The sequence below is a fragment of the Bombina bombina genome, chromosome 1 (assembly GCF_027579735.1).
Source record: "Bombina bombina isolate aBomBom1 chromosome 1, aBomBom1.pri, whole genome shotgun sequence".
Taxonomy (NCBI): Eukaryota; Metazoa; Chordata; class Amphibia; order Anura; family Bombinatoridae; genus Bombina; species Bombina bombina.
The window spans coordinates 1,012,200,641-1,012,272,729 of record NC_069499.1 but is presented as its reverse complement, the minus strand read 5'-3'; the positions used below and the strand labels follow the sequence as shown (position 1 = coordinate 1,012,272,729).

General features: G+C 39.7%; 1 protein-coding gene across 1 annotated transcript; it reads right to left on the bottom strand.

Annotated features, from left to right (window-relative positions):
• Window positions 1–34,574: 34,574 nt before the first annotated feature.
• Window positions 34,575–68,457, bottom strand: LOC128662482 (GA-binding protein alpha chain-like). Its single transcript, XM_053716267.1, has 2 exons — window positions 67,721–68,457; window positions 34,575–34,701 (listed from the first exon to the last, which is right to left on the bottom strand). The coding sequence occupies exons 1-2, from the start codon at window positions 68,455–68,457 to the stop codon at window positions 34,575–34,577; spliced, it is 864 nt and encodes a 287-aa protein (XP_053572242.1).
• Window positions 68,458–72,089: the final 3,632 nt, after the last annotated feature.

Here is a 72,089-nt window from a genome sequence, read left to right as displayed (position 1 = left end):
AATAGAGGATTCTGGTCCTCTTGATACTAATTCTAAACGTTTAGATAAGGTATTTAAAGCTCCTGTGGTTATTCCAGAAGTTTTTCCTGTTCCTAATGCTATTTCTGCAGTAATTTCCAAAGAATGGGATAAATTGGGTAATTCATTTACTCCTTCTAAACGTTTTAAGCATTTATATCCTGTGCCGTCTGACAGATTAGAATTTTGGGACAAAATCCCTAAAGTTGATGGGGCTATTTCTACCCTTGCTAAACGTACTACTATTCCTACGTCAGATGGTACTTCGTTTAAGGATCCCCTAGATAGGAAAATTGAGTCCTTTCTAAGAAAAGCTTATCTGTGTTCAGGTAATCTTCTTAGACCTGCTATATCTTTGGCTGATGTTGCTGCAGCTTCAACTTTTTGGTTGGAAACTTTAGCGCAACAAGTAACACATCGTGATTCTCATGACATTATTATTCTTCTTCAGCATGCTAATAATTTTATCTGTGATGCCATTTTTGATATTATCAGAGTTGATGTCAGGTTTATGTCTCTAGCTATTTTAGCTAGAAGAGCTTTATGGCTTAAAACTTGGAATGCTGATATGGCTTCTAAATCAACTTTACTTTCTATTTCTTTCCAGGGTAACAAATTATTTGGTTCTCAGTTGGATTCCATCATTTCAACTGTTACTGGTGGGAAAGGAACTTTTTTACCACAGGATAAAAAATCTAAAGGTAAAAGCAGAGCTAATAATCGTTTTCGTTCCTTTCGTTTCAACAAAGAACAAAAGCCTGATCCTTCATCCTCAGGAGCAGTTTCAGTTTGGAAACCATCTCCAGTCTGGAATAAATCCAAGCCAGCTAGAAAGGCAAAGCCTGCTTCTAAGTCCACATGAAGGTGCGGCCCTCATTCCAGCTCAGCTGGTAGGGGGCAGGTTACGTTTTTTCAAGGAAATTTGGATCAATTCTGTTCACAATCTTTGGATTCAGAACATTGTTTCAGAAGGGTACAGAATTGGTTTCAAGATAAGACCTCCTGCAAAGAGATTTTTTCTTTCCCGTGTCCCAGTAAATCCAGTAAAAGCTCAAGCATTTCTGAAATGTGTTTCAGATCTAGAGTTGACTGGAGTAATTATGCCAGTTCCAGTTCAGGAACAGGGGATGGGGTTTTATTCAAATCTCTTCATTGTACCAAAGAAGGAGAATTCCTTCAGACCAGTTCTGGATCTAAAAATATTGAATCGTTATGTAAGGATACCAACGTTCAAAATGGTAACTGTAAGGACTATCTTGCCTTTTGTTCAGCAAGGGAATTATATGTCCACAATAGATTTACAGGATGCATATCTGCATATTCCGATTCATCCAGATCATTTTCAGTTCCTGAGATTCTCTTTTCTGGACAAGCATTACCAGTTTGTGGCTCTGCCGTTTGGCCTAGCTACAGCTCCAAGAATTTTTACAAAGGTTCTCGGTGCCCTTCTGTCTGTATTCAGAGAACAGGGTATTGTGGTATTTCCTTATTTGGACGATATCTTGGTACTTGCTCAGTCTTTACATTTAGCAGAATCTCATACAAATCGACTTGTGTTGTTTCTTCAAGATCATGGTTGGAGGATCAATTTACCAAAAAGTTCTTTGATTCCTCAGACAAGGGTAACCTTTCTGGGTTTCCAGATGGATTCAGTGTCCATGACTCTGTCTTTAACAGACAAGAGACGTCTAAAATTGATTGCAGCTTGTCGAAACCTTCAGTCACAATCATTCCCTTCGGTAGCCTTATGCATGGAAATTCTAGGTCTTATGACTGCTGCATCGGACGCGATCCCCTTTGCTCGTTTTCACATGCAACCTCTTCAGCTCTGTATGCTGAAGCAATGGTGCAAGGATTACACGAAGATATCTCAAACAATATCTTTAAAACCGATTGTTCGGCACTCTCTAATATGGTGGACAGATCACCATCGTTTAATTCAGGGGGCTTCTTTTGTGCTTCCGACCTGGACTGTAATTTCAACAGATGCAAGTCTCACGGGTTGGGGAGCTGTGTGGGGATCTCTGACGGCACAGGGAGTTTGGGAATCTCAGGAGGTGAGATTACCTATCAATATCTTGGAACTCCGTGCAATTTTCAGAGCTCTTCAGTTTTGGCCTCTTCTGAAGAGAGAATCGTTCATTTGTTTTCAGACAGACAATGTCACAACTGTGGCATACATCAATCATCAAGGAGGGACTCACAGTCCTCTGGCTATGAAAGAAGTATCTCGAATTTTGGTTTGGGCGGAATCCAGCTCCTGTCTAATCTCTGCGGTTCATATCCCAGGTGTAGACAATTGGGAAGCGGATTATCTCAGTCGCCAAACGTTGCATCCGGGCGAATGGTCTCTTCACCCAGAGGTATTTCTTCAGATTGTTCAAATGTGGGAACTTCCAGAAATAGATCTGATGGCGTCCCATCTAAACAAGAAACTTCCCAGGTATCTGTCCAGATCCCGGGATCCTCAGGCGGAGGCAGTGGATGCATTATCACTTCCTTGGAAGTATCATCCTGCCTATATCTTTCCGCCTCTAGTTCTTCTTCCAAGAGTGATCTCCAAGATTCTGAAGGAATGCTCGTTTGTTCTACTGGTAGCTCCAGCATGGCCTCACAGGTTTTGGTATGCGGATCTTGTCCGGATGGCCTCTTGCCAACCGTGGACTCTTCCGTTAAGACCAGACCTTCTGTCACAAGGTCCTTTTTTCCATCAGGATCTGAAATCCTTAAATTTAAAGGTATGGAGATTGAACGCTTGATTCTTGGTCAAAGAGGTTTCTCTGACTCTGTGATTAATACTATGTTACAGGCCCGTAAATCTGTATCTCGAGAGATATATTATAGAGTCTGGAAGACTTATATTTCTTGGTGTCTTTCTCATCATTTTTCTTGGCATTCTTTTAGAATACCGAGAATTTTACAGTTTCTTCAGGATGGTTTAGATAAGGGTTTGTCCGCAAGTTCTTTGAAAGGACAAATCTCTGCTCTTTCTGTTCTTTTTCACAGAAAGATTGCTATTCTTCCTGATATTCATTGTTTTGTACAAGCTTTGGTTCGTATAAAACCTGTCATTAAGTCAATTTCTCCTCCTTGGAGTTTGAATTTGGTTCTGGGAGCTCTTCAAGCTCCTCCGTTTGAACCTATGCATTCATTGGACATTAAATTACTTTCTTGGAAAGTTTTGTTCCTTTTGGCCATCTCTTCTGCCAGAAGAGTTTCTGAATTATCTGCTCTTTCTTGTGAGTCTCCTTTTCTGATTTTTCATCAGGATAAGGCGGTGTTGCGAACTTCTTTTGAATTTTTACCTAAAGTTGTGAATTCCAACAACATTAGTAGAGAAATTGTGGTTCCTTCATTATGTCCTAATCCTAAGAATTCTAAGGAGAAATCGTTGCATTCTTTGGATGTTGTTAGAGCTTTGAAATATTATGTTGAAGCTACGAAATCTTTCCGTAAGACTTCTAGTCTATTTGTTATCTTTTCCGGTTCTAGAAAAGGCCAGAAAGCTTCTGCCATTTCTTTGGCATCTTGGTTGAAATCTTTAATTCATCTTGCCTATGTTGAGTCGGGTAAAATTCCGCCTCAGAGAATTACAGCTCATTCTACTAGGTCAGTATCTACTTCCTGGGCGTTTAGGAATGAAGCTTCGGTTGACCAGATCTGCAAAGCAGCAACTTGGTCCTCTTTGCATACTTTTACTAAATTCTACCATTTTGATGTATTTTCTTCTTCTGAAGCAGTTTTTGGTAGAAAAGTACTTCAGGCAGCGGTTTCAGTTTGAATCTTCTGCTTATGTTTTTCGTTAAACTTTATTTTGGGTGTGGATTATTTTCAGCAGGAATTGGCTGTCTTTATTTTATCCCTCCCTCTCTAGTGACTCTTGTGTGGAAAGATCCACATCTTGGGTAGTCATTATCCCATACGTCACTAGCTCATGGACTCTTGCTAATTACATGAAAGAAAACATAATTTATGTAAGAACTTACCTGATAAATTCATTTCTTTCATATTAGCAAGAGTCCATGAGGCCCGCCCTTTTTTTGTGGTGGTTATGATTTTGTATAAAGCACAATTATTCCAATTCCTTATTTTATATGCTTTCGCACTTTTTTATCACCCCACTTCTTGGCTATTCGTTAAACTGAATTGTGGGTGTGGTGAGGGGTGTATTTATAGGCATTTTGAGGTTTGGGAAACTTTGCCCCTCCTGGTAGGAATGTATATCCCATACGTCACTAGCTCATGGACTCTTGCTAATATGAAAGAAATGAATTTATCAGGTAAGTTCTTACATAAATTATGTTTTGTTTTTAATCTTTTACCTTTTAAGTACTTTTTCACATGGTTTTATATATATTCTTTGTGTAACACAATATTATATATTAACCTTTATGTATACACATTCCTAGTCGTGGACACCATCTTTAGCAACCCAACCCTCATCTGAGGGTAGTGTAGCGCTGTATCTTGGCATTTCTTTTTACTCTTAACTTTTGGAGTCTGGTTGGGAGACTCCGCCTATATCAGATATAGCTTGTATGGTATTATTGTGGCGCTGATAGATATACATTCATTTGAACTACAAATCACATGAACTAGGACTCCCCTGTTGTGAAAATCAAATATAAAAGCATGTGATAAGAGGCTGTCTTTAGTGGCATAGAAACAGGCAAAAATTTAGAGGTTTAAAAGTTATAAAGTATATTAATATAACAACGTTGGTTGTGCAAAGCTGGGGAATGGGTAGTAAAGGCGTTATCTATCTTTTTGAACAATAACAATTCTGGTGTAGACTGTCCCTTTAACAAAGAGCTGTTTGGCTTACAGGTGATTAAAGGGACACTGAACCCAAAAAAATTCTTTTGTAATTCAGAAAGAGCATGCAATTTTAAGCAACTTTCTAATTTACTCCTATTATCAATTTTTCTTCGTTCTCTTGCTATCTTTATTTGAAAAAGAAGGCATCTAAGATATTTTTGGGTTCAGTACTCTGGACAGCACTTTTTTATTGGTCGATGAATTTATCCACCAATCAGCAAGGACAACCCAGGTTGTTCACGAAAAATGGGCCGGCATCTAAACTTACATTCTTGCATTTCAAATAAAGATACCAAGAGAATGAAGAAAATTTTATAATAGGAGTAAATAAGAAAGTTGCTTAAAATTTCATGCTCAATCTGAATCACTAAAGAAAAATTTTGGTTACAGTGTCCCTTTAAGGAGAAACTAAATAAATATAGGCAGATGTTCTAAAGCTCTGGGCTCGCCAGTACTATGAAGCCCCTGTCATAATTATCTTAAAGGGACATTATACACTAGATTTTTCTTTGCATAAATGTTTTGTAGATGATAGTTTTGCTTATTTTTAAATAACATTGCTCTGATTGTCAGACTCCTAACCAAGCCCCAAAGATTTAGGAGAATACTGACGTATACCTACTCCAGCTTGCTCCTGTTTGTGTAAAGAGTCTTTTCATATGCAAAGGAAGGGGGAGGGGCCCGCTATTTCCCACTTGCAGTGGGTGTTCCAGCTAACCTTTTCAACAGAGCTAAATTGGAAGCTTCTAAGTAAGTTTTTAAACAGTTTTATACTGGATTTTTATATCAGTATCTGTGCATTTTATTATTTATAGTATTGTCTATTGCATGCGTTTATATGAAAATTGGTGTATACTGTCCCTATAAGGCAGTTTTTATCTTGAGAAAATTGTGTCTCCCAAAGGGGTGTTTGCCTCCTTTTATGTATATGAAGACGATACATGCATTACAGTAGGAATTGGAAAATTGTATTAAACTAATAAATTAAATACAGGTAGCCCTCAGTTTACGCCGGGGTTAGGTTCCTGAAAGAATGGTTGTAAATTGAAACCGTTGTAAATTGAAACCCAGTTTATAATGTAAGTCAATGGGAAGGGAGGGAGTTAGGTTCCAGGCCCCTCTCAAAATTGTCATAAGTAACACCTAATACATTATTTTTAAAGCTTTGAAATGAAGACTTTAAATGCTAAACAGCATTAGACACAGAATATGTAATTAAACTAAGTTAAATGAACAAAAACATTTGCTGAAACAGCATTATAAACCTAATAAAAAATCACACAACACAGACTTTACTTGCATTTTTTTGCAAACAGTTCTTTCTATGCATTCCAATCTTGACGGATTTATAGACAGGAAGATCGTATTCCTTTGAAAGCTGCTCGATATCTCAGGTCTAGCTAGCTACACTGATTAATTTCAGCCTGCTTGTGTGCTTCAACACAAGCAGACAGCTCCACCTACTGGCTATTTTAATTAATGCACTGCTTCTCAATGCTTTTCAATAACAGTCACATGACTGAAAAAAAGGTTGTTATATGAAACGGTGCAAATTGAACCGTTGTAGACCGAGGGCCACCTGTATTGAAATAAACAAATTGTACTGTGTAATCACATTAAAGGGATAGGAAAGTCAAAATTAAACTTGCATGATTTAGATACATCTTGACTTTTTTAAATTAACTTCTATTTACAAATGTGCTTTGTTTTCTTGGTATCCCTTGTAGAAAAAGAATACGCACATATCCTACACTAGTGGGAGCTAGCTGCTAATTGGTGCCAGCACACATTTGTCTTGTGTGATTGGCTACTTAGATGTGTTAAGTTAGCTTCCAGTAGTGCAATGTTGTTCATTCAGCAAAGGATAAAAAGAGAATGGAGCAAATTTGATAATAGAAGTAAATTGGAAAGTTATTTAAAATTGCATTTTCTATCCAAATCATTAAAGAAAATTTTGGGGTTTCCTGTCCCTTTAACTTGAACCAACAGGAGGAAGTTAGGGACTGGTCCCTGCAACACCTGTGGTTAGCCTGTGACTAACTCCCATAGGGAGCTGTTGTGCCATACTCCAGACATCCCTCTGGGCCTCAAATCAGGCTGAGCACCCAACACCTGGAGCACCTCCTTTCTTCACCTTCTCCTGCAAAGGCAAAGACAAGACTAGTTTCCAGTAAGATGCAAGGGGTTTTAATAAGTTTTGGAGTTTTGGGATCTTTCCCTCCTCCTAGTGGCTTGGAGTATAATCCTCAGGAGTAATGGATTGTGGACTCTCGCCACCTGTATGAAAGATATCGTACTGTTTAATCCCATTAACTTAATGAAGTTGTTCAGCAAAAACATATAATATGGAAAAATTTAAATGTTATGTGAAATATTAATATTTTCATATCGGGGTAGTGCACTTGAGAATATACAATCGTGTTTGCGCACAGGGAGGGCATTAGGGTTTTTTTCCACTTTTTTTGCTCCATTGACTTCTATGGGGTAATACATTATTGTGTGAGCGATATTACTTTTAACTCATACGCGCGCAAAAAGCTTACTTTAGCACAGTTAACGCTTGAGGGATAACGTTAAATAGCGCCCCGTTTGTAATCTGGCCCATAATTTGCTAATCTATTTAAACAAACATACATACAATATATTTTTTTACAATTTAATAGCTAAATATAATTCTATATGTATATATATATATATATACGCAATAATATTCTTCACACTTTCACTACCTAGTATGCTCACTGCTATTGAAAAGCCACTAGTTCAAACAAAAGTAGTTAACAGTATTAACCATAGCCACCCCCGAAAAAAGTGAACAAGCACTATTTTTAAAGGCTCAGTAAACTTTAAAAATTTTAAGCGCAGATTTCAATGTCATTTTATTATTACAACGAGGCAAAATATATATTAAACATGGAACCATTAGACATCCATCAGCCGCCACCCTCCTAAGCCCACCCCTCCTGTTCACAAAGCAATTCAGAATGCATGCCCTGCATTAGCGCTCGTGCCCCTGTGTGAATGAGATCCAGTATTGCAGCCTCTCTTATACAGTGTGGCGTGACAGATAAGCAGAGCATGCACAATATATAACTTCAGCCACGCCGAGTACACAGCTGTAGACAGGTGTGCGCGCTTACAATTTATACTTTTAGCACAAAGTTAGCATTATTATTGCCTGCTATAAGATATCTAAAAAATATAATAAAAATGCAGCAAACCTGTGGGCAACCACTAGACACTCCCCGGGAGTAAAGGCAGTGTAAGGACCAGCATGGGACTGTAGCCACCCAAGAGTTAAGGCTGTAGGGAGTGAGATAGGAGAAGAGGGCTGGGTAGAGAAGCAAGTGTAACATTGTTGCAAGTTTGGGGAGGAGCCTTACCTTTAAGAAGTGCAGCTTTCAGTTTCCTGTCCCTCTTTCTCCTGGTAGCCTGAAGCAGAGATGTTTCTTCTATCTTAAAATTACTAGGCCTCATCCTTTAAGTCACCATGCATCATTCCAGGCGATCCATCCTGCCTCCAGTTCATTTCTAGGTGCTGCAGTTTGCATCAGCTACAAGGAAAAAACAGATAAGTAATATGGAGTGTAATGCTGACAATGAGGATGTAGTTCCACCCAGTTAGCCCACTGTTAGGCATACTGTGCAGGCTGTGATCAATGTACAACCCCCTTCTATGGCTGATACAGCTTTGCTAACTTAAGTCCCTAAATCCCCAGTGCAGCATGTGGTGTCTGATAGTGAGCCCCCATTAAGTCACCTACCACCGGAAGTTTTGAGGCTTGCTGTAGTTAGTCCAGGCATAGGGCCTAACGCTGTTCATGTGCTGAAGGCTGCATTAGGGCCTAGTGCTGGCGCTGCAATAATTGCTGATAATGCACTCATTGGTGGTTCAGGGCATAGCGTGCTTGTTACATCCACAGCTATGGCTATGGCTTCTGATGCGTATGCCATGCCCGGCACTTCTGCACAGACATCTCCTCCAGTGGTTCAGATTTCCTAGGTCTCAGCCGCTTCTCCAGTTCGGACGGCTTCGGAGCTAGTGCGGCGGAAATCATCATCTTCTGCTACTGGTGAGTCACATGTCTTTATGCACGATATGCCTAACTCAAATGTCTTTGCACACAATAGAACTGACTCAGCTGATTCATTATTATCTGACTCTGACTCAGGGAGTGACACCTCTTTAGGATTAAAGGGTAGGGGTCAGAAAAGGATGTTTAGTATGGTGAAGAAAATGTGGCGTGAGCTTCAGTCTGGAGCTTTTAGGCAATCTGCCCCAGTCCCATCTTTAGTACCCCCAGTAGTCACGCAGTCCTTTGTACCACCAGTAGCCATGCAGTTAGCCCCCGCTGATAATCCTGTACAACGTACTCCTTTTAGCCCCATCCTTGAACGCAAGGTAGCGTTACATGGGGATTACAATCCCTTCATACATCCCGTCACTTCATGCTCATTTGAAGCCTAAGGTTATTAAAAGAATACAGCAAGGGAAGTACGTGAATGTTTTTGAGTTATCTCCAGAAGCTTACAGGCAAAAGGAGAAGAGCTCTGATGGCACAGGCCCAAAAAGATTTAAACATCCAGAAACATTTGAGGAATGGCTTATCTGTTTTAGGGTGTTCACTTCTTGTTATTTAGAAAGTATCCAACCCAGAACCATGCCATATTAAAGGGTACTGATTCCATTCACTGGATAGAGAGGAAATACAGTGAAGGGGCCTGGAGGGAGTACAACTCGGAGTTCAGGCGTAAGATAGCTGGTAAACCAGTGCTTGCATTTGATTACACAGACACTCATCTGTGGCAACGCCTGGGCCCTCAGTGTTTTCCCTATCCATCCATCTCTGCATCCACTCAGTCCTTTCAGACACAGAAGGGAAGACGTAGGGGTGGGTCTTTCTGGGTATTCCAGGAGAACAAGTGTGATAAGGGAGGTTCCTGTGGTTTCAGACATAATTGCACGTTCTGTGGGGGGTTGCATCCTGGATGCGACTGCAGGAAAAGAGATAGCACCAATAATAGGCCCCAACCCAGAAGCACTACTATTCAGAAATGCTCCCTCCCCAGTGAAGGTGCACACTCTTGAAATCTGGCTACGGGACTATCCCGATCGCAAAGCTGCAGATTTATTAAGGAAGGGGTTTAATAATGGTTTTATAATCCCTGTCAATTCTGTAATCAGAGGTTCAGTTAAGCACCGGAACCTATGTTCGGTATATGAGTACCCTCATATAGTAAAGAAAAAACTAGACAAAGAATTAAACCTTGGTCGCATGATTGGCCCCTTCCCATTCCCGCCATTCCGAGAGATTGTTGTTTCACCATTAGGTGTAGTCCCTAAAAAGGAGGCAGGGAAATTTCGACTGATACAGCACCTTTCCTACCCCAAAGGGAGCTCAGTGAACGAAGCCATCGATCCTGAGCTTAGCTCAGTGTGCTATCAATCTTTCGACAGCGCGCTGGAGCTAGTCAAGGGTGTCGGGAGGGGTGCTTTGTTTTTGCGAAATTAGATATAGAGTCCATGCTTAGATTATTGCCCCTACATCCTTCTGCCTTTCCACTTATGGGATGAAAGTTTGGTGGTGGTTCCTATGTTGATCGCAGCCTGCCTATGGGTTGTGCCATTTCTTGTGCTTTATTCAAAACTTTTAGTACGTTTCTGCACTGGGCTGTGGCTGGTAAGGTAGGCAGGGATTGCTTAGCTCACTACCTGGACGACTTCTTGATTGTGGGTCAGAAAGGTTCAGATGATTGCTTAGATCAGGGGTGTCCAAACTTTGCTCTCCAGAGGTTTTGGAACTACATTTCCGATGATGCTCAGCCAGCATTTTATCTAGCTGAGCATCATGGGAAATGTAGTTCCAAAACCTCTGGAGAGCAAAGTTTGGACACCCCTGGCTTAGATGCAATGAATGAAATGCGAGAACTCATGTCCCTTTTTGGCGTTCCTCTTGCTAAGGAGAAATCTCAAGGTCCCGTTACTTGTTTAACGTTTTTGGGAATAGAATTTGATACAGAGAAAATGATTTGCAGACTCCCCCTAGACAAGATACAGGGTATGCTGGTGGCGGTTCAAGTGGCTGTTTCCTCTAAGTGCATCACCCTGAAACAATTACAGTCCCTCCTTGGCCTTTTAAACTTTGCCTGCAGGGTTATTCCCATGAGGAGGGTCTTCAACCGCAGGTTAGAGAGTAAGCTATGTGGAAAAGTTAATCCATCAGACAAAATCTACATTTCAGGGGGTATGATAGCTAACCTAAAGGTTTGGGAGTCTTTCTTGCAGGAATTCAATGGCATTCGCTTATAGTGCTCTGATTCTATCTCTAGTCAGATTTTACACTTATTCACAGATGCGGCAGGGTCCCGGGGCTACGGTGCATATTTTCAAGGGGGGTGGAGTGCAAACCCTTGGCCCGATGATTGGAGTACTTGAAGGTTAACTAGAAATCTCACACTTCTGGAATTATTTCCTATAGTCCTGGCCATTGAAGTCTGAGGTAAGCAGTTTTCGAACAGAACTGTTGTCTTCTGGACAGATAACCTAAGTGTTGTGCATTGGACTGTCGGCCACATCGGCTGTAGTGGTTTGTTTGTTACTTCACTTGGTGTTATGCTGTCTGGAACTTAACATTCAATTTAAGGCACAGCATGTCCCAGGTGTGTCCCAGCATGTCCCTGGTGTGAATAATGTAATTGCCCTTTCCAGGTTTGATTGGGTGACCTTTAGGCGCCTTGATCCACATGCTGCAAGACTAGGCTTACCTTGTCCCGGTTTCCTTTGGCAGCTTCTGAGCCCTGGATATCCCTGCTCCCATTAGTTTGGGTGTCACTAGCCCCATCTACTTGGTGCTCTTAAGTCAGGTTGTGGAAGGAATGGGACATATTTTGCCATGACCAGAGGGTGGAGGCGGCTGAAGTTCATAAGTCACCTTTTGTAATTGGCTGGTGAGTTTGTGGTCTGAGGGTGCACGTCAAGATGGCATTCAGTCTCGCCTAGCAGCTCTTGCTTTTTTCTACCGCACACTTTCACTACCTGACCACACTAATTCCTTCTTTGTTCACCAAGTGGTTAAGGGCTGGGGTCATTCTCAACCCCAGCAGAAAGACATTAGCGAGCCCACACATTACCGCTTGGAGCAGTTGATCTCAGCTTTGGAAGCAGTGTGTTCCTCTCCCTATGAGCTCCTCTTGTTCCGCACTGCTTTTGTCCTGGCGTATTCTGTGGCTCTCCGCATAGGCGAGCTGGTTTCTCCATCCAAATAGTGTGTTGGCAAGGGTGTTCAGCTACACCATATTAAGGCCTCCCCTGATTCAATATTACTTTTCTTCCCCAGTTCAAAAACAGACCAACAAGGTAAGGAGATATGCGTAACCATCCCTAAGACACCAGGCAGTTGCTGCCCGGTGGTCTTAGTAAATCAATATTTAGCTATTTGTCCCACAGTTCAAGGCCCCTTACTCATACACGAGAATGGCTCCTCGTTATCCCTTTTCCAGTTTCGTAGAGTATTGGCACGTGCTGCTACTCTAGAAGGTTTTGATGTTTCAAAAATAGCCCTGCACTCCTTTTGGATAGGTGCAGTGACTAATGCAGCTATAGCGGAGAATTCTGTAGACTCCATTAAGCGCTTAGGCAGGTGGCACTCCAATAAATACAGGTCTTATGTTCAGCCAATTGTTTAATGTTCCTTTCTCCAAGTTGCAGTTACTAACAATGTTTGATTTTTCAGGAGCATCCCAAAGCGCTAGAAGGATTTGGATCGTGAGGCACTCCTACATGCCCTGAGCTTCAATCCGTTGCCTGTTCCTTCCAGGTGGCCAGAGCCTTGAGTTTTCCACTGCCAAAGCATCAGTTAGGTGGTTGGGCGAGAGGGGAATATGCTGGCCTAGGCTCCCCTTCCTTTTGTCTGAGGTCCTTGTATGTTGGAAGAAACCTCAAATTGTCATCCTGCATTTAGGGGGTAACGATTTGGGTGCTCTTCCAGTCCTGCAACTTATTAAGATCAAGCAGACAGACATTAGTTGGATAAGGACCCGTATTCCCAATGTTATTCTGGGTTGGTCTAATGTTATTCCAAGGCTGGAATGGAGGCACATGTCTTCCCACAGTGCAGCGTACAGTGTGAGGTAGAAGATTAATTCAACCACTGGCAGGACCATCACAGAGCAGGGAGGTTTTGTGGTTAGACACAAGGCCTTAACGGCTGACAAGACAGAATACTATAGGAGAGACAAGGTGCATTTACAGAATAAAGACCTAGATATATTTATTCATAATATTCGAAGGTCTCTTCTACCCTTCCTGTAAGTCAGGTCATGGTTATTAGTGGTGGCGGCAAGTATACCATCTGAGATGCTATCTTGTGGCGGGAGGTAGCGGCCCTGTTGCGTGGGAGAGGGTGAACGGGGGGAGTAGTAACCAATCTAAAAGTTGGGAGGGGCGGATGGCCTCAGGTGCACATGAGGTGCCCCTCCTTCCCCTTGTGGGTGGGTCACATGATCTCGCAAACCCTCAGTAGCATCTCCCTGAGCAGAGGGGACCCACCCCTCTTCTGAATTTTCAGTTTGGGCCGCGGACCTCCAGTAGCGCTGGGTTAGCTAGCTCTTGCTTGCCACCATCTTAGCCTTTCTAGGTTTATATTTATTGTTTAATAAAAAAATTTAACCTGTTACGGTTGAAAAATGTACCCATACATAAGTGTTGTGTCTTTATTTATTATTTAAAACACAGTTATAAGTTATTATAAGTTATGGTTATATAGATATGTTAGTTTTCCCTCTCTGCTGGTAACGAGTGGTAAGCCTTTAATCCCTTAAGGCAGTGTAAGGACCAGCATGGGACTGTAGCAACCTAAGGGTTAAGGCTGTAGGGAGTGAGATAGGAGGAGAGGGTTGGGTAGATAGAGAAGCAAGTGCAACATTGTTGCAAGTTTGGGGAGGAGCCCCTTACTTACATTTAAGAAGTTCAGCTTTCAGTTTCCTGTCCCTCTTTCTCCTGGTAGCCTGAAGCAGAGACATTTCCCCTCCCTCCCTCCCTTGTTATGGTGGCTCGCAAATTACATCTGATAGAGGCCAATGGCATAGTTATGATTAGTCAATCTAAGCTCAGTAAGACCATAGCGGTAATCTATGCTTCTCCACAATTCTGTTTACTCGGTTCGAGCGACTGGGTATCAGTTACCCTCCTAGGGGGAGAACCTTTGCACCCTGACTGCAGGAGGTAGCGGCCCTGTTGCGTGGGAGAGGGTGAACGGGGGAGTGGTGACCAATCTAAAAGTTGGGAGGGGCGGATTGCCTCAGGTGCACATGAGGTGCCCCTCCTTCCCCTTGTGGGTGGGTTACATGATCTCGCAAACCCTCAGTAGCATCTCCCTGAGCAGAGGGGACCCACCCCTCTGCTGAAGTTTCAGTTTGGGCCGCGGACCTCCAGTAGCGCTGGCTTAGTTAGCTCTTGCTTGCCACCATCTTAGCTTTGTCGGTTTCTAGGTTTATATATATTGTTTAATAAAGAAATTGAATCTGTGACGGTTGAAAAATGTACCCATACATAAGTGTTGTGTCTTTATTTATTATTTAAAACACAGTTATACGTTATGGTTATGTAGATATGCTAGTTTTCCCTCTCTGCTGCTAACGAGTGGTAAGCCTTTAATCCCGTAAGTTTGAACATATTTTTTAAAGAAAAAAAAAATTATTTAACTGGAATGATAATTAATGCAAATGTGTAGTACAAAGAGTATGTTTGAAAGTAAAACATATTTTTCTAAGTTTACTGTCCCTTTAAGTGTATTTAAAGCAAAATGCAGTAAATAATGAATGTGCAATGCAATAATGTCATACTTTCAATAATGAAACATTTTATGTGTTGTGAATTTTGAATTTTATCATATAAGTCTGAATCATAGAAGTCCCTTTAATGTAATAGACACAGCGCTCACCTGTTGTACATAAGAAGAATGCTTTTATTTATTTTACTGATCACATCTTTCCTTGTGGCATTGAGTATAATTATTTTGATAGCACTACAAAACCATCCAAATAAGTTGTTACTATTGCATGACTGGGAGGGCTATTACATCAGTGAGTGACTCTTCAGTCTTCACATCTGGAGGTTCTATTCTTAGAATATCTTTATATAATGCTAAGTTAGACTAAAGAGATAGAGAAGTGCTAAGGGTCATTCTATGAAGCTTGCTGAGTAGAAATATGGGGAAGTAGGGGAAGTGTAATTTTAACAATAGATTAGTAGATTCCTATACTGTATGCAGCCGAAATTTCATGGTCCCATAATCGCTGACACCCATTATTTTAAATAAACTCAGTGGAATCTAGAAACCAAACGATTTTCAGAGTTAAATTACAGGAAAAGGGGGCAAAATAATGAAAGTGTTTTGCAATTTTATTTTAAGGGACAGTAAACACTGAGATTTTTATATAAAATTATTTGTTATTAGTAATGAAACAGCTTTGCAAAATATTTTCATTATTTATTTTGTCACTTTTTATGTAATTTAGCTTTGAAAATTGAGCAATTTCTAATTCTCAGAACTTGAAATGCACCTGTTGACTCAAGGATAACTCTGCTACATATATGTCCCTAATTGGATTTAGTTGATGACAACTGCAAAACAATGCACTTTATGCCAACATTATGACTGTGAAGTAGCCTTGTTGTCTGTGGACTAAACCACAGATTTGTCTCCTACAATTAAAGCAAATGGTGGGTGGTGTTTTACTATTGAAAAATATATGCAGTAAAAAGGATGTTAGTAAGTTTTTAAAACTTTAAGACTTGGCTGATATGTTATTCTATAGCGACACAACAAAAATGTTTTGTAACTACAAGATATTTACTGTCCCTTTAACTACACACAAACATTATATTGTTTAATATTTATTTAAGATCAAGATTGGCAGTGGAGTTCCCATCTTAACTGACCTTATCTATGATGTTGTTAACCCATTGTGGGCCAGATTACAAGTGGAGCAGTATTTGACACTTCGGCTCACACGCTAACTCCGCTAGAAGTAAGGTTTTTGCACACATCGGGTTGTGTTCATTTAACAAATGTAAAGTAAAGAGTTTTCACCTGCGTGCTAACCCGATGCACACAAAAAGCCAAGCTTAGAATATCGTCATCTCGTTAACGTATTCCCCCATAAAAATCAATGGCGCAAAAAAAAACTAACACCCTACTTGCGCGCAAACCCAATTGCATATTCTCAAGTGCGTTAACCCGACATGAAAATATGAATATTTCACATTCCAATGTTCTTCACAAAGAAGACTATATTTTATTTATTCTTAAATACATATTTCAACATTTATCTGATAGTATTTTGGAACAATATATATCTATACCTATATACAGTATATACATGATTATATATAAGTAAAGATATATACAGATATGTATAGGAATATCTATTTACAAATACTTAGATTATATTCTGTTTTGTGCAGAACATTGGAATGTGAAATATTTACAAAAAATGCACACTATCATCTATCTGTCTATTTATCCTTCTCTCTGTCTAACTATTCTTCCGATTATCTATCTATCTATCTATCTATCTATCTATCTATATGTCTGTCTATCCTTCTATCTATCATCTGTCTGTCTGTCGGTCTATCTATCTATCTTTATGTCTGTCTATCCTTCTGACGATCTATCTATCTGTCTGTCTGCCTATCTATCTGTCTATCTTTATGTCTGTCTATCCTTCTGACTATCTATCTGTCTGTCTGTCTATCCTTCTATCTATCATCTGTCTGTCTATCTGTCTGTCTGTTTATCTGTCTATCTATATGTCTATCTATAAAGAAAGCTCCCACAGAACTAATGCTGGATATTGACATGGACTACTAAATTAAAAAAAAAAAAATTATTTTACAGCACAGGATTGTTCATTCCTTAGATGTTTTGACCATTTCTATTTAACTCTGCACACAATTTAGCAACCATGGGATTCAAGAAATAATAAGCATATCTTGGAGAAATATAGCATCTCTGTTTTACATCAATTATGGATATTCTTCAGTTTAATCACCCTTTTAAAGCACCTAAGGGTAAAATTAATATTCCCCTAGTTTTGTTTACTCATCTCAATTAATTTGTGATTATAATTTAAAAAAAAAAAGAAGAAGAAAAAAAATATTTGACAGCAACTTGCCGATATGGGGCCAGATTACGTGCGCCCGCATAAGGGGCAAATTTGCACCTTTACGGGGGCACGTTAAATAACCAGCCATTTCAAGCTTGCAGTTTCACTTTCCGCTAGAATTCATTAACCAGACCTATCTCTGGTTAATGAAAAAAAGTTGCCCCAATAAATAAAGAGGACAGTAGAGTATCATTAAATAAACATATAAGCATCTTTATTTTATTTTTTTAAATCTGCACGAAGCAGTTATAAGGGGTTAAAGTGAGAGGATGTGGGGTATTAGAAAAAAAACATCACTGAAAGTGCCTTTAAATGGAGGTCAATGGGGAACTGTGTTTTCACTATAAATATATATGTACAGTATATGCTTATATATATATATATTTATGTGTTAATATGTGTATTGCATATACACATATAAACACATAAATGCGAAGGCGAGGTCGTGTTCATATTGCGCCCCACTTGTAATACCAGTTAATGTTTAAATTACATTGTAGTGGCAAAGTTTTTTTTCTCCAGATATTTTTTTTTAACCAACTTTATTGATTCTGAAATAAAGACAATATTTTTTTAACTATAATATGCAGTTGCAGCTCCATATACAGTGTACATTCAGGTTGGTTGATTTTTTTGCATACATTTTTTTTTCTCAAGATATTAATTTCACAAAAGGTTTTTATTGAATCTATATATATATGAAATGCAAAAACTCAGATATTATGGATCCAACACAGATTACACCTAAATGGTAATAAAGTTAAAAAAAAAAGGAAATAAGTTGTGTTGTGACGCTTTTCATTGTTTCCTGAATTGATATTAGTGAATCCAGATCATAGATCAGTACCTTGTGTATCGTTCAGTGTTAAAGGGACAGTCTAGGCCAAAATAAACTTTATTGATTCAGATAGAGCATGCAATTTTAAACAATTTTCCAATTTACTTTTATCACCAATTTTGCTTTGTTCTCTTGATATTCTTAGTTGAAAGCTTAACCTAGGAGGTTCATATGCTAATTTCTTAGACCTTGAAGCCCACCTCTTTCAGATTGCATTTTAACAGTTTTTCACCACTAGAGGGTGTTAGTTCACATATTTCATGTAGATAACACTGTACTCGTGCACGTGAAGTAATCTGGGAGCAGGCACTGATTGGCTAGACTGCGAGTCTCTCAAAAGAACTGAAAAAGGGGCAGTTTGCAGAGGCTTAGATACAAGATAATCACAGAGGTTAAAAGTATATTAATATAACTGTGTTGGTTATGCAAAACTGGGAAATGGGTAATAAAGGGATTATCTATCTTTTAAGACAATAAAAATTCTGGTGTAGACTGTCCCTTTAACACTGATTGGTAAGTACATGCTCTGTGTATTTGCTTGACTGTAAGTTACATTTGTTGCACAAGAGAACTTACTAAATAACGGCAAAGTGCTGTCTGGGTTCAGGAACTGGGAGCACATGAAAGGTGCCAGTCTCCAAGTTGGCGTTTCTTTAATATTTTTGCCCTGCAATGTGCAATTGTATACTAGACCAGACCAGGTTATTTTCAATAAAACAGATAAAGATTCATGTATACACACACACACACATACTGTATATATATTTAATATATTTTTAATAGTATACAGTGAGATTTTACATAAGGTAGGGAAAGAAAACTAGAAAAGGGTCAAGAATTTTTTATCTGTTTTAAAACTGTGTATTATTTATATAGATAATGTTAAGCATTAAAGGGTTAACATACAGGTGGGGACAAAGCAGGAGTCATGGTGGAAAAAAAATCAGTAAGTACATTTTTTTTTTTTTGCATCTCTCATAAAAACATTTGCTAAGTAGCCTGGTATAGCAAGATCAGATAACATCACAGACCATAAACAGGAATGGAGTGAGTAACACAATCCACAGCTGTGAAGCTTCTGGAGTGCATTAGGGTTTGGCTGCTGTGAGAAGTGAGGACTTTCACACTTGGATACAACAAGTGTCTGATGAGTGGAGAGACAGAGAAATGAGTTCATTATCTTCAGCTCTCCCCATACAAGATGGAGAAAGCACTGGAGCTCAAAAATAACACAGCAAAATAAAAGCACCAGAAAGGAAAGCTCTGTGTGGGGGAACCATCATCCTTTGCCTCAGTGGAGAAGTTCCAGTGAAAAATTGTTTGTGTTCAATAGTAGCTTGTGAGGAAACAGCAGATAAAAATAGTCCCTCTGCAGTCTGTCTTAATTTACAGTAGAGCCACAAACTTACTACACTTTCAGTTAAATAGTGCTGCTTCCAGAATACTGTAAAACTATCTTGATTGAAACATGCATCCCTCTTTACACAGTAAAATGTACACAAAACTTTGTATTTATTATTATTAATATTATTATTATTATTATTATTATTATTATTAGGGATGGGCGAATGTTTTGTAAAATTCGAAAAATTATGAAATGAATTTTAACACATTTGTTCGTTCAAATCAAATTTTTAATGTTTACATAACATTCCACCATTCGATTTTCGAATGTTAGTTTTCGAATTTTACGATTACATTCGAAAATATTTGTTTTGAAAAATTTGAATTTATATATTTGTAATAGTATTTCTAATGCTTTCTTTAAATGTAATATTCGATCGAAATAGAAACATTTGAATTGATATATTTGTATCTATTATGTATCAATTTACTAGATTCCCTACCATATGAACTACTGAACTTCTGAATAGTATTTGTTAAATAGAATGTTACATTTGTAATTGCGAATGTGGACATTCAATCTAATTATAAACATTCAAATTCGAAAGTGACATTCGAAAACTGTAAATACCATTCGATTATAGAATTTTTAAGAATATTTGTTCGTATCAACATTCGGATTTGTAATTCGAACTTCGATAATAACATTCGTTCTAACATTCAAATTCAGAAATTTACACATTCGCCCATCCCTAATTATTATACAGTATTCCATTCCATTTTAAACTGTTTTTACTTAAAGGGACATGAAACCCAACCTTTTTCTTATTTTTCATGATTCAAATAAAGCATGTGATTTCAAACAACTTTCCAATTTACTTATTTTAACCAATTTGCTTCATTCTCTTGGTATCCTTTTTTGAAAGAGCAGCTATGCACTACTGGGAGCTATCTGAAGACATCTAGTGAACCAATGAAAAGAGGCATTTTTGTGCAGCCAGCAATCAGCAGCTACCTCTCAGTAATGCATTGCTGCTCCTGAGCCTACCTAGATATACTTTTTAACTAAGGATACCAAGAGAATGAAGCAATTTAGACAATAGAAGCAAATTGGAAAGTTGTTTTAAATTACATGTTCTGTCTGAATCATTAAATAATTGTTTGGGGTTTCATGTCCCTTTAAGTGTAGATATTGACTATAAAATTCTAAAGTAATTCTTGTAAGTCTAGAGCAATACAGATTAAGGCACCAGCTGATAAACTAATTTTAGGCCATTAAACATGTAATTATCAGTGTCACTAATGATAGTACAGATCAGCGGAAGAGCACCAATATATTTTTATTGTGTGACTTCACCTATCCACAAGTTCAGTGATGGCATTAGCAGGGGTCAAGTCGAGAGAGAACGCATGGGAACGGAGTTCCTGCACTATTTTTTGTAGAACGTAACCCCTGGGCATTAGTGACGATGATTAGTAATTGTTCATGCCCTAGAATCTAAAGCTTGTGAATTCTAAAAAAAAAGATTACAACAAAATAGCATATTAAGACAAGAGGGCATACAGATATAGAGGAGCAACATTTTGTTATGCAGCTTTTTTATTATTTAAATGTGTTCCTGAAATTGCAGTTGAACTTGTGAATTTAAACTAAAAGGAAGTAAAGATGTCCCTGTAAATAATTTAAAGCAGCATGTTACAATGTATCTGATTTAGGGCCAGATAACAAGTGGATCACTATTTAGTGATTTTGCTCGCACGCAAATTCCGCTAGAAGTAAACTTTTACTGCATGGGTTTCTGCACGTATTACAAGTTAAAAGTAAAATGTGTGCGTGAGCAAAACCAGATGCGCACTAAGTTCAGGACTTCCGATAACAAGACCACGCTAAAGCATTCATACCATAGAATTCAATGGAACGTGTTATGAAAATAACCTAACACTTTTCGTGTGTGCGCTAACCCGTATGTATGTATGTACAGTGTTCTTAACATAAAAGAAAATGTTCTTTTTGTTTCTAAATAATTATTTCTATAATATCTGATTTTTTTTATTTTAAATATATATCTATACCTATATATCTATATGAATATATACATACTCTACTATGTGATGAACATAGGAATATAAAATATTTACAGTAAATATACAGCAAGACACATTTTTAAAAAGTAAAAATGATTTTTCATGTTTAAGGTATTTGAGTGGAAAGGGCTCCAAAGTGTATATATATATATATATATATATATATATATATATATATATATATATATATATATATATATATATATATATATATATATATATATATATATATATATATATATATATACATATATATATATATATATATATATGTGTATATATGTGTTTATATGTATGTATATATGTATTTATATACATATGTAAACACACACACACACATATATATATATATATATATATATATATATATATATACACAAATATATTCTCATATATATACCTATTACACATATTTAGACAAATATGTACACAACATAGCCCTTTCCATTCATATATCTTGTCATATACCATTTACTTTTTAACCCATATACAAAAAAATACTTTATATAAATAATATTTTTTTATTATTTATATTTATTTAAATACTTTTTATCAGATAGTGTATATATATATATATATATAGATAGATAGATATAGATAGATATATTGTAACTGTTTATTTTAATGTATTTATGTTGTGTTTTGTGCAAATTTTATTTTAACACAAGCTTTACGCAAGGTCTTCATTTACACTAACCCAACCTAACCAGTGCTCAAACAAACGCGTTTACTTTCAACTTGTAATATACTCGCAATTTAGTGTGGTCACGATATCGGTTATCGCGACTGGCGCAAACAATAGTGTGTCACTTGTAATATAGCCCTTAATATTATCCATCTAACTATTCATAGTGATATGTTTAATTCCATTCCTTTTTTATTTGATTTCTCACAATCACAATATCAACTGCAATATCAGCTACCTATAGATTTGAGTTAGGATATGATAATTTGTATATTCAGAATTGTGTACCTTAAATCTGCAGCAACAGATAAAAGATTTCACCTGAAATTCATACTACAAATAAACTATAGTCAATAGGTCAGGCTAGGTGCCTTAATGGAAACAATAAACCCTGTTATTTTGTTACTATATCAGCTCACTTCTAACTAGAGATGTGCAAACAAGAATTTTTCATTTCAGATTAAATTTTTATTGCAAATATTCAGAGATATTCGTTTCCCCAAATATTCGGTGGCTGCCCTATTTGGTATTCGTTTAGTCTAAAATTAAATGAATACTGAATTTTAGTTAAACAATTACATTCATTTTCCTTCAAACGAATGTTAATGTTTTAAAGCTATAGGTGAAGTTCACCTGTAGGTAAAATACTTACCTCAACGGGTTCTGGGGAGTGCGCTAACCTGATCCTCTTCTTGCCAGAGCCCTGGCTGCACTAACAGCAGACTTAAAGGGAAACTGAACCCAATTTTTTTCTTTCGTGATTCAGATAAAGCATGCAATTCTAATCAACTTTCTAATTTACTCCTATTAGCAATTTTTTCTTCGTTCTCTTGCTATCTCTTGCTATCTTTATTTGAAAAAGAAAGTCCAGAACCTTGGACAGCACTTGTTTATTGGTGGATGAATGTATTCACCAATCAGCAAGAACAACCCAGGTTGTTCACCAAAATGGGCTAAACTTACATTATTGCTTTTCAAATAAAGATACCAAGAGAATGAAGAATATTTGCTAATAGGAGTAAATTAGAAAGTTGCTTAAAATTGCATGCTCTATCTGAATCACATAAGAAAACATTTGGGTTCAGTGTCCCTTTAACGCTATCGGTTCCCGGGACCTTTCACTATCTTTAGTGCAGGTCCTGGTTGCTGAGCTTGCTAAGCCTCCTAATAGTGTGGCCAGGGCTTTTACCCCTTAAAAAAAATGAAAGGAAATTAATAAATACTGACAATTTTTGTCAGTGTCTTTTCATTTTCTTTAACTTTCTTTGCACATTCATTCGGATTTTCATTTTGTTAAAATGAAACCAAAAAGCAGATTTTTGTCACAAATGCAAATGAATGCACACCACTACTTCTTACCTGCCCTCAGCATAGGAGATAACAGGCTGTTAAACCAAGTGAAACCAAGGTTACAACATGGCAGCGCCCATTATGTAGAAACTAACATTTTTTACATTTTTTTTTCAATGTTGAAACAACTGATATCATTTAAAGAACCTGCATTACTCTCAAGCTAATCTTTATTTTGAATACATCATTATAACTGTAATTTATTTGGTGTTACATGTCCCTTTAAACGGACAATAAACTCAATATTAAATCTCTCATAAAATGTTTATTTATGCATAGTAAAATATGGTCTGATAATGGTGTATCTTCGGCCTTAACATGTCAGTGAGGGAGTGAATATAATTAACCTAATCAGGGATCTAACAGACCACAATTCATCATTTGTAAATGGAATTAGAATTTACAAAGTTGATGACATTAGGTAAAGCAACATTGTAAATCATATGGAGAATATTTAGTCCATATACAAGAAATACCACTAAATACCTATCATGAAGACCATCATTTCTGTTGAAGAGTGCTTAAACATTTAATAAAAAGTAAGGATGACAACAGGATTGCATATACACCGATGATTGTAGGGCTAGTAAATTAGTAATTTGTTTAATATATTAATGACTCATATAAAAACTGAAATATATTAAATTGTTTGCAAATAGCAGCTTTTATAAAATGACCTTTATTTTGCCATTTAAAACAGCTGCTTTTGCCCACGGAAGCTGTCTCGTGTATTTAAAATGTAAATACAGCAGTATTGGTTATAGAAAAGCCTCTCCCCTCTCTCAAGGGAAGTGCTATATTTATTTTTTTAATGTAATTTTGTGCCAGCAGAACGTTTGGCTGATTGTATGAGAAAATCTTTTATCTGAATATCTCTATGGCATTTACTTAAAGGTACATGAAACCCAACATTTTTCTTTTTAATGACTCAGATAGATATTACAATTTACTTCTATTATTAAATTTCCTTCATTCTTCAGATATCTTTTGTTGAAGAAATATGTGCAGCCACCAATCAGCAGCTACTGAGCCTATTTAGATATGCGCTTCATCAAAATATATCAAGAGAAGGAAGCAAATTAGATAATAGAAGTAAAAAAACAAAAAAAGAACTCCATCGCCTTCAGACGGTACAAAACGCAGCAGCCAGACTACTGACCAGACTACCTGCCACATAACACCTGTTCTTCACTCCCTGCATTGGCTTCCAATTAAATGGCGAACAAATCCTTAAACAACCAAGCCCCACAGTACCTGAAAGAGCTCCTGAAACCCTACATCCCATCCCGCTCACTTAGGTCAGCCAAATCCCTCCTCTCAGTGCCAAGAATAAGGACAAACTCAGGCTCCAGAGCATTCGGCCATGCTGCCCCTACTTTCTGGAACTCTTTACCGTGCGCAATCAGAGAGGCACCGTCCTTACAGACTTTTTAAAAAAAGACCCACCTCTTCCATCAGGCATTCAGTCCGCTTATCGTGCTTTGAGTCTCACAGGGAGAAAAGCGCTATATAAATCGCAAATTATTATTATTATTATATAAATTGGAAAGTTGTTTAATACTGCATGCTCTTTCTAAGTTTTACATCCCTTTAAAAAAGAGATTGCATGCTATATATTTATTGCTCACTGGCTGACAAGCACAACCCCCTTAAATCAACTGGTTGACAGGGACACAACTCCAAACATGAACTTATAAAAACAAAACAAGTTTTTACTTAGATGAAAGAAAGAAAAGCCTTCTCATCAATATCTGTTTAAGTGAATGGACTTTCAATCATTGTAACTAAGGCTAAAATATTTATTTATGTTCTCTTCATTTTCATAAGGGTTTCTATTAAAAAAAGGAAGGAAAATACTTTCTAATGAGGGGTTAACACCTTTGTGCTAATTAGCATAACTTTGCCTAAATAGTGATACAGCACAACCCAGACACTGATTTTAAAATGAAATGATTATTTGATTAAAATTAAATTAAAAACAGTTTCACAGTAGAAGGACCCTTGTTCTATATTTATTCTTAATTAGCTTATTATTACATTCAATTTATTATTTTAACTTGAATATAATTCAAATATTGATTTGAAAGGGACATGAAACCCTAGCTGTTTATTTCGCAATTCAGATAAAGCATACGATTTTAAACATCTTTTCATTTTACTTCTAATATCTAATTTGCTTTGTTCTTTTGTTATCATTGGTTGAAAAACATACTTAGGTAGGCTAACAAGCAGCAATGCACTACTGTGAGCTAGCTTCTAATTGGCGGCTGCAGATATACACCTGTTGTCATTGGTTCACCCAATGTGTTCAGCTAGCTCCCAGTATTGTACTGCCACTCCTTCTGCAAAGGATACAAAGAGAATGAATCAAATTTGATAACAGGAGTAAATTGTCAACTTGTTTAAAATTGTATGTTTTAACTGAATCATAAATAAAAACAATTGGGTTTCATTTCCCTTTAACACCAATTTGTAACCTGCTTTTTGGCTGCTGAAGCTTTACTTGCTAGGAGTAACGGTTCCTGCATAGCCTCAATGTCTTTATTATACATAATTCTGAGTAGATTTTGCTATTAATTCTTTAAACCTGCAATGGCTGTACCAGACGGCTTCTGAAACACAGCCTGTGTCAGAAAACGCACTCAGAGATATCGATCTACAAGAAGCCATCAAAGTAGAGTTAGTTTCCGGCTACTGCAATGTAAAATTGAAGAAACCAAAAGCTCTTGATTAGATACAGAAAAGATGGAATATTTCACAGTATGGTTAATTGAGGCCTTAAATATAGTTCAAAAGTACTTCAAACTGTATCATTGCTATGTGTATAGGAAAAAAAGACTCAACATACGCACAAAGAATATTAGGTTTTCCCAGACATAGCTTGCATGCTAATCCTAGCTGCTCTCATATCATTTTCTATAATACCTTACTTAAAAGGGACATTTTTTTATTTAATAAATGATTATTGTTCTGTGATTAACCCCTGCAAAAAAAACACATATAAAATACTTGTTAATGCAAAAGTCACATGCTCTAGTTCCTAGTTTCTCAACCTGTGGTACGTGTACCTCTGGGGGTACTTAGGGCATTGGCAAGGGGTACTCCAGGGACTGGCATTCATTTATTTTTACCTGATGTATCTATTGTTGACAAATCAAAGAAGGCTGTGTTTCTCATTTCTACCCTTGAGCACTGCTAACAGAGCAGAGTGTGAGTAATTCCCTGCCTAGGTTGGACCACTGATTCACATGAAATTGGTAAAACCTTAGATTCTGGCTTGTTAGTGACATATGAGGGCTGGAGTTTCACTGATATGAACATAGAAAGTGTATTACTGTGACCAAGTGTCACAGGGACAAGTGCCAGATAATTGTGCCACTGTGATATAGGTAAAGGGCATCATACTGAAGTGTGCTGCAATAAAATGAGACAGATAAACTGTGTATGAAATGGTTATTGAAAATAGAAAGATGGTACAATAAATATTAATTTCCTCATCAAGCAGTAAAGTTTATTGTTGTAATATTGCCAAAAATTAACTTCTGGAAAATATAAAACATATATCTGATTCCCATATATTTACTTCATTAATGTATCTGATACAAGCTTGTGAAATCAAGTGATACACATGACTTCCATTTTTGTTCATATTAAAGATCAATAATATTTGTGCTATAGTTGGGGTACATAGTTAACAACTATATGCCTACAGGGGTACTTGCTACCAAAAGGTTGAGAAACACTGCACTAATTTGATAGAACACATCGGGCGAGATTACATATGTGGCGTAAGTTTCAGCACAACTGCTGAAGCCCCCGTCGCCCATAAGTTCACCTCACACATGATTTGAACAGCCAATAGAATGTAAGCAGCTTTCATCCTATTGGCTGATTTGAAATTTTCAGCCAATATGAATGCATGGTACCCCAATATAAAAGGGGTACCTTGCACTCAATCTTCAGTGTGCAGCGGATGATTGCATGAAGAGGACCACCACGTGAGATGACCATCCCGCCTCCATGCCACCATGATGAAGATGGAAGATGGTGCCACACTGGAAGAAGCCCTTCAACGCCTGGAAGAAGATGGATGTCCGGACTTCATGAATGGTGAGTACCTATTTCGAGGTTAGTGTTAGTTTTTTGTTTTTTTCTTTGAGGTGGTTTTTTTTATTAGTTTTTTTTTTATTTTCATGGGCAGGAAAAGAGCTGATTGCCCTTTTAAGGGCAATGCCCATACAAATGCCCCTTTAGGGTTAAAAGCTATATAGTTCAAAGCTATATAGTATATGCCAAGGTGTTTCACTATAGGGCTATTATATAGTATCTGAAGAAGCGCATAGGACATGCGCGAAACATGTCAGTTAGTTTAAGCTGCCCTGCTAAACTACTCTTCAGATGAATAAAAACTAATTGCACTGGCTATCTATCCGGATTTGTCCTTTTTTCCTATGACTATTATATATATATATATACTGTATATAGATAGATAGATAGATAGATAGATAGATAGATAGATAGATAGATAGATATACAGTATCTCACAAAAGTGAGTACACCCTTCACATTTTTGTAAATATTTAATTATATCTTTTCATGTGACAACACTGAAGAAATTACACTTTGCTGCAATGTAAAGTAGTGAGTGTACAGCCTGTATAACAGTGTAAATTTGCTGTCCCCTCAAAATAATTCAACACACAGCCATTAATGTCTAAACCGTTGGCAACAAAAGTGAGTACACCCCTAGGTGGAAATGTCCAAATTGGGCCCAATTAGCCATTTTCCCTCCCCGGTGATGACACAAGGTTTTACTGTGTTTTAAAGGCCAATACGTAACTTAAGGGACAGTCTACACCAGAATTTTTATTGTTTTAAAAGATAGATAATCCCTTTATTACCCATTCCCCAGTTTTGCATAACCAACACAGTTATATTAATATACTTTTAACCTCTGTGATTATCTTGTATCTAAGCCTCTGCAAACTGCCCCTTTTTTCAGTTCTTTTGACAGACTTGCAGTCTAGCCAATCAGTGCCTGCTCCCAGATAACTTCTCGTGCACGAGCACAGTGTTATCTATATGAAATACGTGAACTAACACCCTCTAGTGGTGAAAAACTGTTAAAATGCAATCTGAAAGAGGTGGGCTTCAAGGTCTAAGAAATTAGCATATGAACCTCCTAGGTTAAGCTTTCAACTAAGAATACCAAGAGAACAAAGCAAAATTGGTGATATAAGTAAATTGGAAAATTGTTTAAAATGACATGCTCTATCTGAATCATGAAAGTTTATTTTGGCCTAGACTGTCCCTTTAGTGAGAACAATGGAAAATGAACTTTTAGTACTGCTCTGTCAAAGACACCAATTGGGAGCATTATTTTATATAAATCTTGTTCACATGGTTTTTGAGTAACCAGTAAATACAGTTTGCATAATTAACACATGCATGATAAAAAGACAATGTAATAGCACTTAGTCTGAACTTCAAATGAGTAGTAGATTTGTTTTCTAAAAAATGTCAGTTATGCCTATTTCCACTCCACCTGTATCATGTGACAGCCATCAGCCAATCACAAATGCATATATGTATATTCTGTGAATTCTTGCACATGCTCAATAGAGCTGGTTACTCAAAAAGTGTAAATATAAAAAGACTGTGCACATTTTGTTCCGATTCACTGTTTACTCGTATTGCTGTATTGCTAACATGAAGATGTTTGCATTTCAGTTGGAGTACAATACAATAGAGCGGGTGGGACCACTCTATACATCACTACATTACAGAAAAAGGCGAGGGGGAGGAGGGAAAAATAAAAACAGGAATATAATAAAACTAATTTTACATCAATATAACGTAAAATTACAACAACGACAACAAAAATAAAACCATAGCAGATAGATTGGCCAATTCTCTTAGGATGTAATGGTAAGTTAAGAATTTTTTTATCACTTTAAGCTCAGACGTGTGCCCATGTCTGCAGCACTCTATGGCAGCAGTTTTGCAAGAATGTTATCCTTTAGCAAGACCACTAGATGGCAGCACTATTTCCTGCCATGAAGTGCTTCAGACAGCTACCTAGGTATCTCTTCAACAAAGAACACTATGGCATCTATGCAAATTTTATAATAGAAGTAAATTGGAAAGTTTGCAAGATTTATATGCTCTGTCCGAATCACAAAATATTTTTTGGATGGTTTCATATCCCTTTAAAGGTAGAAGCTGTAGTGAATAGCCACCAAATACTACTCATGACCAGCACAGATGGTGAATAAGGGCTAGATTTATTAAGCCCTTACGGCAGCAAGTTCTCTCAAGAACTTGCTCGCCGTCATTTATCAAGCAGCGGTCACCAGACCGCTGCTTCCTGAGCCTCTTCGCCACCTCTGATCTGGCGAAATTCAATCTCCTCGGTCTAGTGAGACCGAGGAGATTGACAGCTCCTGCCCGCGCGTGATTGGCTGTGCGCGGGCAGGGGGCGGGATTGCACGCGAGCGCAAAATTGCGCTCGTGTGCAATGCCGAATACCTGCGGGTATTTTCGCCCCGCCAGAGGCGAGCTGAGGCGTACAGGGGCACGTATACGCGCCCCTGTACGCCTCAGCTTTAATAAATCTAGCCCTAAGTGTAATTATGTGTATAACCCACAGCAAGCATTTGTTTCATTATCAAATTATCTAATTAATTACATCATTTAATTATCACAACAGACTGTCCCTTAATGATAGGCAGAATTAATTAACTATAAATAGCAACATTCTTAAAAAAAAGAAAAGAAAACAAATATATTGTACAAATCAGGTTTTCCTACTGAAAGCTAAACAGGATGCATCCGCTTTTGCATATTCAAAATATTTAAAAACTCAATAATAAAAGAGAAAATAAAAATAAAAGTTGTTTTGGAAAGAGCTAGTGCTGTAGCCTGTAACTTTAGAAATCCTGATACAACCTCCCTTCAACTCAATAATTCTGGTTTTACTACAAGATTATTGCAAGTGTTTCCTAAGCGTAATGTGGACGGAGAGATAAAGCGACAAGGAGAGGTTTGTGCCAACTTCCACAGGCTGTAGGGCGTGTTAGGGGCTGAGGAGAAGGGGAGAGAACTGCTGACCGGCTGCTTTTTGTGGTGGACAAATATATCAGCATGAGCGTGACTTGGTGATGTTTCTATTGCAAAACATCTGGATGGCTTGTTGCGGATGGTCTGTTCTACAACTAGAACAAACCAGAATTAAGTAGGGAATGTGTGATCATCTGCAAGACAATGGGATCTTGCTAAGCAATGCAGATGACAATTTGTGTGTCAAGAGTATGCATACAAATCTGCTGTTGCTGAACTTTCCATTTCCAAGCAAAGTTCTTTATTTTTCAAAATATTCACATCATAGCATTCAGCATAACCAGTTTGTTGCTTTGGATGTTTTTTTGTTTGTTTTTTAAGTAAGAGCTACTTTTTATTATTTTATTATTTTATTATTTTTCCTAAGAAGTTTAAAATAAAATATGACATTTTGCTCTTATAGTCAGGCTAAGCTACTTTTTTTTCTTCTCTTTTTTTTTGCTTTTTGACAGTTTAGCTGGATTCGCTGTTATCTATGTTAGAAACACATTGAAGTTTTTGTGATAGACCAAGATTTAATAACTTTTTGTAAAAATAATATTTTGCAGAAAAAAAATTGCTGCAATATTGAAACTCCAAAAACTACAACATTCTAAGATTTGTACCTGCCCCTCGTCACAGCGACAAATTGTGAGTTTAGCGCCATTATAATTAATTAAACCTCATCCATCTCACAAACCTTAAAGAGCAAACACATTAACATGGGAAAATACATCCTCTATAAACAGAATTTGTTCTAATTATATACACAGATACAAACTTTGAAAAAGTAAAGGAAAAATATAAACTATCCTCGTCAGCTTTGACACAGCGAGTCACAACTACGAGTCAAGACACTTTAATAGGGCAATAGAGCCTTTACAAATTCCACATGCTTGGCCAAAATTTAGGTAAAATCACTCCCATCATGCTCCTGGAATGTACCTAGTCAGCCATTTTTTCTGTCTGTGAGGTTTCTGAGATGCCTCCTGAGAGGCCCATCAGAAAGAGATCCCAAATCTTTCTATTTTAGAGGGACAGTCCCTGATTCCAGTGGCAGCTCTATGGGGGTGCTGAGGGGTGCTATGTCCCTTTAAATGCATGTATAGCACCCCTGTTGAGCTGTGGATGGATTTATATATTATGTTTGTAAGCCCTCAATAAGCACCCCAAATATTAAATTCTAGAACTGCCACTGATTTCTGAGTTCTGTCCCACTGTCCATCTGAGAGAGTCATATGTCCCAATGTGCCCCACCGACTGTGCACCCAACTACACCCACTGACCAACCAGACACACCCACAATCCTGCCCTCTAACCACCCATGATTCCACTCTTCCCAACATAGCTCCACCCCAAAAATTGTGACGGGCCCCCAGCAACCTCCTGAATCCCTGACACCCAGCCATGAATGTTGGGAGGTATGCTTCTGTTCTATCCATTAAGACAGCTATTCTATAGCAAACCAGATATGCAAACACTCAACGCTCCTAAATATATACATTTTCCATGTTTCAAACATGTTTATGAAGTGGTTGTAGTTGAAATTGTTTTAACTGCTTAGCAATATGTTCTCATTTAAGGGCCCAAATCTCTAAGGCTCTCTGGTATGGAAAGATTCTATAAGATTCCTTGTCAGTATTACAAGGCTCCTCAGGGATTGTATTAAAGGTAATTTTTACCTTGGAGACTATGGGCTAGCTTACGAGTGGAGCGGTAATAATTACATGCGAGCGATAAAGGGTTTAACCATGGTTTTTGCGCGCATCAGGTCACTCGTATTACAAGTAAAAGTAAACGTAACTGCTTGAGGACAATTTAAGTTAACACACATCAGGTTAGAGCATCCTCAGAGCTCTGGTTAACTGTTTTGCAAAACAAAAAAAGTTGCACAAAACACATAAAAAATACAATGCAAAGTATAGTTACACTCATAATAACACCATCTAATACAAAATATTTTTTAAAAATATTGCACGAAAAAGTTATAAGGGCTCAAAGATATGAATTTTAGGTGTATATAATATGTATATATATATAAATATATATATATATATATATATATATATATATATATATATATATATATAATATATATATATATATATATATATATATATATATATATATATATATATATATATATATATATCGAAAAGTAGAAAGCACTCACCAGGTCTTGAAAAAGCATCTGTTTAATAGCAGTGACGTTTTGGGGTGGCCCCAGTCCTCAGACAATATTTACAGTGCAATAGCAAACTTACCCCTTTTATTAGAACGCAGCTCCCACTCATGGTACTGTCGGCGGCATTCCGGAAGTCCAGCAATTGCGTGGTGCACACCTACGTCATAGGTTGCCATGGCAACCGGATGCCGTTCGGCAGACCTGTGCTTAAAATAAAACATAAGTAAAAACAACATTGCGTACAGGCAGATAAGATGCATGTCAAATTTCTACACATACTTAGCAGAGAAGGTATAACTATAATTGAAATGCTATACAGGTGGATTGTGGCTACGCAATATTTATAAGGGCAACTTAAGTCATCATTCAACAACTGTGGGTATAATACATTCTAACTACGGGAATGGTAATAACCGATTAAGGTTATATTTCACACCTATGTAACAAATGCCTGTATCAGGCTAGCATACAATTATATCCGACAGAACCCAGCAAAAAACTGCATTGTTACGTCCAATTGATTGTATACACAGAAAAAAGGTCTATAGCAGCAAAAAAGGGGAAAGGCGAATCTATATGACAATTATGAACGGAATGATTAAGATGAAGATAAGCTAAATATGATATTGGACAAAAGAGGCTATCTATAATATACATAGTGCTCCATTTTCAAGGGAAAACTTATAGATAACAATGCCAGTCAAGTTGGACATTCAAACCCTGGGGGATCATGGTGCCCAGGTTGAAAATCCACCTGGACTCCTGTTGAAGTAATATTTTGGCTCTGTCCCCCCCTAGAAAGTGGGGGGACATGATCAATAATAATATAATTGAATCAGAGACACTATGTTTGGCCAGGGCAAAATGCTTGGATACAGACTGATCGGAAGTTCCTCGGTCAATGGCCGTCCTTATGGCCGATCTATGGTTCGCCATTCTGGTGCAGAGGTCGTCCACCATTTTTCCAACATAAAATAAACCGCATACACAGTGTAAGAGATACATTATGTATTTGGTTGTGCAAGTCACCCGATGCTTGATGGTGAATCTCTTGTTCTTGTAGGGATGACTGAATTCACTTCCAGTAGTAAGACCCCCACAGGTGGTACACCCAAGGAAGCAGAAACATCCTGGTTTAGCATGAAGCTACGTCTCTTTCAAATAGCAGTTCCTTGGGTCAGTCTTAATGAGTTGATCTCTAAGTGACCTTGATCTCCAGTATCCAATTCTAGGTGGTGATGTCTCAAAGAAGGTAAGTTCTTTATCAGTGGATATTATTGGCCAGTTTCTTCGCAAGCTCTCTGTAAATACTGGTTTGTCGATGTCAAAAGTAGTTAGAAATGTAATTCTTCTGTTATCCTCATTTGATTCTCTTGGCGTTAGTAGATCCTCCTGTTCCATCTTTAGAACATCCAATTTTCTTGTTCTAAGGTTGTCCTTATCATATCCCTTATGGATAAACTTTACTTCCATTTCTTGTACCTGTTGTTCTCTTAGAGTAGCATCAGTGTTGTTTCTGGCTGCTCTTTTAAATTGAGATGTTGGAAGGGCACATTTTAGTGCTGGAGGATGGCAGCTGTGAGCATGTAAAAGAGAATTGCGATCAGTGTCTTTGCTAAAAAGTGTGGTAAATAGATATCCATCTCTTTTGAAAATTCTTAGATCTAGGAAATCTATACTGTTAGCATTGTATGTCAGCTTGAACTTGATAGTAGGATGTGCTTCATTCAAGAGGGAGAACCAAGTTGACAGATCCTCTTCCGTTCCATCCCATAGAAGAAACAGGTAGTCTATGTACCTTTTGAAGTTAGTGATCCTTCTGTCGGAGAATAATGTGGTTCCTGCAGTCTCGAATTCGGCCATAAATAAGTTGGCATATGTAGGGGCCACGTTTGAGCCCATGGCCGTCCCTGCAATTTGGAGGAAATATTCCTTCTCAAAAATGAAGTAATTCCTCTCCAGGCAAGTTGATAGAAGTTTCCTAATTATGTCAATGGGTGGCCCAACATATGGGTAACGTGAATCACGGTATATAAGCTGGTTACGTCCACAGTAACCAGCAGGGTTTCATCTTTAACATCAGATATATCATTCAGGATCCTAATCATGGAACTGGAGTCAAGCAAGAAGGATTCCATATTTCTTACTAGTGGCTGTAATATGTGGTCCAGATAGATGGCTATTGGTTGTAAAAGGGATCCTATAGCCGAAACTATAAGTCTCCCAGGAAGTGCCATTATGCTCTTATGGATTTTTGATTGGTAAATATAAAGTTAGTAAATGTGCGCTAGCAGCCAGGGGATTAATCAACAGAGATAGACATAAGTCGAGAAAATTCTATAATTTAATGCCTAAAATTATTCCATAAAATTATATCAATTTATAGTTAAAATTTACATGAAAATACACATACACATGACCGGTCATCAATATGCTACAAGAATACCACCTAATGTGTCATCAGACATAAATGCTAAAATAGTAGATGCAACCTTGCATATAAAATCACAAAAAAAAGTAGATCTTAGTTACTTAGAATTACGTGTTAATATAGGTTATATGGAATACATAAACCGCTTATACAGAAACTGTTTAAAGATGAATTCTTCCTTATCCTCATATATAAGCTGAACGATCCTAATATATATTTTAAAACTATATTGTTTATAATAAAAAAGTCCTTCGTTATGAGATGTCTTGCAAAATTGTTAAAAAGTCTTTTAGTCAAGATCCATACGCAATATCTTGCATTACAATGTTAATGAGTAGATTCATTGGACTCAGTATTGATAAAATACACCTGTTAGTTAAAAAAGCTTGTCCATACAAATGTTGGTATCTCAGCTTTAAAAATGTGCTTCCCAATTCGTGACTTAATGATATACCCTGTTCGATCGCTATCCCAGATAATTAAACCACACTCACTGGCTGTTACACCTCTGTGTGCTTACCTGCATGTAGTTTCCACTTGCCATATAGTATAGCAGGGCAAAGGTGTCTATACAGCTCCATGTCGCTGGTTTCCCAGGTGCGTGTCATCACTCTCTGTAAGTAGTTCAGTTTTCTAAGGGATATCCTTACTCTGCGCAGAATTCCGTACATGCAAAATAGTCCCTCTTTAAATCCGAGTTAATCCTTGGAACTGACTTGTTAATCTTATCCTCAGCAAACAGGTATCTTTCCATCAACGCGTTTCGCCGTGTAAAACGGCTTAATGCATTGATGGATCACATGGTTGCTGGACTTCCAGAACACCGCCGACAGTACCATGAGTGGGAGCTGGGTTCTAATAAAAGGGGTAAGTTTGCTATTGCAATGTAAATATTGTCTGAGGACAGGGGCAACCCCGAAACATCACTGCTATTAAACAGGTGCTTTTTCAAGACCCAGTGAGTGCTTTCTAATTTTGGATATATGTATGCACTTTGAATTGCACCCCGGGCAAGATATGTGAACGCAAGTCACTGTGAGTGCTATACAGTCTTGGATAAATATATATATATATATATATATATATATATATATATATATATATATATATATAGAGAGAGAGAGAGAGATAGAGAGAGAGAGAGAGAGAGATAAAATAACTCATTGTGTAGTTCATTAACAAATCTAGACAGGTCAGTAGGCCTGTTTTTCCCACAGAAAACCTCTGGAATACATTGTTTCCAATGCAGCAAGGAATTCTGGGTAAGATATGCAAATGAGGTTCACAATGACACACCTTTTTACTTCAAGTCCGCTTTTCAGCAGATTCCCTTAATGCAAAAGCATTGCTGTTCACACAGCTTATAAGCTTAGCTAGGGTTAAAGCAGTGATTCATAACTATCCCAGGACAGACTGTTTCATGGTTATTGCCACTCATCAGCTGGGAGAAAGTTTGAATCACTGCTGGTTGAAGTTGTTTTCGGGCAAAACACAACAACATATCTTACCCAGAATTCCTTGCTGCATTGGAAACAGTGCATTCCAGAGAGAGAGAGAGAGAGAGAGAGAGAGAGAGAGAGAGAGAACAAAACAAAACAAAATGGTAGCACTCTTAACTAGGAGGGATTAATACCTACAGAATAGTGCTAACAGTCAAAAATTATAATATAAAAATATACCAAAATAGGAAGAAGGGCTAATGAGAATAGCTACAAAAGTCAAAGTGTGATACAGGTTGCACTTAAAAACTGTTTATTACAAAAAAGATATAAACCAGTGGGAGTCTGATGCAGTGAAACCATCCACTGGCCAACAATCACTGTGCAGAGTGTGATGAAAATACAATAGGGTAAAAAGAGCAAAAGAGAGGTGGAAGAGAAAGCAAAAGAGAGTGGGAGAGGGAGAAAAAGGGGGGAGAGAAAGAGAGCAAAAGAGAAGGAGAGAGAGAGAAAAAGAGAGGGGGGATAGAGAGAGCAAAAAAGAGGGGGAGAGGGAGAGAGAGGCGGGGGAGAGAAAGAGAGCAAAAGAGAGGGGGAGAGAAAGCAAAAGAGAGGGGGGAGAGAGAGCAAAAGAGAGGGGAAGAGAGAGAAAAAGAGAAGGGAGGGAGAGAGCAAAGAGAGAGAAGAGAGAGCAAAAGAGAGGGGAGAAAGAGCAAAAGAGAAAGGAGAGAGAGCAAAATAAACAGGAGAGAGAGAGCAAAAGAAAGGGGAGAGAGAGCAAAAGAGAGGGGGAGAGCAAAACAGAGGGGGGAGAGAGAGTAAAAGAGAAGGGGAGAGAGAGAGAGTGCACAAGAGAGGGGGAAGAGTACAAAAGAGAGGGGGGAGAGAGAGCAAAAGAGAGGGGGGAGAGAGAGGGAGGAGAATGAATATGTGTGAATATATGTGTATTTACAGATATATATACACATATATCCTATATAATAAAAGGCCAAGTATGTTTGTCCGATGGAGTCATGTGCAGTAGAGACTGCACAAGGACAAACATACCTGGCCTTTAGGATCTGACAGCAAAGTAGAGAGGGTGTGCCATGATGAGGAGGAATTGCTGGCGGGAGTGCCATGATGAGGTGTGGCCAGATGGGAAGGGGTCGTTGGGCATGACCGGGGCATGGTCGGGCAGAGCGGCCATGATGAGGGGGCATGGGCAGCAGGAGTTCCGGTATGGGACATGGTGGGGCGGGTGGGCATGGTCGGCCGGGAGTGGGCATTGCCTGAGAGACTGCAAAAGAGGGGGAGAGAGTGCAAAAGAGGGGGAAAAGAGAGCAAAAGAGGGGGGGAGAGAGAGCAAAAGAGAGGGGAGAGAGAGCAAAAGAGAGGGGAGAGAGCGCAAAAGAGGGGGGGCGAGAGAAAACAAAAGAGATGGGAGAGGGAGAGCAAAAGGTGGGGGCAGAGCAAAAGAGGGGAAGAGAGAGAGCAAAAGAGGGGAGAGAGAGAGAGAGAGAGAGAGAGAGAGAGAGAGAGAGAGAGAGAGAGAGAGAGAGAGAGAGAGAGAGAGAGCAAAAGAGAGGGGAGAGAGAGCAAAAGAGAGGGAGAGAGCAAAAGAGAGGGGGAGAGAGATAGCAAAAGAGAGGGGGAAGAGAGAGTAAAAGAGAGGGGGGAGAGGGGGAGAGAGCAAAAGAGAGGGGGAGAGAGAGAGAGAGAGAGAGAGAGAGAGAGAGAGGAAAAGAGAGGGGGAGAGGGAGAGAGAGGCGGGGGAGAGAAAGAAAGCAAAAGAGAGGGGGAGAGAGAGAGAGTAAGAGAGAGGGGAGAGAGAGAGTGCAAAAGAGAGGGGGAGAGAAAGAGCAAAAGAGAGGGGGAGAGAGAGAACAAAGAGAGGGTAGATAGAGCAAAAGAGAGGGGAGAGAGAGCAAAAGAGAGGGGAGAGAGAGAGCAAAAGAAAGGGGAGAGAGAGAAAAAGAGAGGGGGAGAGCAAACGAGAGGGGGAGAGCAACAGAGAGGGGGGAGAGAGGGGGGAGAGAAAGAGGGCAAAAGAGAGGGGGGAGAGAGAGAGAACAAAAGAGAGGGGGAGAGAGAACAAATGAGAGGGGAGAGAGAAAGAGCAAAAGAGAGGGCAGAGAGGGAGAGAGAGAAGGGGAGAGAGAGAGCGGTCAAGAGAGGGGGAAGAGTACAAAAGAGAGGGGGGAGAGAGAGCAAAAGAGAGGGGGGAGATAGGGGGGAGAGAAAGAGGGCAAAAGAGAGGGAGCAGAGAGATAGAACAAACGAGAGGGAGGAGAGAGAGAGAACAAAAGAGAGGGGGAGAGAGAAAGAGCAAAAGAGAGGGCGGAGAGGGAGATAGAGTGGGGGAGAGAAAGAGAGCAAAATAGAGTGGAGAGAGAGAGAGGGCAAAAGAAAGGGGGAGAGAGAGCAAAAGAGAGGGGGAGAGAGAGCAAAAGAGAGGGGGAGAGAGAAAGAGCAAAAGAGAGTGCAGTGAGGAAGAGAGAGGGGGGAGAAAGAGAACAAAATAGAGGAGGGGAGAGAGAGAGAGCAAAAGAAAGCGGGGAGAGAGAGAGCAAAAGAAAGGGGGAAGAGAGAGAGAGAGAAAAAGAGAGGGGGAGAGAGAGCAAAGAGAGGGGAGAGAGAGCAAAAGAGAGGGGAGAGAGCAAAAAACAGGGGGAGAGAGCAAAATAGAGGGATAGGAGAGCAAAAGAGAGGAGGAGAGAGAGCAAAAGTGAGGGGGGAGAGGGAGAGGGGGGAGATAAGGAGAGCAAAAGAGAGGGGGGAGAGGGAGAGGGGGAGAGAAGGAGAGCAAAAGAGAAGGGGGAAGAGAGAGAGAGTAAAAGAGAGGGGGAGAGAGGGAGCAAAAGAGAGGGGAGAGAGAGAAAAAAGAAAGGGGAGAGAAAGCAAAAGTGAGGGGGAGAGCAAAAGAGAGGGTGGAGAGAGAGAGCAAAAGAGAGGGGGAAGTGAGCAAAAGAGAGGGGAAAGAGAGCAAAAGAGAGGGAGAGAGGGGGGAGAAAGAGAGCAAAAGAGAGGGGGAAGAGAGAGAGAGAGTAAAAGAGAGGGGGAGAGAGAGAGCAAAAGAGAAGGGGACAGAAAGAGAGCAAAAGAGAGGGGGAGAGAGAGCAAAAGTGAGGGGGGAGAGGGAGAGAGGGGGCGGAGAGAAAGAGAGCAAAAGAGAGGGGGGAAGAGAGAGAGAGTAAAAGAGAGGGGGAGAGAGAGCAAAAGAGAGGGGGACAGAAAGAGAGCAAAAGAGAGGGGGAGAGAGAGCGCAAAAGAGAGGGGGAGAGAGTAAAAGAGAGGGGGGAGAGAGAGCAAAAGTGAGGGGGGAGAGGGAGCGAGGGGGTCGGAGAGAAAGAGAGCAAAAGAGAGGGGGGAAGAGAGAGAGAGTAAAAGAGAGGGGGAGAGAGAGAGGAAAAGAGAGGAGGAGAGAAAGAGAGCAAAAGAGAGGGGGGAGAGAGAGCGCAAAAGAGAGGGGGAGAGAGAGAGCAAAAGAGAGGGGGAAGTGAGCAAAAGAGAGGGGAAAGAGAGCAAAAGAGAGGGAGAGAGGGGGGAGAAAGAGAGCAAAAGAGAGGGGGGAAGAGAGAGAGAGAGTAAAAGAGAGGGGGAGAGAGAGAGCAAAAGAGAAGGGGACAGAAAGAGAGCAAAAGAGAGGGGGAGAGAGAGCAAAAGTGAGGGGGGAGAGGGAGAGAGGGGGCGGAGAGAAAGAGAGCAAAAGAGAGGGGGGAAGAGAGAGAGAGTAAAAGAGAGGGGGAGAGAGAGCAAAAGAGAGGGGGACAGAAAGAGAGCAAAAGAGAGGGGGAGAGAGAGCGCAAAAGAGAGGGGGAGAGAGTAAAAGAGAGGGGGGAGAGAGAGCAAAAGTGAGGGGGGAGAGGGAGCGAGGGGGTCGGAGAGAAAGAGAGCAAAAGAGAGGGGGGAAGAGAGAGAGAGTAAAAGAGAGGGGGAGAGAGAGAGGAAAAGAGAGGAGGAGAGAAAGAGAGCAAAAGAGAGGGGGGAGAGAGAGCGCAAAAGAGAGGGGGAGAGAGAGAGCAAAAGAGAGGGGGAGAAATAGAGCAAAGAGAGGGGAAAGAGAGCAAAAGAGAGGGGAGTGAGAGAGCAAAATAAAGGGGAGAGAGAGAAAAAGAGAGGGGGAGAGCAAACGAGAGGGGGAGAGCAACAGAGAGGGGGGAGAGCAAAAGAGAGGGGAGAGAGAGCAAAAGAGGGGGGAGATAGAGCAAAAGAGAGTGGGAGAGCAAAAGAGAGGGGGGAGAGAGATAGCAAAAGAGAGGGGGAAGAGAGAGCAAAAGAGAGGGGGAGAGTGGGGGAGTGAAAGAGAGCAAAAGAGATGGGGGAGAGAGAGCAAAATAGAGGGGGAGAGAGAGAGAGGAAAAGAGAGGGGGAGAGGGAGAGAGATGCGTCAGAGAGAAAGAGAGTAAAAGAGAGGGGGGGAGAGAGTAAGAGAGAGGGGGAGAGAGAGAGCACAAAAAAAAAGGGGGAGAGAAAGAGCAAAAGAGAGGGGGAGAGAGAGAACAAAGAGAGGGTAGATAGAGCAAAAGAGAGGGGAGAGAGAGCAAAAGAGAGGGGAGAGAGAGAGCAAAAGAAAGGGGAGAGAGAGAAAAAGAGAGGGGGAGAGCAAACGAGAGGGGGAGAGCAACAGAAAGGGGGGAGAGAGGGGGGAGAGAAAGAGGGCAAAAGAGAGGGGGGAGAGAGAGAGAACAAAAGAGAGAGGGAGAGAGAACAAATGAGAGGGGGAGAGAGAAAGAGCAAAAGAGAGGGCAGAGAGGGAGAGAGAGAAGGGGAGAGAGAGAGCGGTCAAGAGAGGGGGAAGAGTACAAAAGAGAGGGGGGAGAGAGAGCAAAAGAGAGGGGGGAGATAGGGGGAGAGAAAGAGGGCAAAAGAGAGGGAGCAGAGAGATAGAACAAACGAGAGGGAGGAGAGAGAGAGAACAAAAGAGAGGGGGGAGAGAGAAAGAGCAAAAGAGAGGGCGGAGAGGGAGATAGAGTGGGGGAGAGAAAGAGAGCAAAATAGAGTGGAGAGAGAGAGGGCAAAAGAAAGGGGGAGAGAGAGCAAAAGAGAGGGGGAGAGAGAGCAAAAGAGAGGGGGAGAGAGAAAGAGCAAAAGAGAGTGCAGTGAGGAAGAGAGAGGGGGGAGAAAGAGAACAAAATAGAGGAGGGGAGAGAGAGAGAGCAAAAGAAAGCGGGGAGAGAGAGAGCAAAAGAAAGGGGGAAGAAAGAGAGAGAGAGAAAAAGAGAGGGGGAGAGAGAGCAAAGAGAGGGGAGAGAGAGCAAAAGAGAGGGGAGAGAGCAAAAAAGAGGGGGAGAGAGAGAGCAAAATAGAGGGGTAGGAGAGCAAAAGAGAGGGGGAGAGAGAGCAAAAGTGAGGGGGGAGAGGGAGAGGGGGGAGAGAAGGAGAGCAAAAGAGAGGGGGGAAGAGAGAGAGAGTAAAAGAGAGGGGGAGAGAGGGAGCAAAAGAGAGGGTGGAGAGAGAGAGCAAAAGAGAGGGGGAAGTGAGCAAAAGAGAGGGGAAAGAGAGCAAAAGAGAGGGAGAGAGGGGGGGAGAAAGAGAGCAAAAGGGAGGGGGGAAGAGAGAGAGAGAGTAAAAGAGAGGGGGAGAGAGAGAGCAAAAGAGAAGGGGACAGAAAGAGAGCAAAAGAGAGGGGGAGAGAGATCAAAAGTGAGGGGGGAGAGGGAGAGAGGGGGCGGAGAGAAAGAGAGCAAAAGAGAGGGGGAAGAGAGAGAGAGTAAAAGAGAGGGGGAGAGAGAGAGCAAAAGAGAGGGGGACAGAAAGAGAGCAAAAGAGAGGGGGAGAGAGAGCGCAAAAGAGAGGGGGAGAGAGAGAGTAAAAGAGAGGGGGAGAGAGAGCAAAAGTGAGGGGGGAGAGGGAGCGAGGGGGTCGGAGAGAAAGAGAGCAAAAGAGAGGGGGGAAGAGAGAGAGAGTAAAAGAGAGGGGGAGAGAGAGAGGAAAAGAGAGGGGGAGAGAAAGAGAGCAAAAGAGAGGGGGGAGAGAGAGCGCAAAAGAGAGGGGGAGAGAGAGAGCAAAAGAGAGGGGGAGAAATAGAGCAAAGAGAGGGGAAAGAGAGCAAAAGAGAGTGGAGAGAGAGAGCAAAAGTAAGAGGAGAGAGAGCAAAAGAGAAGGGGGAGAGAGAGCAAAAGAGAGGGGGAGAGAGAGAGTGTAAAAGAGAGGGGAGAGAAAGCAAAAGAGAGGGGAGAGAGAAAAAAAGAAAGGGGAGAGAAAGCAAAAGTGAGGGGGAGAGCAAAAGAGAGGGGGGAGAGAGAGAGAGCAAAAGAGAGGGGGAAGTGAGCAAAAGAGAGGGGAAAGAGAGCAAAAGAGAGGGGAGAGAGAGGGGGAGAGAAAGAAAAGAGAGGGGGAGAGAGAGAGTAAAAGAGAGGGGGAGAGAGAGATAGCAAAAGAGAGGGGCAAGAGGGAGAGAGAGAGGTGGGGAGAGAATGAGAGCTTTAGGACTAGTACACATATAAACACATAAATACATATGTATACATATATAGACATATAAGATATATATATATATATAAATATATATATATATATATATATATATATATATATATATATAGATATACATATATAAAAATGTATATATATAGTACATTTTTATAAACTGTTATACTGTGTATGTACTGCAAATATTTCACATTCCAATGTTCTGTGCTTAGCAAAATATGTATTTTTAAATATATATTCATATATATCTTTATATATCTATACCTATATATAATCATCTATATATAGGTATAAATATATATTTCTACAAAATACCATCAAATTTACACTCACCGGCCACTTTATTAGGTACACCTGTTCAATTGCTTGCTAACACAAATTGCTAATCAGCCAACCACATGGTAGAAACTTGATGCATTTTTTCATCTAGACATGGTGATGATGACTTGCTGAAGTTCAATCCGAGCATCAGAATGGGGAAGAAAAGGGATTTAAGTGAACGTGGCATGGTTGTTGGTGCCAGACGGGCTGTTCTGAGTATTAAAAAACTGCTGATCTACTGGGATTTTCACGCACAACCATCTCTAGGGTTTACAGAAAATGGTCAGAGAAAGAGAAAATATCCATGGCAGAATGGCAGTTGTGTGGGCGAAAAATGCCTTGTTGATGTCAGAGGAGAATGGGCAGACTGGTTCGAGATAATAGAAAGGCAACAGTAACTCAAATAACCTCTCGTTACAACCAAGGTATGTAGAATACCATCTCTGAATACACAACACGTCGAAACTTGAAGCAGATGGGCTACAGCAGCAGAAGACCACACAGGTGCCCTTCTCAGCTAAGAACAGGAAACTGAGGCTACAATTCGCACAGGCTCACTAAACATGGACAATAGAAGATTGGAAAAACATTGCCTGGTCTGATAAGTCTCAATTTCAGCTGCAACATTAGATTGTAGGGTCAGAATTTGGCGTAAACAACATGACAGCATGGATCCATCCCGCCTTGTATCAATGGTTCAGGCTGGTGGCAGTCTAATGGTGTGGGGGATATTTTCTTGGCACACTTTGGGCCCCTTAGTACCAATTGAACATCGATTTTTTTGTTGCTGACCATGTCCATTCCTTTATGACTAGAGTGTACCCATTTTCTGATGGCTACTTCCAGCAGGATAATGCACCATTTCACAAATGATCTCAAACTGGTTTCCTGAACATGACATTGAGTTCACTGTACTCCAATGGCCTCCACAGTCACCAGATCTCAATCCAATAGAGCACCTTTGGGATGTGGTGGTACGAGAGATTTGCATCATAGATGTGCAGCCGACAAAGCTGCAGCAAATGCGTGATGCTATGATGTCAATATAGACTAAAATCTCTGAGGAATGTTTCCAACACCTTGTTGAATTTATGCCATGAAGAATTAAGGCAGTTCTGAAGGCAAAAGGGGGTCCAACCCGGTACTAGAAAGGTGTATCTGAAATATTCATATTTTCATGTCAAGTTAGCGCACTTGAGAATATGTGATCGTGTTTCCGCGCATATAGGGTGCCATGTACTAAGGCGTCAACATTTTTGCTCAAAGCGTATTGAATTAACCCGCTGGCGTTCGCATCTTGCGGACAGAACCTTGTTACATGAATGTACTAAAAACCAAGCCATAAAATTTTGCGTCTGATCTGTCTCGAAGACAATCGGATTATTGATAACTTTGAAGCTTCGCTCGGCATGAAAGAACAAAATTACTAATCAGTCTATGGTCTAATTGGTTTAATTCTTAACCCACGTGACCACCTAGGTGTCATAATCGTCATACAAGCGGAAATGTTAAGCTGCTGACATGTATAAGAAGGTGCATTTCCCAGAATTATTAGAATATTGTTTAGGTACTTTCGGTAGTTACTTCCAAGAAGACTTGCAACCCTAACTTCTCGCATCAACAAAATGTTGTACTTGTTGATCTAGTACTCGAATACTATGATAATATTTATGGTAGTCGAGTCAAGCAAACCCCCGGTGCTGTAAGAAGATTATTTGGGAAAAAATTGTGACGCGGTGAGTGCTCAAGGACAAACTAAAAAAGATATTGAAACACATACCGTGGAAAGACCACCATCAATGCATTAATGACTTTTGTTAGGTGCCTAGAAAAAGCAGACTGGCTGATGCCAATTATCACGCTAGACACAGCTTGGAATGAACTTGTGGCAAAAAAGTGTAAGACTGCGAACAGTTTTAATAGTCCGGGTATGGCTTGTGAAAGTGCTGTCATAGGCTCCAGGTATTCTGCTATTTCATTGTAAAGTTCCATAATAGCTTCTCTGTCCAAACGGAATCTCTTGATAACCTCACGATCAGAAAGGGCTTGAAAACCCATACGAGAAAGGAAAACTCTAGGGACTCTCATTCTTCGACCTCTCCGCCTTGGCAATCCATTATTTCCTGGGGCCTTTATAGCCCTTCTTCCTCGTAATTTAATCAATCTGAATAGAAACATATGTAAAAGTGTCTCCATCTTCATTCACTGATCCAAAAACCAATAATGAAACTATTGCAGTCTAGTCGTTTCACTTAAGTACTTCAACCTGGCGTCAGTTTGATATCCCCTATAGTTTTCTATTGTATTCGCTTCCTAAATGGTCGCAAAGCAAATCACGCAAAGTTACAGTGAAAGTTGTAGCAGACGGATTACTTGTATCATTGATAATTTCTGATAATAGCAAATTTACGTGTGATCGATCATGTAGTAAGTGAAAAAAGGGTTAGGAACGATTAGTTGCGTAAAATTACGATCGCTGATGAAAAATAGTGGCTTTTCAATTTGATCGTGGATTGGTAAATAAGAGATGTAGACCGTGAGCGAATTTTGATGCGGAAATATAGGCACAGGGTCACTTCGATGTTTAGTACATGGCGCCCATAGGGTGTTAGTTTTTTCCCCACTTTTTTGCTCCATTGATTTCTATGGGGAATACGTTATTGCACTCATGTTATTGCAAATTCAGCTATTTGCACGCGTCGGGTTAGCGCATGAGCGAAAACAGTTTACGTTCAACATGTAATACAAACACAAACCAATGCCCATAAAAAGCTTACTTCTAGGGGAGTTAAAAGGACACTGAACCCACATTTAGAGCATGCAATTTTAAGCAACTTTCTACTTTACTCCTATTATCAAATTTTCTTCATTCTCTTGGTATCTTTATTTGAAAAGCAATAATGTAAGTTTAGATGCCGGCCCATTTTTGGTGAACAACCTGAGCTGTTCTTTTTTGATTGGTGGATTAATTTAACTGACCAATAAACCAGTCCTGTCCATTATTCTGAACCAAAAAATTGCTTAGATGCCTTATTTTTCAAATAAAGGTAGCAAGAGAATGAAGAAAAATTGATAATAGGAGTAAATTAGAAAGTTGCTTAAAATTGCATGCTATATCTGAATCATGAAAGAAAAAATTTGGGTTCAGTGTCCCTTTAAGACTCGAGCGGGGGCGTCAAATAACACTCCGGCCTAGATTTGGAGTTTGGCGTTAGCCGTGAAAACCAGCGTTAGAGGCTCCTAACGCTGGTTTTAGGCTAACTCCGGTATTTGGAGTCACTCAAAATAGGGTCTAACGCTCACTTTTCAGCCGCGACTTTTCCATACCGCAGATCCCCTTACGTAAATTGCGTATCCTATCTTTTCAATGGGATCTTTCTAACTCCGGTATTTAGAGTCGTGTCTGAAGTGAGCGTTAGACATCTAACGACAAAACTCCAGCCGCAGGAAAAAAGTCAGTAGTTAAGAGCTTTCTGGGCTAACGCCGGTTCATAAAGCTCTTAACTACTGTACTCTAAAGTACACTAACATCCATAAACTACCTATGTACCCCTAAACCGAGGTCCCCCCACATCGCCGCCACTCGATTAAATTTTTTTAACCCCTAATCTGCCGACCGCCACCTACGTTATCCTTATGTACCCCTAATCTGCTGCCCCTAACACCGCCGACCCCTGTATTATATTTATTAACCCCTAATCTGCCCCCCACAACGTCGCCGCCAGCTACCTACAATAATTAACCCCTAATCTGCCGACCGCAAAGCGCCGCCACCTACATTATAGCTATGTACCCCTAATCTGCTGCCCCTAACACCGCCGACCCCTATATTATATTTATTAACCCCTAATCTGCCCCCCACAACGTCGCCTCCACCTGCCTACACTTATTAACCCCTAATCTGCCGAGCGGACCACACCGCTACTATTATAAAGTTATTAACCCCTAATCCGCCTCACTAACCCTATAATAAATAGTATTAACCCCTAATCTGCCCTCCCTAACATCGCCAACACCTAACTTCAATTATTAACCCCTAATCTGCCGACCGGAGCTCACCGCTATTCTAATAAATGTATTAACCCCTAAAGCTAAGTCTAACCCTAACACCCCCCTAAATTAAATATAATTTTAATCTAACGAAATTAATTAACTCTTATTAAATAAATTATTCCTATTTAAAGCTAAATACTTACCTGTAAAATAAACCCTAATATAGCTACAATATAACGAATAATTACATTGTAGCTATTTTAGGATTAATATTTATTTTACAGGAAACTTTGTAATTATTTTAACCAGGTACAATAGCTATTTAATAGTTAAGAACTATTTAATATCTAAAATAGTTAAAATAATTACAAATTTACCTGTAAAATAAATCCTAACCTAAGTTACAATTAAACCTACCACTACACTATCAATAAATTAATTAAATAAAATACCTACAATTATCTACAATTAAACCTAACACTACACTATCAATAAATAAATTAAATACAATACCTACAAATAACTACAATGAAATAAACTATCTAAAGTACAAAAAATAAAAAAGAACTGTTACAAAAAATAAAAAAATATTTACAAACATAAGAAAAATATTACAACAATTTTAAACTAATTACACCTACTCTAAGCCCTCTAATAAAATAACAAAGACCCCCAAAATAACAAAATGCCCTACCCTATTCTAAATTACTACATTTCAAAGCTCTTTTACCTTACCAGCCCTGAACAGGGCCCTTTGCGGGGCATGCCCCAAGAAATTCAGCTCTTTTGCCTGTAAAAAAAAATACAATACCCCCCCCCCCAACATTACAACCCACCACCCACATACCCCTAATCTAACCCAAACCCCCCTTAAATAAACCTAACACTAAGCCCCTGAAGATCTTCCTACCTTGTCTTCACCCTACCAGGTTCACCGATCCGTCCTGAAGAGCTCCTCCGATGTCCTGATCCAAGCCCAAGCAGGGGGCTGAAGAGGTCCATGATCCGGCTGAAGTCTTCATCCAAGCGGGAGCTGAAGAGGTCCATGATCCGGCTGAAGTCTTCATCCAAGCGGGAGCTGAAGAGGTCCATGATCCGGATGAAGTCTTCATCCAAGCGGGAGCTGAAGAGGTCCATGATCCGGATGAAGTCTTCTATCAACGGCATCTTCAATCTTCTTTCTTCCGGATCCATCTTGCAGACCTCCGACGCGGAACATCCTCTTCTCCCGACGCCTACTAGCCGAATGACGGTTCCTTTAAGGGACGTCATCCAAGATGGCGTCCCTCGAATTCCGATTGGCTGATAGGATTCTATCAGCCAATAGGAATTAAGGTAGGAATATTATGATTGGCTGATGGAATCAGCCAATCAGAATCAAGATCAATCCGATTGGCTGATCCAATCAGCCAATCAGATTGAGCTCGCATTCTATTGGCTGATCGGAACAGCCAATAGAATGCAAGCTCAATCTGATTGGCTTATCTAATCAGCCAATCGGATTGAACTTGATTCTGATTGGCTGATTCCATCAGCCAATCAGAATATTCCTACCTTAATTCCGATTGGCTGATAGAATCCTATCAGCCAATCGGAATTCGAGGGACGCCATCTTGGATGACATCCCTTAAAGGAACCATCATTCGGCTAGTAGGCGTCGGGAGAAGAGGATGTTCCGCGTCGGAGGTCTGCAAGATGGATCCGGAAGAAAGAAGATTGAAGATGCCGTTGATAGAAGACTTCATCCGGATCATGGACCTCTTCAGCTCCCGCTTGGATGAAGACTTCATCCGGATCATGGACCTCTTCAGCTCCCGCTTGGATGAAGACTTCATCCGGATCATGGACCTCTTCAGCCCCCCGCTTGGGCTTGGATCAGGACATCAGAGGAGCTCTTCAGGACCGATCGGTGAACCTGGTAGGGTGAAGACAAGGTAGGAAGATCTTCAGGGGCTTAGTGTTAGGTTTATTTAAGGGGGGTTTGGGTTAGATTAGGGGTATGTGGGTGGTGGGTTGTAATGTTGGGGGGGTATTGTATGTTTTTTTTTACAGGCAAAAGAGCTGAACTTCTTGGGGCATGCCCCGCAAAGGGCCCTGTTCAGGGCTGGTAAGGTAAAAGAGCTTTGAAATGTAGTAATTTAGAATAGGGTAGGGCATTTTGTTATTTTGGGGGTCTTTGTTATTTTATTAGGGGGCTTAGAGTAGGTGTAATTAGTTTAAAATTGTTGTAATATTTTTCTTATGTTTGTAAATATTTTTTTATTTTTTGTAACTTAGTTCTTTTTTATTTTTTGTACTTTAGATAGTTTATTTCATTGTAGTTATTTGTAGGAATTGTATTTAATTTATTTATTGATAGTGTAGTGTTAGGTTTAATTGTAGGTAATTGTAGGTATTTTATTTAATTAATTTAATGATAGTATAGTGTTAGGTTTAATTGTAACTTAGGTTAGGGATGCAGGGGTCAGGGATAGCGGGGGCGGCAGATTAGGGGTTAATAAGTGTAAGGCTAGGGGTGTTTAGACTCGGGGTACATGTTAGAGTGTTAGGTGCAGACGTAGGAAGTGTTTACGCATAGCAAACAATGGGGCTGCGTTAGGAGCTGAACGCGGCTTTTTTGCAGGTGTTAGGTTTTTTTTCAGCTCAAACAGCCCCATTGTTTCCTATGGGGGAATCGTGCACAAGCACGTTTTTGAGGCTGGCCGCGTCTGTAAGCAACTCTGGTATCGAGAGTTGAAGCTGCGTAAAAAATGCTCTACGCTCCTTTTTTGGAGCCTAACGCAGCCTTTTTGTGGACTCTCAATACCAGAGTTATTTTTATGGTGCGGCCAGAAAAAAGCCGGAGTTAGCTACGCGGGTCGTTACCAACAAAACTCTAAATCTAGGCCTCCATTTGTAATCTGGCCCTATGTGTCTTATTAAGAGATATTCACTAATATTCTTCAGGCGAAGGAAAGACACTTACTTTACAATATAGTGCTGAGCAAAATAGGCCGATGATTCCTCTCCAGGCCAGCAAATTTTTGAGAATCGGGCCCTTAGGGAATTCATGTTTTGGGCAATTAACACAATTATAGATTTTAAAGGAACAGTAAAGTCAAAATTAAACTTTTTTTTCAGATAGAGCAAGTATGGTAAAACAGCTTTACAATTTACTTTGCTCATCTAATTTGCTTCATTCTCTTAGTATCCTTTATTGAAATGCATACCTAGGTATGCTCAGGAGAAACAATGCACTACTGAGAGCTAGCTGCTGATTGGTGGCTGCATATATGCCCCTTGTCATTAGCTCACCCGATGAGGCCTATCTATCAAGCCGTCAACTTTCTTGCATTCTACGGCACCAATACGCTTGCCTAACATCGCCTAACATTGTGGCCGCGGACCTGAATACGATCTCCATATTTATTCAAAAAGCCAGCAAAAAGCCGCACATCAAGTACGGGGTGATGAGCAGTGGACTGTTGTTAACTAGCAGTCATCGATCTCGCTGCTATTCGGCTTTTTACCAACTTTATTAACCCCTATACTGCCGCTCCCAGACCCCATTGCAACTAAATAAATGTATTAACCCCTATCCCGCCGCTCCCGGACCCCACCACAACTAAATAAAAGTATTAACCCCTTAACCCCTGGCCTCCCACATCACTACCACTTACTAAACCTATTAACCCCTAAACCATCAGCCCACCACATCGCCATAAACTAAATTATATTATTAACCCCTTAACCTAACAACCCGCTAACTTTACATTAAAATTACAACATCCCTATCTTATAATAAATTTAAAGTTACCTGTAGAATTAAATTAAACTATATTAAACTATTAATTAACCTACCCTAACTATTAACATACAATTAAATTAAACTATATTAAACTATTAATTAACCTACCCTAACTATTATACTAAAATTGCATTAAACTACCAATTAAATTAACTAGATTACATATTTAAAAAACTAACCCTACTCAAATTATTTAAATCTACAATTAAAAATTACTAAATTACAAAAAATAAAAAACACTAAGTTACAAAAAATAAAAAACCACAGTATCAAAAATAAAAAAGAATTACACCTAATCTAATAGCCCTATCAAAATAAAAAAGCCCCCCCAAAATAAAAAACCCTAGCCAACAATAAACTAACAATGGCCATATAAAATACCAATTGACCCAAAGAAATCAGCTCTTTTACCTGTAAAAAAAAAATACAAACACCCCTCAAAGTAAAACCCACCACCCACACAACCAACCGCCCCAAACAAAAACCCTATCTAAAAAAACCTAAGCTCTCCATTGCCCTGAAAAGGGCATTTCTATGGGCATTGCCCTTAAAAGGGCATTTAGCTCTTTTACTGCCCAGACCCTACTCTAAAAATAAAATGAGAGTTTAATCCTATTGGATTGGAACAGCCAATAGGATGAGAGCTGCTCAAATCCTATTAGCTGATTGGAACAGCCAATAGGATTTTAATGGCTCTAATCCTATTGGCTGATTGAAACCTTTCAGCCAATAGGAATGCAAGGGACACCATCTTGGATGACATCACTTGCATTCAAGATCCAGTTTACGGCGGAGACCGTATTGAAGAGGAGCTCCTCGTCGGATGTCTTCAGGATGGACCTGCTCCACACCGGATGTCTTCAGGATGGACTCACTCCTCGCCGGATGGATGAAGAGAGAAGAGGCCGCATGGATGAAGACTTCGCTGGCATGATGAAGATGGAAGAGGCCATCTGGATGAAGACGGCTTCTTGCCAGCTGGATGGATCCTTCAAGCGGAACTTCATGAACTGTAAGTGGATTGTCGGCGTTAGTGTTAGGTTTATTTAAGGGTTTTTCTGTGGGTTATATTTTTAGAGTAGGGTCTGGGCAGTAAAAGAGCTAAATGCCCTTTTAAGGTTAATTTAATTGGTAGTTTAATGTAATTTTAGTATAATTGGGTAGGTTAATTAATAGTTTAATACAGTTTAATTTAATTGTAGGATAATAGTTAGAGTAGGTTAATTAATAGTTTAATATAGTTTAATTTAATTCTACAGGTAAGTTTTTTTTTTTTAAAGTTCTTTTATTGAGGTTTAGAGAAAAAGGCATACAAATTTCAAAAAACAGAATAAGTAAAAGTTACAATACAGTATTGGGAGATAGTATACAATATACATTACATGCCTTACAATTTTTAAGCCTTACAAACTGTGTGAGAGGCCACTGTCGGACCTCAACATAGGTCTAATAACACAAGAAAGGCTTCCCGAAATATAGGAGATCACTTATGGATCTCGTTAAAGAAACCTCAGTTTTATATTGGAGTGTATGTTTATAACTTCAACCAGGAGTAATCAATAATAATGCAAGCAGAATACCAACATGAAATAACAGTAGTCTAGGCGTACATGAGATGTATGAAATGGTATTAGTAGTCATGGGATCATACCATATGTATTGTGGATATGGAAGAGTGATAGCATTCTTTAAGTCAAGGTATCCAGTAAGTAAACCATGTAAAAAAACAGACTACAAGAAAAACATGGATATGCAGCGGAGTGCCGAAGGGAGAGAAGAGAAAAAAAAAAAAGGGGGGGGGGGGAAGGGGAGAGGAAGAGGAAAGGCAGACAGTGGAAGATACAGAAACTTCCTATATGCTCATCAGGGCCCTCATATACACGAAGTCCTGTGCCTATTTAGTTTGTCTCCAAATTTCCCAAGTCTGGACGTGTAAGGTTATCTTGTTATTAATGGTAAAGATAGGGCTCTCCATACCCTCCAAATAATCCATAATCTTAGCTATATCATTCCAGGAGTGAGGCCTAGTCTGTTTCCATAGTCGAGCAATAGAGAGCTTAATAACCATCAGTAGGTAAATAGTAAATAACCCTCTGGGGTTGAGGGGAGTCTCGATTGACAAATGAAAAAGTATGGTTTGTGGCTTGGTCCATATAGTAGAATCAATGGCAGGACACTTATGGGAGAGCATTGTCCAGAAAGGCTGCAATATGGGGCACCCCCACCACACATGTGACGGCGAGCCTACTTCCCCACATTCCCTCCAACATAACGAGTTTAGGGGAGATATTTTGAAAAGCCTTAAGGGAATAAGATGCCACTGGGTGCAAATTTTAAGGTGTAGCTCTAATAAGGTAATACAGTGAATAGCCTGTTTCGTGATTAGCGTGGCCTTGGTCCATTCCTCTTGCGAAGCATGGAAGCATAAGGCCCTTTCCCACGATACAATATAGGGCGATTTATAAAAAATCGGGGGGTTAAGCAAATCCTGATAGGAAATGGATAGTGATCTGGGAATTCTCCGAGAAGTAGCCCAACGCTGTTCCCAATTAGTAAGAGCCCGTAAAGGAAATGTTGTAAAACCCCATGAATGGAGTAGGCTTCTCAGCCTCCAGAACTCAAATTGAAATGCCATGCGAGTGCCATAGTGAAGGATGTGAGTCCCTAAGAGCTCAAAGAAGACCTGACAGCGTATGAACCGGCGAGGGATGTGGAGCAATCTGTGGTAGGGATCAAATTTTATCCCAAAAGTGTAACGCTGACAGGATTATAAAGTTTTGGATATGGAAAAAGCCTGAGTATGCTTAGGAATCCAAAGCAAGTCTGAAAGAGTAAGCGAGTCAGGGAGAGTCGCCTGTTCTATTTTCCACTACTTGCATTCCGAAGTATCCATGTTCCACGGGAGAATGTGGGCTAACCTTGAGGCCTCGTGGTAACATGCCAAGTTAGGGGCGCCCGCGCCCCCGCTCAACAACGGGAGTTGTAAATTTTTTGTAGCCACCCGCGGGTGATTAAATTTACAAATAAATTTATTACAGAGCAGTTGGAATTTCCCTATAAGAGATTTGGGTATAGGTATTGGCAGAGTTCTAAACAAATAGGTCAACTTTGGCAAAAGAGTCATTTTAAAGGCTACAACTCGGCCTAACCATGAGATACAAGGAACATTCCAGCGCTCTACCGAGTTTTGAAAGGAGTGCAGAAGAGGATAAAAGTTGGATTCAACTATACTGTAGTAGTGACATTCCAGGATAGGAATACTCTTAGATGTTTAATCCTTTGCTGTGACCAATTAAACGGATATCGTCGTTTAAGAGAAGCATACTCAGGTAAGTTTAAATTTATTATAAGATAGGGATGTAATTTTTTTTTCCAGTCATATACGGCTAGATTACGAGTTGTGCATTAGGGTAAAAAAGGAGAGTTAAGAGGTCCTAACGCTGCTTTTTTACGCCCGCTGCTATTACGAGTCTTGAAGGTTTAGGGTCACCGCACACTTCTTTGGCCTTACCGCAAAACGACTTACGTAAACTTTGTAAAGTCTTTTTTTCTATGGGACTTCCATAGCGCTGATATTACGAGTCTGTCCTGGGAGGCCAAAAAGTGAGCGGTACACCCTACCCCATCAAGAGTCTTAAAGCATTTAAAAGTCAGTAGTTAAGAGTTTTATGGTATAACGCCGTAACATAAAACTCATAACTAAAGTAATAAAAAGTACACTAACACTCATAAACTACCTATTAACCCCTAAACCAAGGCCCTCCTGCATGGCAAACACTATAATAAAAATTTTAACCCCTAATCTGCCGCTCCGGACACCGCCGCCACCAACATTATATGTATTAACCTCTAATCTGCTGCCCCCAACATCGCCAACACCTACATTATATTTATTATCCTCTAATCTGCCACCCCCAATATCGCCGCCACCTACCTACACTTATTAACCCCTAATCTGCCACCCCCAATGTCGCCGCCACTATAATAAACATATTAACCCCTAAACTGCTGCACTCCCGCCTCGCAAACATTATTTAAATATTATTAAGCCCTAATCTGTGGTCCCTAACATCGCCGCCACATACCTACATTTATTAACCCCATAATCTGCCACCCCCAACGTCGCTGCCACTATATTAAAGTTGTTAACCCCTAAACCTAAGTCTAACCCTAAACCTAACACCCACTAAGTTAAATATAATTTAAATAAATCTAAATAAAATTCCTATCATTTACATTACATTGTAGCTATCTTAGAATTTATTTTTATTTTACAGGCAAGTTTGTATTTATTTTGACTAGGTAGAATAGTTATTAAATAGTTATTAACTATTTAATAACTACCTAGCTAAAATAAATACAAATTTACCTGTAAAATAAAACCTAACCTAAGTTACACTAACACCTAACACTACACTATAATTAAATAAATTACCTAAATTAAATACAATTAGCTAAATTAAATTAAATTAGCTAAAGTACAAAAAAACAAACACTAAATTACAGAAATTTAAACTAATTACACTTATTCTAATAGCCCTATTAAAATAAAAAAGCCCTCAAAATAAAAAAAACCCTAGCCTAAACTAAACTACCAATAGCCCTTAAAAGGGCCTTTTGCGGGGCATTGCCCCAAAGTAATCAGCTCTTTTACCTCTAAAAAAATAATACAAACAACCCCCCAACAGTAAAACCCACCACCCACACAACCAACCCCCCAAATAAAATACTAGCTAAAAAATAGAATTCTATCAGCCAATCGGAATTAAGGTAGAAAAAATCCTATTGGCTGATTGGATCAGCCAATAGGATTGAAGTTCAATCCTATTGTCTGTTCAAATCAGCCAGTAGAATGCAAGCTCAATACTATTGGCTGATTGGATCAGCCAATAGGATTGAACTTCAATACTATTGGCTGATCCAATCAGCCATTAGGATTTTTTCTACCTTAATTCCGATTGGCTGATAGAATTCTATCAGCCAATCGGAATCTAAGGGACGCCATCTTGGATGACATCACTCATCTGTTCTGTTTTAGCCGTCGGATGAAGAGGATGCTCCGCGTCGGATGTCTTGAAGATGAACCCGCTCCACGCTGAATGGATTAAGAGAGATGATGCCTGGATGAAGATTTCTGCCCGTCTGGAGGACCGATTCGCCTGGCTTGGATGAAGACGTCTCCTGGTAAGTCGATCTTCAGGGGGTTAGTGTTAGGTTTTTTTAAGCGTGTATTAGGTGGGTTTTATTTTTTTAGATTAGGGTTTGGGCGGCAAAAGAGCTAACTGCCCTTTTAAGGGCAATGCCCATCCAAATGCCCTTTTCAGGGCAATGGGGAGCTTAGGTTTATTTAGATAGTATTTTATTTGGGGGGTTTCTTGTGTGGGTGGTGGGTTTTACTGTTGGGGGGTTTATATGTTATTTACAGATAAAAGAGATGATTACTTTGGGGCAATGCCCCGCAAAAGGCTCTTTTAAGGGCTTTTGGTAGTTTAGTTTAGGCTAGGGTTTTTTTTTTATTTTGGGAGGGCTTTTTTATTTTAATATGGCTATTAGATTAGCTGTAATTAGTTTAAATTTCTGTAATTTGTTTATTATTTTCTGTAATTTAGTGTTTTGTTTTTTTTGTACTTTCGCTAATTTAATTTAATTTAGGTAATTGTATTTAATTTAGTTAGGTTTTATTTTACAGGTAAATTTGTATTTATTTTAGCTAGGTAGTTATTAATTAGTTAATAACTATTTAATAACTATTCTACCTAGTTAAAATAAATACAAACTTGCCTGTAAAATAAAAATAAATCCTAAAATAGCTACAATGTAACTATTAGTTATATTGTAGCTATCTTACAGGTAAGTATTCAGTTTTAAATAGGAATAATTTACTTAATGATAGGAATATTTATTTAGATTTATTTAAATTATATTTAAGTTAGTGGGTGTTAGGTTTAGGGTTAGACTTGTAGGTAGGTGGCGGCGACATTGGGGGCGGTAGATTAGAGGTTTATAAATATAATGCAGGTGTCGGCGATGTTGGGGTCAGCAGATAAGGGGTTCATACATATAATGTAGGTGGTGGCGGTGTCCGGAGCGGCAAATTAGGGGTTAATAATATAATGCCGGTGTCAGCTATGTCGAGGTAGCAGATTAGGGGTTAATAAATGTAGGTAGGTGGCGGCAATGTTAGGGACGGCAGATTAGGGGTTAAAAATATTTAACTAATGTTTGTGAGGCGGGAGTGCGGCGGTTTAGGGGTTAATATGTTTATAATAGTGGCGGCGACGTTGGGGGCGGCAGATTAGGGGCTAATAAGTGTAGATAGGTGGCGGCGACATTGGGGGCGGCAGAGTAGGAGTTAATAAATATAATGTAGGTGTCGGCGATGTTGGGGTCAGCAGATTAGGGGTTCATACATATAATGTAGGTGGCGGCGGTGTCTGGAGTGGCAGGTTAGGGGTTAATAATATAATGCAGGTGTTGGCGATGCCAGGGCAGCAGATTAGGGGTTAATAAGTGTAAGATTAGGGGTGTTTAGACTCGGGTTTCATGTTAGGGTGTTAGGTTTAGACATAACTTTTATTTCCCCGTAGGAATCAATGTGGCTGCGTTAGGGAGCTTTACGCTGCTTTTTTGCAGGTGTTAGACTTTTTTTCAGCCGGCTCTCCCCGTTGATTCCTTAAGCAGCGCTGGTATTGGAGTGCGGTAATGAGCAAAATTTTGCTCAAAGCTGACTTCTTGTCTTTTAACGACGGGTTTCTGAAAACTCGTAATACCAGCGCTGCATGTAAGTGAGCGGTGAGAGAAAACTACTCGTTAGCACCGCATAGCCTCTAACGCAAAACTCGTAATCTAGCCGATAGTTTTTATTAAAAAAAAAAGTAAACAAAGAACACAAAAAATAGATCAGTTGTATAATATTTAAGTAATAATACATTAAGCAGTTATAACTGAAAAACTGGATTTACAAAATAAGTCATTGCAATGCTAAAATTGTTTAACCAAGTTAAATAAAGAACCTTGATTTGCTATACAGATATCAAATTAATCCCATACAAACAGACACAGGTAAGGACATTTGTATCTGAACAAGAATATTAAAGGAAATTAATGACCAGGTTTTTGCAATATTCAATCTTAATCAGAACAGTAAACCTAAACTGCTTTTGTTTTGTTCCCAACACTGGGAAAGGACTCAAGGTGAATATGGTTATTACACATAAGAGGCTTATTAGTTTAATATAAATACTCACAACTGAAATACCTAATTTCTGCCAATTATAAATAATGCAGATGTTTTATAGGTCTTCACAGGTTAGATAAATATTTGAAAGTCTTTTTGTGGACCATGGTATTATATGTAAATTGCCTTACTTTGCTTAGTGTTACATATGTTTTGTTTTTAATTTCACTATTACGGAAAACAGTTCTTTTTTTTTTTTTTTTTTTTCAAATTATGCAACACCAATTGTCTCAGTTTAAAACAAGAAGCACTGGATTAAGTTAACACTGAAGAAGAAAAAATATGGTTAAAAATGTAGCTACATTTTTGGATGATTTTTACTTTTTTTTTTCAGAAAAAAAAAATATTTAAAGGTACAACCTTACTTGCAAAGTTGGAAACAATGATATACGTCTCTATACAAAATATATAAAATATGCCATGTTCCCTTCATATAGACTCTTTCAATGAATTTTGATATGAAGAGTAGTGATGTCGCAAACTTAAAATTTTCTGTTCGGGAATGGCGAACGTGAATTTCCGCAAATGTTCGCGAACGGGTGAACCGGGCGAACCGCCATTGACTTCAATAGGCAGGTACATTTTAAAACCCACAGGGACTCTTTCTGGCCACAATAGTGATGGAAAAGTTGTTTCAAGGGTACTAACACCTGGACTGTGGCATGCCGGAGGGGGATCCATGGCAAAACTCCCATGGAAAATTGCATAGTTGATGCAGAGTCTGGTTTTAATCCATAAAGGGCAGAAATCACCTAACATTCCTAAATTGTTTGGAATAACGTGCTTTAAAACATCAGGTATGATGTTGTATCGATCAGGTAGTGTAAGGGTTACGCCAGCTTCACAGTGACAGACCAAACTCCCCGTTTAACGCACCGCAAACAACTGCAAACAGTCCATTTGCACAACCGCAAACTCCCCATTTGCACAAGGTTGGATACCAGGCTAGCCATGTCCCTTTCCTTGTCCTCAATGATGTCATTGAAGGTCTCTTCCTCCACCCAGCCACGTACAACACCAAGGGTCCCGAAAGGTGACAACAAACCCACTGGGACGCCTGCTGTGTTTGGTCTTCCACCTCCTCAAAGCCACCTTCCTCCTCTGACTCCTCTTCTTCAGACTCCTCTCTCTGCGTTGCCTCTCTCTGCGTTATTATAAGGTGTGTTAAGTAGTACTATTCCTATCAGTTTAATCCCTGTTACGTCCCCTATCAGGGGACGTGTATATGGCATGGATTTTAGGAACCGGGAGATGGAAAAAGATGCTTGGTCGGTCCTCCTACTTCAAATTTGGGGCACTGCGCGTGCAATCTACTGTGCCACCAGATATGAGTGGTGTGTTAAGTATTACTATTATTATCAGTCTAATCCCCTATTAGGGGACGTGTATATGGCATGGATTTTAGGAACCGGGAGATGGAAAAAGATGCTTGGTTGGTCCGGCCACGAGATAGATAGATTTGATAGATAGATAGATAGATAGATAGATAGATAGATAGATAGATAGATAGATAGATAGATACATAGATTAGATAGATAGATCAATAGATGCAATAGATACATTTGATAGATATGATAGATAGATAGATTGATTGATTGATTGATAGATAGATAGATAGATAGATAGATAGATAGATAGATAGATAGATTTGATAGATAAATAGATAGATTTGATAGATAATTTCCCAGACAGAGAATTACAAGACGTGCGGTCTGTGACCCATGGTAAGGTTACTTCCTTTTGCACAATCGAGTACAGGTTGGGGATTGCCTTTTGTGCAAAGAAATTTCGGCCGGGTACCTTCCACTGCGGTGTCCCCTATCAGGGGACGTGTATATGGCATGGATTTTAGGAACCGGGAGATGGAAAAAGATGCTTGGTCGGTCCTCCTACTTCAAATTTGGGGCACTGTGCGTGCAATCTACTGTGCCACCAGATATGAGTGGTGTGTTAAGTAGTACTATTCTTATCAGTTTAATCCCTTTTACGTCCCCTATCAGGGGACGTGTATATGGCATAGATTTTAGGAACCGGGAGTTGGAAAAAGATGCTTGGTCGGTCTGGCCACGAGATAGATAGATTTGATAGATAGATAGATAGATAGATAGATAGATAGATAGATAGATACATAGATTAGATAGATAGATCAATAGATGCAATATATACATTTGTCATACAAATACTCGTTAACGGCTTTTTCTTGTTGGAGCAGGCGGTCTAACATTAGGAGTGTTGAATTCCAACGTGTCGGGCTGTCGCAATCAAGCACCTCACTGGCATGTTGTTTCGCCGCTGGATATCTGAAAAGTGCGTCATGGCCGTGTAGGAACGCCTCAAATGGCCACACACCTTCCTGGCCTGCTTCAGGATGTCCTGTCAGCCTGGGTACTTATGCACAAAGCATTGTACGATCAGATTACACACATGTGCCATGCACGGCACATGTGTCAACTTGCCCAATTTCAATGCCGCCACCAAATTACTTCCGTTGTCAGAAACCACTTTGCCGATCTCCAGTTGGTGCGGAGTCAGCCACTGATCCACCTGTGCATTCAGGGCGGACAGGAGTGCTGGTCCAGTGTGACTCTCTGCTTTCAGGCAAGTCAACCCCAAGACGGTGTGACAATGCCATATCCGGGATGTGGAATAGTACCTGGGGAGCTTGGGGGTGCCGTTGATGTGGAGCAAGACGCAGCAGCAGAAGAGGACTCAGCCGAGGAGGTTATGGAAGAGGATGGAGTAGGAGGAGTAGAGGAGGTGGCAGCAGGCCTGCCTGCAAGTCGTGGCGGTGTTACCAACTCCTCTGCAGAGCCACGCATTCCATGCTTGGCAGCCGTCAGCAGGTTTACCCAATGCGCAGTGTAGGTGATATACCTGCCCTGACCATGCTTTGCAGACCAGCTATCAGTGGTCATATGGACCCTTGCCCCAACACTGTGTGCCAGACATGCCATTACTTCCTTTTGCACAATCGAGTACAGGTTGGGGATTGCCTTTTGTGCAAAGAAATTTCGGCCGGGTACCTTCCACTGCGGTGTCCCAATAGCTACAATTTTTTTGAACGCCTCAGACTCCACCAGCTTGTATGGTAAAAGCTGGCGGGCTAACAGTTCAGACAAGCCAGCTGTCAGACGCCGGGCAAGTGGGTGACTTTGTGACATTGGCTTCTTACGCTCAAACATGTCCTTGACAGACACCTGACTGTGGGCAGATGAGCAGGAACTGCTCCAGAAGAGAGACGGAGTGGTGGATGGTTGAGAGGGGGCAAGGAGGACAGCAGTGGTTGACGTGGCTGAATATGCTGGACCAGGAGGAGGATGGCAGCTTTGAGTTTGTGTGCTGCTTCTACTCATGTGTTGATCCCATAGGCGTTTGTGATGTGCGATCATGTGCCTTCGCAAAGCAGTTGTACCTAGGTGGGTGTTGGACTTCCCACGAATCAGTTTCTTTTGGCACAGGTTGCAAATGGCATCGCTGTTGTCAGAGGCAGACACACACAAAAAATGCCACACTGCTGAGATCTGCGATGACGGCATTCTGGTGGTGGCAACAGCATGCGTTGATTGGCGTGCTGTCTGGCTGACCCCGGGTGCCGATGCATGCTGTCTGACTGTGCCACTAGCTCCTTGCGACGACCTCCCCCTGCTTCCAACTCGTCTCCTCCTCCTCCTCTCTGTCTCCCCATCTTTTCCCCCTGTTCTTCTTCTCTTCTAGCGGGCACCCATGTGACATCCACGGACGCATTGTCATCATCAACCGCCGCACTTGTATCTGACAAATCAACAAAGGAAGCAGCAGTGGGTACAACATCATCATCATCACACCGTACGTCCATGTCTGTAATGCTGCCTGACTGAGACATATCACTGTTATCTATATCCTCTCTCAATGATGGTTGCGCATCACTCATTTCTTCCAACTGCTGTGTAAATAACTCCTCTGACAGATCAAGTGAAGCGGCTGTGGTGCTAGTGTTGGTGGTGGCGGCAGGCGGGCGAGTGGTAACTTGAGAGGTGCCCGAAGATAAGATGGAGGAGGATGGTGCTTCAAGGTTCGGAGCGGAAGCTATAGAGGATTGGGTGTCCTGTGTTAAAAAGTCAACTATTTCCTCAGAACTTTTCGAGTTCATGGGACGTGGCCTCTGAACACTGGGCATTATTCTAGGGCCAAAGGGAATCACAGCACCACAACGGCACCTGCGGGGTGGCCTGCCTCTGCCTGTTTTTTTTTTTTTTTAAATGTACACTTACACTACTATTAAACAAGATATGAGTGGTGGCACTGGGCAAGTGGGCACAGTATACGCTGTGAGCCTGACACAAAAAAGCAGACTGATGTTTCACAGTTCAAAAAGTTTTTATTTTTTTAAATGTACAATGTACACTTACACTACTATTAAACAAGATATGAGTGGTGGCACTGGGCAAGTGGGCCCAGTATAAGCTGTGAGCCCGACACAAAAAAGCAGACGGATGTTTCACAGTCCAAAAAGTTTTTTTGTTTTTAAATGTACACTTACACTACTATTAAACAAGATATGAGTGGTGGCACTGGGCAAGCGGGCACAGTATACGCTGTGAGCCTGACACAAAAAAGCAGACTGATGTTTCACAGTCCAAAAAGTTTTTATTTTTTTAAATGTACACTTACACTACTATTAAACAAGATATGAGTGGTGGCACTGGACAAGTGGGCACAGTATACGCTGTGAGCCTGACACAAAAAAGCAGACTGATGTTTCACAGTCCAAAAAGTTTTTTTTTTTAAATGTACACTTACACTACTATTAAACAACATATGAGTGGTGGCACTGGGCAAGTGGGCCCAGTATAAGCTGTGAGCCTGACACAAAAAAGCAGACTGATGTTTCACAGTCCAAAAAGTTTTTTTGGTTTTTAAATGTACACTTACACTACTATTAAACAAGATATGAGTGGTGGCACTGGGCAAGTGGGCACAGTATACGCTGTGAGCCTGACACAAAAAAGCAGACTGAGGTTTCACAGTCCAAAAAGTTTTTATTTTTTTAAATGTACACTTACACTACTATTAAACAAGATATGAGTGGTGGCACTGGGCAAGTGGGCCCAGTATAAGCTGTGAGCCTGATACAAAGAAGCAGACTGATGTTTCACAGTCCAAAAAGTTTTTATTTTTTTAAATGTACACTTACACTACTATTAAACAAGATATGAGTGGTGGCACTGGGCAAGTGGGCCCAGTATAAGCTGTAAGCCTGACACAAAAAAGCAGACTGATGTTTCACAGTCCAAATTTTTTTTTTGTTTTTAAATGTACACTTACACTACTATTAAACAAGATATGAGTGGTGGCACTGGGCAAGTGGGAACAGTATACGCTGTGAGCCTGGCACACATGCTGGCAGGCAGGCAACTGCAATTAGGTTACACTAGCAGACTGATTTTTCACAGTCAAAAAAGTTTTTTTTTTTAAATTTACACTACTGTTACACCAGATATGAGTAGTGGCACTGGGCAAGTGGGCCTGGCACACACGCTGGCAGGCAGGCAACTGCAATTAGATTACACTAGCAGACTGATGTTTCACAGTTAAAAAAGTTTTTTTTTTTTAATTTACACTACTGTTACACCAGATATGAGTGGTGGCACTGGGCAAGTGGTTTGGCAGGCAGGCAACTGCAATTAGATTAACAGGAAAAAAAAATGATGTTCTAGCCCTAAAAAGGGCTTTTTGGGGTACTGTCCTTACAGCAGAGATCAGATGAGTCCTTCAGGACTGTAGTGGACACTGAATACACTAGCCTAGCTATCAATTTCCCTATTAAATCACCAGCAGCTACACTGTCCCTCCTCTCACTAACAATGCAGCTTCCGAATGAATCTAAAATGGTTGCTGTCCAGGAGCTGGGAGGGTCTGGGAGGGAGGGTCTGCTGCTGATTGGCTGGAATGTGTTTGCAGACTGTGAGATACAGGGTCAAAGTTTACTCAATGATGATGAATAGGGGGCGGATCGAACATCGCTTATGTTTGCCCGCCGCTTCGAACATGCTATGTTCACCGGGAACTATTCACCGGCGAACTATTCGCGACATCACTAATGAAGAGAAACAAGATCCAAATTTATTAAAGTCTAACGACTAGATTACGAGTTTTGTGGTAAGCTGAAAAAGCAGCGTTAACAGGTCCTAACGCTGCTTTTTCACTACCGCCGGTATCACGAGTCTTGCAGGTTGAAAGGCACCACACACTTTTTTGGCCTTACCGCAAACCGACATACGTAAACTTCGTAAACCCTTTTTTTTATGTGACTTCCATAGCGCTGGTATTACGAGTTTGTCCTGGGAGGCCAAAAAGTGAGCGGTACACCCTCTACCTCCAAGATTCCTAACGCATTTTAAAGTCAGTAGTTATGAGTTTTACACTACAACGCTGTAGCATAAAACTCATAATTAAAGTGTTACAAAAGTACACTAACACCCATAAACTACTTATTAACCCCTAAACCGAGGCTCTCCCGCATCGCAAACACTATAATAAAATGTTTAACCCCTAATCTGCCGCTCCGGACATCGCCGCCACTAGAATAAATATATTAACACCTAAACTGCCGCCCTCCCACCACGCAAACACTAGTTAAATATTATTAACCCCAAATCTGCCGCCCCTAACATAGCCGCCACCTACATTATACTTATTAACCCCTAATCTGCCGCCCCTAACATCGCCGCAACCTACATTATATTTATTAACCCCTAATCTGATGCCCCCAACATCGCCGCCACCTACCTACATTTATTAACCCCTAATCTGCCATCACCAACGTCGCCGCCACTATTCTAAATTTATTAACCCTTTAAACCTGTCTAACCCTAAAACCCCCCTAACTTAAATATAATTAAAATAAATCTAAATAAAATTACTATCATTAACTAAATTATTCCTATTTAAAACTAAATACTTACCTATAAAATAAACCCTAAGCTAGCTACAAAATAACTAATAGTTACATTTTATCTAGCTTAGGGTTAATTTTTATTTTATAGGCAAGTTTGCATTTATTTTAACTAGGTAGAATAGTTATAAATAGTTATTAACTATTTAATAACTACCTAGCTAAAATAAATACAAATTGACCTGTAAAATAAAACCTAACCTAAGTTACAATAACACCTAACACTACACTACAATTAAATCAATTCCCTATATTAAATATAATTAAATAAATTAAATTAAATTATCTAAATCACAATAAAACCCCACTAAATTACAGAAAATAAAAAACAAATTACAAGATATTTAAACTAATTACACCTAATCTTATAGCCCTATCAAAATAAAAAAAGCCCCCCCAAAATAAAAAACCCTAGCCTAAACTAAACTATCAATAGCCCTTAAAAGGGCCTTTTGCGGGGAATTGCCCCAAAGAAATCAGCTCTTTTACCTGTAAAAAAAAATATAAACAACCCCCCCAACAGTAAAACCCACCACCCACACAACCAACCCCCCAAATAAAAGCCTAACTAAAAAAACCTGCTCCCCATTGCCCTGAAAGGGGCATTTGGATGGGCATTGCCCTTAAAAGGGCATTTAGCTCTATTGCTGCCCAAAGCCCTAACCTAAAAATAAAACCCACCCAATACACCCTTAAAAAAATCCTAACACTAACCCCGAAGATTCACTTACCGGAGAAGTCTTCATCCATTTGGCAAGATGTCCTCAAAAGAAGCCGGCAGAAGTGGTCCTCCAGACGGGCAGAAGTCTTCATCCAGATGGCATCTTCTATCTTCATCCTTCCAGCGTGGAGCAGGTCCATCTTCAAGACATCCGACATGGAGCATCCTCTTCTTCCGATGGACTAACGACGAATGAAGTTTCCTTTAAATGACGTCATCCAAGATGGTGTCCCTTAGATTCCGATTGGTTGATAGAATTCTATCAGCCAATTGGAATTAAGGTAGAAAAAATCCTATTGGCTGATTGGATCAGCCAATAGGATTGAGCTGACATTCCATTGGCTGATTAGAACACCCAATAGAATGCAAGCTCAATCCTATTGGCTGATCCAATCAGCCAATAGGATTTATTCTACCTTAATTCCGATTGGCTGATAGAATTCTATCAGCCAATCGGAATCTAAGGGACGCCATCTTGGATGACGTCATTTAAAGGAACCTTCATTCGTCGTTAGTCCATCGGAAGAAGAGGATGCTCCGCGTCGGATGTCTTGAAGATGGACCCGCTCCGCATCGGAAGAATGAAGATAGAATATGCCGTCTGGAGGACCACTTCTGCCCGTCTGGAGGACCACTTCTGCCGGCTTCGTTGAGGAAATCTTGCCGTTTGGATGAAGACTTCTCCCGGTAAGTGAATCTTCGGGGGTTAGTGTTAGGATTTTTTTTAAGGGTGTATTGGGTGGGTTTTAGTTTTAGGTTAGGGATTTGGGCAGCAATAGAGCTAAATGCCCATCCAAATGCCCTTTTCAGGGCAATGGGGAGCTTAGTTTTTTTAGTTAGGCTTTTATTTGGGGGGGTTTGTTGTGTGGGTGGTGGGTTTTACTGTTGGGGGGGTTGTTTGTATTTTTTTTTACAGGTAAAAGAGCTGATTTCTTTGGGGCAATGCCCCGCAAAAGGCCCTTTTAAGGGCTATTGATAGTTTAGTTTAGGCTATTAGATTAGGTGTAATTAGTTTAAATATCTTGTAATTTGTTTTTTATTTTCTGTAATTTAGTGGTTTTTTTATTGTGATTTAGATAATCTCATTTATTTAATTATATTTAATGTAGGGAATTGAATTAATTGTAGTGTAGTGTTAGGTGTTATTGTAACATAGGCTAGGTTTTATTTTACAGGTCAATTTGTATTTATTTTAGCTAGGTAGTTATTAAATAGTTAATAGCTATTTAATAACTAATCCACCTAGTTAAAATAAATACAAACTTGCCTGTAAAATAAAAATAAACCCTAAGCTAGATACAATGTAACTATTAGTTATATTGTAGCTAGCTTAGGGTTTATTTTATAGGTAAGTATTTAGTTTTAAATAGGAATCATTTAGTTAATTATAGCAATTTAATTTAGATTTATTTAAATGGTATTTAAGTTAGGGGGTGTTAGGGTTAGACTTAGGTTTAGGGGTTAATAAATTTAGAATAGTGGCTGTGACGTTGGGGGCGGCAGATTAGGTGTTAATAAATATAATGTAGGTGTCAGTGATGTTGGGGCAGCAGATTAGGGGTTAATAAGTATAATGCAGTTGTCGGCGATGTCGGGGGCGGCAGATTAGGGGTTAATAAGTGTAAGATTAGGGGTGTTTAGACTTTAGTTTCCCCATAGGAATCAATGGGGCTGCGTTACTGAGCTTTACGCTGCTTTTTGGCAGGTGTTAGACTTTTTCTCAGCCGGCTCTCCCCATTGATGTCTATGGGGAAATTGTGCACAAGCACGTACAACCAGCTCACCGCTGAGTTAAGCAGCGCTGGTATTGGAGTGCGGTATGGAGCACAATTTTGTTCTACGCTCACATCTTGCCTTTTAACACCGGGTTTGTAAATCTCTCCTCTGGAAACTCTCTGGAAAAAATCCTCTTGAGTAATATTTCCCAGCTCTCTTCCAGGAATGCCAAGAGCGTTGACATTTATGTCGGTCATGCAAAACTCCTTCAAAACCCAAAGTACCCACTGCAGTACTTGATCTGTAGACCACTGTAGTGGATCATACGGAATCCCTAGATGCTCTTGCTCTTTCCTGTATCCTTCTAACGCTGCAGCCCATCTTGTCACTTGTTCTGACGTTTCATCATCAGAAATAGTTGTGATATGCTTTGTGCCATCCAAGGTTATCACTTGGATTTCTTCAACAAGCTGAGCTTCAACCCCACCATGGTGGGCATCTGGGTCAATAACCACCTCAACTGTCTCTACTGGTTTTACTATCTCAAGTATGTTTAATTTTGGCTCCAAACCTTGTTGTGATATAACTTGCACACTGAGTTGTACTGACCCTTCAGTCTTTACACCTTGGTCAAATAAACTGCGCTCAGGATCAAGCTGTATGTCTTGCAAACAGATCTCATGAGCATCAAGTGAGCATTGAAGTCTGTGTTCCAAAAGCTTTTTGAGATTTCCAATAGGTTCATTTATGTCAATAGACTGGCTGACAAACTCTGCCGTGGTGTAGTGATGCTCTATAATGCTTTCTTCTATACATTCTGTCTTCTCCGTATCAATTTCTATTTCTATAAGCTCATCTGCTTCTCTCTTTGTCATAGCTAGATTAGGAAAATGTGGACCTCTTTTAATTTCTCGCTCTCTTTAATTTCAAACTCTTCGACACCAACGGAAATGAGCTGGATGTTGTAATTTTAATGTAAAGTTAGCAGGTTGTTAGGTTAAGGGGTTAATAGCTTAATTTAGTTTATGGCGATGTGGGGGGCTGGCGGTTTAGGGGTTAATAGGTTTACTAAGTGGTAGTGATGTGGGATGCCAGGGGTTTAGGGGTTAATATTTTATTTAGTTGCGGTGGGTTCCTGGAGTGACGGGATAGGGGTTAATACTTTTATTTAGTTGCGATGGGGTCCGGGAGTGGTGGGATAGGAGTTAATAACATTATGTAGGTGGCGGCGATGTCGGGTGGCTGATTAGGGGTGTTTAGACTCGGGGCTTATGTTAGGGTTTTAGGTGTAAATGTAACTGGTTTTCTACCATATAAATCAATGGGATATCTAGCAGCATCAAACATAAGCTTTCGCTGCTTTCAGACTCCCATTGATTCCTATGGCATCCTCCAGGGTGGCGGATTGAAAACCAGGTACGCTGGGTCGGAATAGCCGCAAGTGTACCAGTTAACTATTTGATAACTTTTAAAAAGTGTCAAATAGTGCCGAATGTGTATTTGAAACATCTGTAATGACGTAAGCATCCATCTGTGTCGGATTGAGACCGGTGGATCGTATGTTACATCACAGATTTCAAACATTTCCCAGTCTGTAGGCTTTGATAACTAGGTCGTATCAAGCTCGCCACAATTACGCTGCGGAATTCCAGCGTATTTCAGTTTGACGGCTTGATAAATATTCCCCATGTATTCAACTAGCTCACAGTAGTGAATTGCTACCAAGGTAATGAAGCAAATTATAGAATCTCACACAAATGATCATTCAATGAATTTCAAGCATAATCTCACCTTTACAATAAGACGATCTGGAAACCTCAAGAATGAATTTAGTCCATAGTCTGCATGTTTTTTCAGCGTCTAAGGTATCCTTCTGTCCCTACAAGAAATAGGAGCAATGGCACAACTCTTGTATTATTAGAAGTAACAATATAGTATGGTTTAATTTGCATATAATCTAAATTGGTATATGCTTATGATTATACTTAGGTGGTGCTGTGCATCAGAGTAAAGGATCTATATTTTCATATCCCGGCATAGAAGCTGGACAGGATACCGTTACAAGTACTCATGTCCTTCTTCTACGGAAGTGTTAGAACTTCAATTAATTATTAAAATAAATCTTTATTCAATATCTTAAAATGGCCAAAAACACATTAAAAACAAATGCAGCAAGTATGAGTGTATATTTATTAATACAATTGAGCCCAATTAATATGGTATGATGTCCAACCACAGATTAAACTACTAAAGGTAAAGAAAAAGGTTATTCTGTAATAAGGAACTACAGTATAAAGACAAAAAGCAATCAGTAGTTTATAACTATTAAAATGAACCGATAGTTCAAAAAGTGATCTGTGCCACTAGTAGTGGCCTAATATATACACTATATAGACTTCCCTATTGTGTAGCCATGGAAGTTAAACATAAATATTCTGATTGTTGCAGATGGCGGTAGGTAATGAGTAATATGTGGACTCTTGTATTACCTCCAAGTAGATAAAGTCGCAAATCTACTACAATATCAACAGAAGTAAATATAGACCCCAGTAGCTGCAATAATGAGATTATATCTCTTTAATTTGAAACTTGTAAATTGTGTTAGACCATGGGTTCAATTTATGAAGCAGAGGATGCTGCTTCTGACCCACTCTGCTCTAGGTTCGCCAGAAGCCGAAGTTAAGAAGCAGCGGTCATAAGACTGCTGCTCATTAACTCGTCCGCCACCTCTGAGGCAGTGGAAAGCAATCAGCCCAATCGGGTTGATTTACATCTCCTGCTAGCAGCTGATTGGCAGCGAATGTACAGGGGACGGCATTGCACAAGCATTTCACTAGAAATGCTTGTGCAATGATAAATGCAGACAGTGTATGCTGTCTGCATTTATCGAGGTGCGGCGGACATGATCCGCTAAAGTGGATCATGTCCGCCCGCAAATTAGTAAATCGGCCCCTTTATATGTTTATGCTTTAACAGCATAGTTATAAATTCATACAGTTCATAATAGAGTATCTTGTTTCAATATAGTTATCATATAAGATTGGATTAGTAACTGTTATTTGAATAATAAGGTTATATCTCTTTAAGAATCCCAAATGCAGCAGACTATTTACATGACCGCTTTACGGTATAATTATAGTTTCATTCTGTTCATATTTTATGTCTTGTTTCGCTATGGTCTTAGTGTAAAATTAAATGCGTAACAGATACTTAAAAAGATTTAAGTGTAACAGTGTTCATATATCTGTCACTACTATTCTGAGCTTTCAATATATCTCCTGCAATTAATAGGGGATAATATTGAAATGTTTATTATTACGTATCATACAAAAACAACCTCTGCCTAATGGCTGCTGAGGTTATACCCAGATACCGTTCCCTTACAAATTGCCTGTTTGACACATATAACCACCGCTATTTATGGATCGGCTTTCATTTTGATAGTTATAAACTACTGATTGCTATTTTTTCCCTATTACAGAATAACCTTTTTACTTTACCTTTAGTAGTTTATTCTGTGGTTGGCCATCGTTCCATATTTATGGGACTCAATTGTATTAATAAATATACACTCATACTTGCTGCATTTGTTTTTAATGTGTTGTTATCCATTTTAAGATAAAGAATAAAGATTTATTTTTAATAAATAATTCACGTTGAAACACTTCCATACAAGAAGGACATGAGTGCTTGTAACGGTATCCTGTCCAGCTTCTATGCTGGGATATGACAATATAGATCCTTCTATCCCTGTCTGCCTTTCCTGTTTTGTACCCTGTACATTAGCTGCTGGCATGTTACAAATAATAATAATAATCACAGAATATTTTCTCTTTTATAAGTATCAGGAATATTGTTTTTGATACTTTTGTCTTTAACAAGATGAAGGCTATATTGCTTGTGTTAATGTATAATTTTCTAATGAAGGGCTCCATTACAATTAATTTAAATCCCTGCGAGGAATCGTTTGGCAGCTTGGCTGATTTTTTTTTCTTTATTTTCAAAGCCATTGCAATCCATAAGAACATCAGTTTGAATTAGAAAAACACCAAAATTATTAAAAGATTTTACAGCTCAATGTAGTTAAACATACAAAGCAGACATATAATAAATAAAAAAAAATACATATATACAGTGGGGAAAAAAAGTATTTAGTCAGCCACCAATTGTGCAAGTTCTCCCACTTAAGAAGATGAGAGAGGCCTGTAATTTTCATCATAGGTATACCTCAACTATGAGAGACAAAATGTGGAAACAAATCCAGACAATGACATTGTCTGATTTGGAAATAATTTATTTGCAAATTATGGTGGAAAATAAGTATTTGGTCAATATCAAAAGTTCATCTCAATACTTTGTTATATATCCTTTGTTGGCAATGACAGAGGTCAAACATTTTCTGTAAGTCTTCACAAGGTTGTCACACACTGTTGCTGGTATGTTGGCCCATTCCTGCATGCAGATCTCCTCTAGAGCAGTGATGTTTTGGGGCTGTTGCTATGCAACA

Excerpts from the sequence above, each read along its gene's own strand:
- LOC128662482 (XM_053716267.1), bottom strand. The coding sequence starts at position 68,457 with ATGACAAAGAGAGAAGCAGATGAGCTTATAGAAATAGAAATTGATACG. Across the intron at positions 34,702-67,720 it reads TACAAACCCGGTGTTAAAAG|TTCCATGATTAGGATCCTGA; the intron begins GCAAGATGTGAG and ends GCTTGACTCCAG.